A 60,948-nucleotide genomic window follows, 5' to 3' on the forward strand; every position below is an offset into this window, starting at 1 on the left:
TTGCTTTCTATTCATGTGGCCTGTGCTGCTCCAGTTTTATTTTCAATTTTCACTCACTTTTGCTTTCAATTACTGCTGTGCCTCTGTTGAACTTTCTAGCTCAGCTGAGTCATCCAACTAGTCTACTGGGTTCAGGAAACTGGAACCCTCTGACCCCCAACAGTTAGATTTTACTTTTCTTAAATAATTGTAGAAAAGAAAACATAAAGAAGAAAGTCATCTATAATATCTCCATCTAGTGATGGTCATTCTTAATATTTGAATGTATTTTTCTATCTGTACACACAAAAAAATCTTCTCTGTGTAGAATATAATGGCATAAACAGCCATATTCTCTTATTAGCAAGAAACCCAGTTATCTCCCTCTTGAATTTTACTCTGCAAGATACACTTCCTCCCCCCCAAATGCCTTATTGGTTGAGAAGCTCCAGAGGATTACTAGAGCTGGAGTGGTTTGACCCTCCTTTTGAATGCCAGGCAGGAGTAGCACCAGAAACAAACATCACTCCTCCAGTGCCCGTTGCTTTGTGGTCCATAGCAGTGTTGCTCTTGAAGACCAATTCTGTGCTATGAACACACGACTTTAGTACTCTCTGGAGTATTATAAAGGTGCCTCACACTTTAGTTTCAAGTTCACAGTCATGGATTCTCAAAGCAGGAAATGACTGAGGTAGAACACAGCTGGGACATTGATATCCCCCTTCCAAATCCTCAAGGACTTCCTGTTGCATCTGAGCTGGTCTCAACCTCATAGTGATTTTATATCATGATATCCTTGCCCTTTGCCAATACAGTAGAAACTCCATAGTTGACCACCTCCCCACATGGACCATCTCCCTGCAGAGTTGACCTAGTTTTCATAGACCAGACATGCACCACCTATATGTACCAATATATTAGGCTTACTTCCCTATGTTGACCACCTTTAATGATGACCAGTTTGTTATAGTCTCTTGGGTGGTCAACTTACAGAGGTTCTGCTGTATTTGGTCTTGCTTGAGATTGAACCAGGATTCTCTAACAAATCTTCCTAACGTGAATTTCAGCAGGGGTGGGGCATTATAATTGCTTCTGTCCAAAAAAAGCTTGGGTACTTTATGCTAATTGATCTCCTCATCTCCACAGCCTTCCAGTTCTGCTTACCAGGAAGAGAGAGAGCTTTTACTAAACGCCACAAAAGATAAACATCCTCACACTCTTTTCTCCAAGGACCTGGATAATCATCCCCCCCCCACATTTCTGTGATTCAAAGAAATAATGGTGTGTTAGGAAATGTTGAACAATTGGTTCTCCGAAAAAATAAGAAGCCCTGATTTATAGTGTTTGCTAATTTTCTGTGATCTAAATACTCTTACTTTCTCACTCTTACGGCCATTTTCAAGCTACCAATGTGTTGTCACTGAAGTCAGAGTTGGGAAGACATGTGCACAGTTGGCACACTAGGCCGTGTGACTAGAACCAGCTCCAGGACACCACTGCCTCAAATGATGAGGCGTGATGGAGAGCTGTGCAGAGGGGATCTTAGGTCTTAGTGTACTAGGCAACTACCTGAAACATTTTCTAAGTAAATAAAATACAACATACTATACACTTAAAAACTGGGTCATACTTAACATTATATTCTCTGAACATTACTGAAATAAAGCTTCTCATATGCAGTTTTTTGGTACTTAATCTAACACCTTAGAGAATTGAGTTGATTTTTTTGTGTGCATTTGTATATTAGGTTAAAAAACTGTGCCCAGCACTTAAGGCACCCCCTTCTCAACAAACTCCCTCATCTCTGCCTGACTAATCTATCTTTCTTCTTCCTTCTCTCCCTCCCTCCTCTCTGCTCCCTCCCTGGTGCAGGCAGCCCCAGACTCCACTCCCAGACCCCCAAGACTTGGATTTTACTCACTGTTTAGAACTATGCAATATTTCAGTGGGGGAACCTCTTCTTTACTAAGTATTTAGGGCAGCAGTTATAATCAGTATCTATAGTGTCAGTTTCCTTTATCGATTTGGTTATGAATTATGATACACATTTGTTTTAATATCAAAATTGATTAAGCTTTGTCTCAAAAGACTATCTAGAGTCTTTTTTTTTTTTATTGTTGGGGATTCATTGAGGGTACAATAAGCCAGGTTACACTGATTGCAATTGTTAGGTAAAGTCCCTCTTGCAATCATGTCTTACCCCCATAAAGTGTGACACACACCAAGGCCCCACCTCCCTCCCTCCATCCCTAAGTGACACATAGCCAACTGCTCCCCCCTTTTCAGTGGCTATTTTGAAAAGTGATTGTTGGCACTGAGCTGTTTCCCCTAAATGTCAGGAAGGCCCCTGGCACACAGAGGACTGCCTCTGGGTACCACTGTACCATCATCCTATTTCCCTTGTTTTCTGGGGGGTTTTGCCCATAGCCTTGTAAATACGGAGTAATGAGATGTAATTTAGTCAAAATAGGGGAAGATTTGTAGGATCTAGGTATTTATTCAACATATTTTTATTCAGTGTGTATCATATACATTCTATTAAGTACTAAGATTTATCAGTGAACAGAACAGACAAAATTCCTGCCCTCGTGGAGCTTATGCTACCTATCTGAGTAAGGAGGGGCAGAAAATGAATGAATGAGCTCAGTACAAACAAGGGCTCCTGGCTGCTGCTTCAGCATTCCATTTTTGCTTGAGGAAACTAAAGAGCCCTGGAGTCTTTGGGAAACTCTTTATCTTGTTCAGACTTTTGAAGGGTGCTGTTTGGAGTCAGCGAGGTAGTGGAACAGGCTCTGCAGGTTACTCTTCCATCTCCCCTCAAGACTCAGACCGAGCAGTTTCAGCAGTGGCAGGCACCCTGGACTGAGGGCCCTTGGGTGGGCTGGCCTCTCCTGCCCTTCCTCCTACCCTACTTTACCCTGTGAGCTGTGCGCCTCCCTAAAGTAGCATACATTGGCGACAGTAGAGGGAAGGGTGGAAGGAGCTCTGGGGGGAGCCAGGACTCCCAGGTTGAGAACTGACTTTGTAATGTACTAGATGTGAGACTTCAAGCGGCTTGTTTACCTTCTCTGAATTTATTTTCTCACCAGAAAATGGCCTTCTAAATCCGCTTTCAGGATTATTGTGATACTTATAATCAGAGAAGTGCTATTGAAGGCACATATCATATCACAGTAGAAACTCTGTAAGTTGACCACTCAAGGGATCGTAACAAACTGGTCAACACAGAGGTGAGGTGGTCAACACAAGGAACTAGGCCTCCTGTGCTGATATGTACATGTGGTGCATGTCCAGTCTCTGAAAATTAGGTCAACTTAGGGAGGTGGTTAACTATGGAGGTCTACTATGTTTTCATTACGAGCTAAAAATTATAGTGACAGAGTCAGTTTGGAAACTTGTCATGAGCTTTCTTTGGCGTACTTTCTCTCTGCGGCTATGCAAACAGTATTTCCATTATAATGTTAGATCCTGAAGATATTTTCCAGTGGTGATTTGAATCAGTGATTAAAGATGTAAGCAAAGTACCTGATGAAAGGATGAGACTTCTGTTTAAGTCTGGGTATCCTCTGTCGTAGCAAACGGCTGTGGGGATGTGACCTAATACTAAGGTTCCAGGGGGTGCTTCCCTGTTCCTGGGTGCTGAAAGGGAGGGGTGAGAGGCTCCCAGGATGTCATGGGGCTCAGGCTGGCATGAGAAGAGTAGATGGCAGAATGTTCCGGTGCAGGAGCATTGGGGAACAGCTGCCTCTGTCAGTGTAGACAGTGGCCTTTCTACAAGTCTGAACCTTTCTGTCATCTTATATTAAATTCCTCTTTGTGGCATTTAAAAGAAAAGCTGGTTCTTGCAGTTCCGAACTATGCTTACAAAATACACCTTGTAACTGAACAGCAAACAATTTCTGGTGATTATTTGTCTGAATACACAATCCTACTATCATGTCATAGGAAGCCTTTTTGGGTCACATTAAGAATGTTTTATTAATACTCCTTAAATGTCATATTTATGGCAAGTCATTTGCTTGTGTGAAATGATCATTTTATAAATTTGGTAAATAAAAAAATCTTTATAGCTGGGGAGGTGGGCTTGGGAAGGAGAGAGAGCAAGCATTTGGCAAAATGTGGACCTAAAGGAACATTAGGGGAAAACACTCTGTACTCTTTAATACTATGCCTTTAAAGTATGTGGACATACTATGTTTAAAAATACAAGCCAAGGGTGGTACCTGTGGCTCAAGGAGTAGGGCACTGGCCCCACATACCGGAGGTGGCAGGTTCAAATCCGCCTCAGTCAGAAACTGCAAAAAAAAAAAAAAAAAATACAAGACAAATTCTTAACTATTAAACTTCAACTAAAGTTCGAAACATTTTTCCTTTCCTTAATGATTATTTCACTGTTGCCTGACAGAGCCTAAAATTAAAGTATTGCTGTAGTGCTAATAGCTAATAGTTGTTGGAAATAGATTAAGGGTTGTATGAGAAAACCAAAGCACAGAGAGGAAATATTAGTTTCTTCTCATACAAAAATGACAAGGCAGACAAAACAGGAAGTCAGCCTTTCTGACTGAACAGGTATCTATTATAACTTTCTAGAAAACACGCGTAATTACTAGGCTGTCCTGTAATCTTTCTCCTCGGTTTAGCTCTCTGGGTAGCTTGCTCCTTACCAATCTGTTTTGAGACACTCTGGAGGTCCTCTCTCTCTCTAACACACACAAACATTACCCTCACCCCTGCTTTGTTCCCTATTCTTTTCGTAAAAAGGAACTCTTTGATAAGATCACCCAATGATACCTTTCTATCACTGATTACATTTGTTTCTTAGAACCAAGGATGACTCACAGGCAGTTATGAAAAGGAGGAAAAATGGAAGAGACTGGATAGTTCTCAGGGTTATTTATGTAGTAGCAGACTCCATCTAAACAAAACTATCAAAAAGCTCTCTGGGGATTTCCTGGGAGAAAAGCCAGGAATAAAAAAGAAAAAAAATAAAAATAAAAAACAGCCTAGGTGTGGCCTCCATGTAGGTTAGAATGGCTGTTTTTCATGTAATTTCTTTGCTCCTTCCTGGAAAGAGAATCACAGGGTGTCACACTGAGGGCAGAACAGGGAGGTTGGTCACACCTTCTGTCCTTAGGTCTATTCAATTCTGGACTGAGTATTCCACCCTTTCTCTTGGGCTAGCTGCCTCAACTTGAGTATTCTGGGCAGAGTGACCTGGGTCATTGCAAAGAGGCAATATTTTTATGGGGCACCATTCTTTTTCAAAATGGAACAGCTCACTCTACAGAAGGGATTCTTTTTATATTTTTTTAACTAAAATAGTTAACAATTTTGTTTTCACATTTCACAATACAGATGAAAACTGCCCTTTTTTTTGGTTTCACTTCTCCCCTTCAAAACTATTCCCTCTTTGATAGGAAGGGGGAGCAAGTCTTTCTTATTGTGCTATTAAGAATGCATCGGCTTTTAATTTTACATGGAAATAGCTGGGGCAGCTCTGAGCAAGGATTACAGTCAAGTGCACCTAACAACTTTGGGTCTCTTCATTACCCTGGAAATTCGGGCTTTCAAGTGTAATGTTATCTCGAACCGGATTAACGATTCAGAAAGGACTCATAGCACGCACACTCACACACAGCCATCCGACTCTGGCAGGACTTGTGTTCTGAGACCATTCTTTGCACCACCAACTAAAGGCGGGGAGCTATTTTGTTTTTTACAGTGGCAGCTGAGTTCACTTAGCTCATTTGCACACCTCTTTCTCCCCTGTTGTTGCAAATTGCTCAGTGAGGGAATCTGTCTTGCTTTTAAGTAGCAGTCAAGCAGATTGCTCACCTGCCACTTTTGCTTTGCCCATCAGGGCTCCCCTGCCTTTCTGCCCGGTCAAATCTGATTAGTTCTTGAAAAATGCAGCTTCTCCAGCTGCTGCTGACGGGCAATCTGCACGCACCCTACAGCACCCCTCATGCCAGTGATGCTCCCCGTTCCAGGTTCTCAGGGGAGGAAGAGCAAGGATTACCATGAACTTGGGAGTCCTCTAGAGAGGAAGGGGCCAGCTGGATCCCTCCACAAGTTCCAACCTCAGGTAAGACAAGCACTAATTGGAGGTGAAAGGACTTGGTCAAGTAGGAGAGGGTCTGATTCCACGGTGTGAAACAGGCCAAAAACTACTTTCTTTTCAGGGAATTGAGTTGGTTATGCTGGGTAGTAAAAACAGAGATGAAACTTTCACCACCTTTCCTCCCTTCCATGATACACAGTTACACATCTCAAAACTCACTGAATAGAGAAAGAGCCTGTGTCTGCTCTGTTATTGACCTCACTCCCTGTCACCTTCATAATGGACTTATCTGTCCTCAAATTCCGCTGGGAAATAGCAGAGCAGTGGGTTTGTAAGGTGGGAACAAGAAAACAGAACAATAACAACAACAAAAAACTTGATTAGTTAACATTAAGTCACTCCAGGTTACTTTTTTGTAAAGGTTAAAACAAAAGGGATCTGCTGCAATCTCCTGTTTTCAGGGGGAAAAAACTGGTGTGTTTTGGCACCTATCTGCATCCTTAAAGTTTCGGTTTGATTATGTTTCCCTTACTGTGGGTGGCTCCAATTTGATTTGGTGTGGTCTTTGGGGGCCTATTGCAGGAGCTCAGTCCAAAACAATGGCCTCTCATAATTTTGTTTAACAATTTCCCTATTGCTCAGGTTCCCACCTAGGTGACAGGTGCCCAAAACCTAGGGCATTAGCAATATTCTTAGTTAACATCATTTCGAGTTTCCAGTCTCATAGAGTGGTGTCCTCATAATCACACTTTTTTTTTTGCATTTTTGTCATTCTAGTTGAAGACCATTTGACATTTGATAGATGACTGCATGTAAACATTTAAAACTTTTAAAAGAATATAGCACACCAGGGGGGTTATTATGTCTATCAGACAGATGCCAGGAGTTTGGAGAAGGTTCCTTAGCCAGAGACTCCATGAACCAAACCAACTGAATTGAATAGATCAAAGTATGAGTCAGATGAGGACTATACCGGTTTTAACCCATCAGCCTGTTCACTAATCTCTTGCAACTCAGTCTCTATAACACTCAGTATATTTATCCATGTGCAGAAAGAAGTGTCAGCAGCTGCACAGATTCCCCCCTGCTTGGCCAGTAGCTAATCTGGAGCAATCCTATTATCCAGTACAGCAAGAGCCTTTAAAGAAGTCTGTTGTGCAACTACAGCCTGCAAATAGAATCTGTTAGAGAGTCTATTTTGAAGGATAAATTTCTAATCATTGCCTCATTTCCAAGCCATGGACAAAAGAACCTAACAAATGATTTCCATTCAGAATGGTTAATGCCTCCTTGCAGGCTTCTCTGTGACCTATGATGGAGATTAAGGTGAGTGTACCAGCGTTCTGTTTCTGATTCGTTATGGAGCAACAAAGTTACCATTATAATTATTGTCCTGCACTAGCCCTTCATTTTTCACCCACTAAGGTTCCCGAGGCATGAGGCTGGCCGTGAAATCCTCCACAAATAAAAATATACCCCTAGAGTGCATACAGGGCCCCTTTTCTAGTTCTGTTGTTTTTGGATACATTATTTGGAATGGTGGAGTTAGCAGTTTCGAGTCCAGGGTCTGAGGCAGTGTTACTACAGTTTTAAAGAGTGTCACAGTGCCCTGGTAGATGAGTGAGTTTGCAAGAAACTTCGTTTGGGCTTTTGGAGCAAACGGGTCTTGTGATATGCTTGTTGGTGTTGTATTCTGCTACTGGTTAAATTAAACAGGGAGTGAGAACAAGTGGATCTAGAAATCTTAACCACTAGTACAATTTGAACAATAGTTATCCTGCTAAGTTATCCACTGGGGCCTAAAGAGTCCTCCAGGTCATGTAAAGATCTGTGTTTGGTATGACAGGTCTAATACTCTGTTGAGTTACTCACAGAAGCTACTGGTAGTGAAATTTTAATTACAGCATTATCCTGCCAAGTAAAAGAGGTAGGCAAAAGCAAGGAAAAATTAAGAGAAGAGTTTCATGGTGGCAGAGAAGTCTTCAGACATGATCTTGGGACAGCTGTCCATGCCTAGGGTGCCATCTGCTATTGGAGAGAAATTTCAACAGTTCCAAGAATCTGGGGGACCCTTCTGAGTTGTGAAGTTATCAACCCAAAGATTGAGGTACCAAAGTTTTGCTGCATATGGGTGATAAGAAGAATTTGGTATGATCCCTTTCAATGGGTTCAAGGGTAGTCTTTTCCTGGTGTTATTTCCAGAAGACCCAGTCTCCAGGCTCTAGCCAACGGTGTCCAACCTTTTTTATTTCTCTGCTCCACATTGGAAGAATAACAGTTGTCTTGAGCCACACATTAAATACACAAACACTAACAAATGCTGATTAGCAAATAAAAAGTCCATTCATACTTTTTATGATATCTGATATCACAGATAAGCAAAAAATGTCCTCACAAAATTAGCATGTGGCCCATGGGCCACAGATTGGACACTCCTATTAAACCATAAGGGGTTTGATTGTCCTTGGTTGGTGGATCAAAAGCTTCCTTTACTTGGTGAAAATACACTTTTGGCATAAGCCTTGTAGCATTTAGTCATACCAGATTTTAAGAGAGTACAGAAGATACATGAGGTTTTATTATTAAGGGCATAGGTCTTTCAGTGACTATTTCATGAAGAATCAGCTTATATTTTTTGGCAGAAGTAGATCTGATTGCTATCAATCCACAATATCTTTGACTAAGGCAATCAAATAGATTCGGTTAGCTTTGCCTAATGATGTCAGACCTGTAATACCTCATGCAACTGTTTTACAACTTGCTGGGTAAAACAAGTACCTCTATTAATGGAGATTTATTCAGGAATGCCCCATGTGGGAAACATGTTTTCTAATAACCTTTTAGCTACTGTATAACATCAGCCTGCCTGTTTGGGAAAGCTTATACAACCAGAAAACTTACATTAAAGATGGCAATTGAATGAAATCTCTCTATAAACATTCAAATGGCCTATCAGGTAGTAGAAATAGACAAGTTTTGATTGTCTTCCCGAGCTTCTGGGTTTGAGATACCAAACATTGATCACTGAACATCAATTTTGGCAATTTTAGAGTAGTTGCCATACCAATATTTTAGATAATTTGGACAATTTTATCTTTTCCATGATAAATCATGGATTTCAATGCTTTTAAGAATAGGAGTTTTAAGGACTCAGGAAGAGCCAGATGGCCCTCCAGGCTCTGTAGGAGTCCGTGCTTAACATTGGATTTATATCCTTTAAAATATCGATTTTGGGGGTGGCGCCTGTGGCTCAGTCGGTAAGGCGCCGGCCCCATATACCAAGAGTGGTGGGTTCAAAGCCGGCCCCGGCTGAACTGCAACCAAAAAATAGCCGGGCGTTGTGGCGGGCGCCTGTAGTCCCAGCTACTCGGGAGACTGAGGCAAGAGAATCGCTTAAGCCCAGGAGTTGGAGGTTGCTGTGAGCTGTGTGACGCCACGGCACTCTACTGAGGGCCATAAAGTGAGACTCTGTCTCTACAAAAAAAAAAATCGATTTTTGTTTTTCCAATTCAGGTGTATAGCCTTGTTAATTAAATAAATTCTCATCGCAATTTGACTTGGATCAATCTCACAGAGTTGCTTCAAATCACACATTTTAACAATTTCAGTATAGATTGACACAGCATGAAAATCTGCCAAGTGACCATCAAAGATTTCCAAGACAAATACAGAAGGTCACATAGTTGAGAACAAAAAACTTAGCTCTTTGAATGTTAAGAAAACTCAGTTTTCTTATAACCAAAGTTCTAATAGAAGATGACAGGAAGTGCGGGCAATTATTTTCGTAAAACACGCCATCCTTATTTCCCAGGTCAATTATTTAAAAGGTAAAGAAAAACTTTTCCCTGTTTCCTATTAAGAGCAGAGGCTAATATTTCAAGAAAACCTTATTGTTTTAACAAAGTAGACCAAATTCTAGTTTTGCATTAGTATACTTTTAATCTCAATGCTCACTTGAAAAACAAAAAAAATATACAATTCCCTTCTAATTTTAGTCATTTTGACCATACATAAAATTTATTTCATATGACTCACCTTTGATAAACTTTCTATATTTTTATATCCCTTCAGTTACTTGTCCTATGCTTTTTCTTTTTCTCATTTCAGAATGATCACTCTTTCTACTTTTGTACAAAAGTTATTCTCCTTTTTTTCCGTAACAAAAACCATACTTTTCATGTAAGTGTCATTTATCAAAAATTTTTACTTTTTTGTTTCCCTTATTATTTCTAGTTTTAATTAGCATGTGTTAATTATAAGTGTTAACTCTTAGTAACATTATTTATTTATTTATTGGAATTCATTGAGGGTACAGAGAGTTAGGTTTCACTGATTGCATTTGTTAGATCAAGTCCCTCTTATCACTGTGTCCCGCCCCAACTCTTAGTAACTTTCATTTCTAGTGAAAATGTGGGAACTAAGCAATTTTGAACTGCTTTATATCAGCATTTTTTATAGTTTTTAAGAACATATTTTCTTATAACGCAATTGTTTATGCTTATCAACAGACTCAAATATATTTTACTTCTCTATACTGAGTAGAAACAAGATGGCAAAGTATACAAATTTAAACTTATGCTTAATAATTAACGTTTTAGTATTTTAACTTAATTAGAAATGAGTCAAACAATTTATGAGTATCTTTTACTTACTATTACCTAATTTATTATGACTTTAAGGCTTTAAGTTACTGAAAAAGAACCTTGAAACTACAAGTTCATCTACCAGCTTTTTTCTTTTTCTTTTTCTTTCTTTTGAGACCGAGACTCACTATATGGCTCTGGGTAGAGTGTAGTGGCGTCACAGCTCACAGCAACCTCAAACTCTTGGGCTTAAGTGATTTTCTGCTTCAGCCTCCCAAGTAGCTGAGGCTATAAGCACCCGCCACGATGCCTGGCTTTTTTTTTTTTTTTTTTTTTGCTTTTCTTTTCTTTTCTTTTTTCTTTTTCTTTTTTTTTATTGTTAAATCATAGCTGTATACATTAGTGCAATCGCCTGTACCCATTCTAAGATGCACCATAGATGTGGCCCCACTCATTACCCTCCCTCCACCAAAACCTCCCCCCTCCCTTCTCCGTCCTTGGCCCTTTCCCCATAGTCTTGTGCTATAGTTGGGTTATAGCCTTCATGTGAAAGCTATAATTTAGCTTCATAGTAGGGCTGAGTACATTGGATACTTTTTCTTCCATTCCTGAGATACTTTGCTAAGAAGAATATGTTCCAGCTCCATCCATGTAAACATGAAAGAGGTAAAGGCTCCATCTTTCTTTAAGGCTGCATAGTATTCCATGGTATACATGTACCACAATTTGCTAGTCCATTCGTGGGTCGATGGGCACTTGGGCTTCTTCCATGACTTAGCAATTATGAATTGCAATGCCCGGCTATTTTTTGTTGCAGTTGTCATTATTATTTAGCTGGCCTGGGCTGGGTTCAAACCCACCACCCTTGCTGTATGTGGCTAGTGCCGTAACCAGTGTGCTATGGGCACCAAGCCACATCTACCAACTTTTATCCCATTCTAGCGATGGGCTAAGTCAAGGACTCTTACCTTTTCTTTATTGACCTTTATTGTCTGATCATTCCATAAGCAACAGATAGCTAGGTTGCTTCTTGTAATTTCTGCCTCCTGACTTAAAATTTCTCCAAACTGGGGTAAATAGAGCAGACTGGTTTGGGAGATTTGCAAGGGTCCTTCTGGTCTATTCAACCTTTAGTAGATTTAGCCTTTGTTTTAATGCTACCACTGTCTACTTTACTTATCCTAATTTTAATAATTATATATATTTTTTTACCCTAAATTTGCCTTTCCTAGGTAAATCAAGGTAGAAAATTTACATCTCCAAAGCACATAGCTGAGACTTTAGGCCGAAATACTATCATTTAACCACACCCAGAGGGTGTAGGTAAAGGCCCAGTTAAGAAAGGATGGCCAAGAAAAAAATGCCTTGAACAAAGATAAAGACTTGCTGTGTCGTGACAGTACACCCTGCCTGATATCTGCTTTCTGAATTTTTGACATAAAGCCCATCAACAGAAGGTATTTACTCAGGATTATCCAATGGAGTATCTCGTCAATCAACACGAAGGGCCACGGATTCTAATACTACACACACATTTGTAGTCTTCACCGTTGTCTGGGAGAGGCCGCAGAGCAGCAGGGTTAAGTAAGTTGCACTGTTTTAAATTTGGTTTAGAAAATAACAAAATAATAATTTTATGTTAGTCTACTTACTGAAAAATACAGAGTTTGTGTTTTGTAAACTTACCTTAGCATGTGGAACTTGCAAAAAATGGTCATTCCCTACTACTAACTTCTTCTTTTTTATTATCCTCAGAATTAAAAAGTAATTGGGCAAAGAGATTAATGGACTCAGCGTATTGAGGTAACAATGGATATAGAAAAGGAGTGGTTGGGGTAGTTCAGTCAGAGTGCGGACATGTTTCATACATCTTTAGTTGTTATTTAAACTTTTCATTAGCCTTTTGCAAAGAATTTTTTAAAAAAGAAAATTTTCATTCATTTCCTCTTTTGATGCCCTCATGTATCAGTTAAAGAATGCATTCTGTTGTTTTTGTGGGGTTTTCAATGCCTTCTTTTCTGATGTGCCTCACAAATAATTTTATCCAAATGAAAACTTTCCCATTGTGGCCATTTTAATTCTGAGTTATTTCTAGTGAGGTTAATTCTAAAATGCACACAATATGGGCTTATAATTTTAATATATACAATTAGCAGAGTCCCGGAAGGTAGAATCTCAGACTTTTTGAATTGTGACACTCCCATTTGACTATGAACTCAGTTTAGTTTCTGCCTAACTGGGTCAGAAATCTGAGGCCTCCTGAGTCCTTTTCAGTTAATTGTCAAATCCAATCCAACTCAGAAGCCAGTCCAGTTTTTGCCAGTCCAGTTTTGATGTGTCAGCCACCATGAACCCCAGAAACTCATCCCTCTCACAACACAAAACCTTGATTCAAAAGCCAAAAAAAGATTGGAGGCTCAATGCAAAAAGAACAGTGTCTGGCTCAAGAGGAACTCACAACCCTCAGGGCTCGGGAGGAAGACAGGAACCTCAGAATGGGTCAGTGGCACTTCTCCTGCCATCCACAAGGGGTCTCAGAAGTCAGGTCTCATTGCTTCACCAAAACTGTCAAGACCTAAAATGAGAAATTTAGCTCAAAGATCTTACAGATGGGCTTTTAGTCATGATTTCAGGATCAAGTTCTGAGCTAAGTATGAAGTCTGAAAAATTTGCTCAAAACAAAACAAAAAACAAACTGGACAAAAACCCTCAAAACACAAATCAGTGGAGCTTTGGAATCGGAGAGAAAACTTATGCAAGATCCCAGCTGCTGTGAGTAAGCAATGGACACAAAGGGCCTGGTGGGTGCCTCACTTGGTCACTCATTGCTCCTTGGGGTCACTGTAAGCTCTATTTCTGATCTCACTTCTGACACCAATCTGTTAAACACTTCAGACAAATTAAATTTAATAGAGTTTAATTGAGCAAGGAATGATTCACAAATTGGGCAGTGCCCAGAACCAAAATAGGTTCTGAGTGATTCCAGGGATGCTGCGTGGTCAGATAACGTTCCCGGATAGAAAAAGGGAAGTGATATGCAGAGAACAGAAGTGAGGAAACAGCCAGACAGGTTATAGCTCAACCTTTGCCTTATTTGAATGGGATGTCAACAGTTGGCTGCTCCCAATTTGCTGAGACTCAACCACTTGTTACAAGAGTAGGTTACAGTCTATTTATACATCAAGTTACGTTACAGTTCCTGATGTATGAAGAAACTTATAGGCCAAACTTAAAATCACTATGGAGGCATCTTTACGCCAAATGTAATTCAATTTAACACAATCCTGTTTTAGGTTACAGCCATCCTAGTGGGTGTAAGTTGGTATTTTACGGGGTTATGACTTGCAGTTCCCTAATGGCTAATGCTAGGCAGTCCTCAGATAGCTTTAGCCAACCCAGCCTCTCCCTCCTCTTCTTGGTTGTAATTCTTAAAATACCTGTTGAATGCTCTGACAATGTAACATGCTGAAATAGGGAGGACCTGCCTGAAATACCCACACTTTGTTCCTGTCCCTACTAGGGAATGTAGTATCTTGGATTGGGAAGAACTGCTGGGGACAGCCTGAGCCCTGGGCTCTGTTTCTCTCTGCCCTGTGGACAGAATGTCCTTCAATGCTTTAGCCTAGTGATTTATTTATTTATTTATGTTGCAGTTTTTGGCTGGGGCTGGGTTTGAACCCGCCACCTCCGGCATATGGGGTCGGCACCCTACTCTTTGAGCCACAGGCATTGCCCTTAGCACAGTGATTTATATGCTCTTGAAGTATATAACCCAGGGAAGGCAGCCTTTCAGGGTATCTCAGCTGTGACAGGGGATGGGCATGCGTAATTAAGACTTATCCACCCTGCGCAGCTTTCCTGAGCCTTGGCGGACTGATTCTCAGTGAATGCCAGGCTTCCTTTGTCCCATGTTGACTATTTGTAAATGATGAATCTACTTCATATAACTTCTTGCACATGCGTGTGCTCTGTCTTCCTGAACTTGGGGAAGTAATAAAACTGCAGCCCAAGATGCAGCAGGCAGACGTGTGTGGACGACGATGCCCCGGGGTTGCCATGGTGATGATCTCTGCTGTTCTCTGTGCAGCGGGAGTCATCCCCTGGGATTGGTAATTAGGAACCTGCTTCCCAGTTAATGATGTTGACGATCTTTTCATGGGCTTACTGAGCAATTTTGTTGGAGAAATGTCATTTATACGTTTTAAAATCAGGTTGTCTTTTTATTGTTGATTTATGAGTTTTTCATGTATTCTGGAAACAAGTCTCTTCAGATATATGATTTGCAAATATTTTCTGAGTCTGTAGGTTGCCTTTTCTTGATGACATCATTGAAAGCACAAAATTTTTAATTTTGACAAAGTCCAACTTTCCAATCTTGTTGCTTATGCTTTTGATATTGTATCTAAGAAATCATCGCCTATCCCCAATCACTAAGATTTACTGTGTTTCCTTCCTAGAGTTTTATAGTTTCAGCTTTTACATTTAAGTGTATGATCCACTTTGAGTTAAATTTTGTGTATGGTGTGAGGCAGGCGTCTAACATCATTCTTGCATGTGAATATCCAGTTGGCCCAGCACCACTTGTTAAAAACCCTGTTCTTTCCAACATTGAGTTGTCTTGGAGTCTCTGTCAAAAATCAACTGATGGCAAATTTTAGGGCTGATTTCTGGCCCCCAGTGTTATTCTGTTGATCCTCAGGTGACCTATTTCAGAAAAGCCTTTTCATTAACTATAGTGTATGTATAGACAATAGCATAAATTTTAAATGTATTATTTATTTATTTAATTTCAGGTTAGTGTGAGGGTACAAACAACCAAATCACAATATTTAAATTTGTTGGGTAGAGTCCCTCTTGTAGCTATGTCCTGCACCCAAAGGTGGGCCATACATTCCTACATGGTGTGCATTCAGTGTGAACACCCTAAACCCCTTCCCCAAGCCCCTCTCTTTTCCCCCTCCCCCCAACCTGAATTGAAATGAGTTTTTCTCCTAGAGTCCCTCTTACAGCTATGTCCTGAACCCCAAAAGTGTGCCATACACCCCTGCATTGTGTCCATTCAGTGGGAACACCCAAAACCCTCCCCTCCCCCCTTCCTTATCCCCTCTTTCCCCAACTTGAATCAAAATGAGTTTTTCTCCTATGTGGGCATGGAATAGATTGTCTAGTGGCTTCCTATTACATTGGATATTTGTTTTTCCATTTTTGTGATACTTTACTGAGAGGAATGTGTTTCCATTCCAGCTTAATACAAAAGATATGAAGTCACCATCTTTTTTTTATGGCTAAATTGTTTAAATATATAATTTTAATGAATTTTACAAAGTGAACGCAACTGTTTAGCTAGCACTGAGACTCAGAAACATAACATTACCACTCACCACCTTATGCCTCTCCTAGTCATGGTCCTCGCTGGTAAATACCTTGCTAACATTCATTAACACAAATTAGTTTTCTTTTTTTGAATCATATGTAAATGGAACCATATAACACATACTATTTGCTGTCTGGCCTTCCGCCCCTGACGTTATGTTTGTGAGATCCATCCACGCCGTTGCACGTGGCAATAGTTCATTTATCCTCATTGCTGTATAGTATTATATGGAATTCTACTTTTTCTTTATCCAGTACACTGTTGATGGACGTTTGGGTTGTTTCTAGCTTTTGCAGGTTGTTTTTGGGTTGTTTCTAGCTTTTAGAGCTGTACTGCCATACATAAACTTGTCTCTTAGTAAGCATAACCATGTTTCAGCAGGTTATATATACCTAGGAGTGGAATTGCTAGGTCACAGAGACTGTGTCTGTGCACTTTTAGTAGACACCACCAAACAGTTTTTCAAAGTGACTGCATGAATTTACATGTAAATAAGAAGCCATTAACGGAGTGGAAAGGTTGCAGCGTAGAAGATAGATTTATATCAGAATAAGCAAAGAACTCTTACAAATCAACAATGAAAAGACAAGAGAGTCTAACAGAAAAAAGAAGGCCCATGTCCTGAATGGGCACTTTCACAAAGAAGAGAGAAAAATGACCAATAAACATCTGAAAGGGTGTTCACCTTTATCAGTCACCAGAGAAAAGTAAATTAAAGCCACAATGTAATACATATGCCTGCCAGAATGATGAAGATGTTAGCAAGAGGGTGGAATAACCAGACACTCTAATGCACTCTTTAGATAGTTTAAATAGGTGCTAATAATCTTTTAAAGTTTGCTGATTGATTATAAAGATGGGGTCTTGATATGTGGCCTGGGCTGGTCCTGAACTCATGGCCTCAAGTGATCCTCTTGCACCAACCTCCCAAAGAGATGACATTATAGGTGTCAATCACCATGCCTGGCTTGAAGTTTGCTAATTTATAACCATAAGATTTTTTTTTCTCTGATCACTATCACAAGATTGTGCAATCCTCACACTCCCCTCCCCTTACACATATTGTGTTTTAAGACAAATATCAGCATGTGTCCATATCTAAGATTGTACCCATGAGCAAACTTGTGATAGGTTAAGGAACTGGGGTAGTGTGGTTGCTTAGCCACTGCCTGGTGAGCATGACCTTTTTCCCACTCTGCAATCCATTTCTTAGAAAACAACAGAGTCTGGTTATAAGTCCTCAGGTTGTGGTCTTCATTTTCCACAGTAGGGATAAAAAATCATAAGGCAAGTGATTGTGCAAGCCACTTGGGGCAGCACCACCTACCCAGACTCCCATGTATGGCTTTAGACAACCCCGTGGTTTCTATCAAGTTCTCTCTTTGCATTTACTCCTGTTGCTGGTTTGGGATTCAGGTCTCAGCTTCTACAACAAGGCTCTCACTTGTCTGCTGCCTGCTCTGCGCTGTGACTTAACCTCGGCAATGCCTTGCTGACATCATCATCATTTGTGGGTGATCCCAAAACACTGCACACAAGAAATCAGGGTGGGGACCAGGAGTACTCATGTTGAGATGTGAGTCAAATGTCTGGTAGGTTGGGAGGGAGGAGAGAGCTTAATCAGGGCATGAAGTCAAGGCAAGTGAAGTGATGGGTGACCATCTCGCTAGTAGGAAAGGGCACTTGCCTTAGAAAGGAAATGAACTGCACAGCAGAGAGAGAAGAGACCAAGTCCCAACACTGACACTGGAATTCCTCAGTTTATCTGCGCTAAAAGCCACAGCTGCCCTTAGGCTCGTCAATTCTATGAGTCAACAAATTTCCTTTTCATTTAACTCTGTCTTAAAAAAAAAAAAAGAAAGATATGCTATAATACTTAAATCTTAAACTGGAGATAGAAATTAGATTATTGCAGTGATGTAGAAGATACATTTCACATACCCCAGAGATGGGAAAATTTGGTTTGGGTTTCTGCTACCATAATAAATCTGGTCAATTCCACAGGCAAGGCGTGAGTTGTACATATCAGTGTGGTTTTCAAAATGATTTCTCTGGGGCTTTAAGATTCAAGGTAGTAGTCTGAGATAGCGCCCTGAGTGGACAAGGAGACTGGAGTGGCAGAATCGTGGGCCCTGCTCTGTCTTATCCATGTCAGATTTGTGTTTGTTTGGCATGTTGGAATTCCATGTAAAACTTCAGTTGAAAACCAGATTTTTCTCCTAAAAATTGATAAAGCATGGAGTGAGATAACTGAGGAACAACAAGAAGAAACCCTTGAATGTGATTTTTTCTAGAATAGAGTCTATGTATCTGATTTACATGTCCTGTAATGTACTTTAATGACAGCATTTTAATATTTTTGAGATTTTTCTGATGACATTGGTGGTGATAGTAACTAATGTGAGTTTTTTCAATGGTGGTTTATAAAATATGACAGCATTTAATGAGCTTTATCATTCAGTGAACCAGGATGATCAAGGCATGAGAAAGATTCATCAAAGTACAAGATGCAGCAATGAATTTTAATGGAACAGATTTGAAAGTTCCTTGATATTGTTTTAATTTCCACATTGCAATTAACCCTTAAGAGAAGACACTTGTGGAGTTTCAGTGTAGTTTTAAAGAGAGAATAGCCTCAAAGCTATTAAATTCTTCCTCCCCTTTTTCAACTTAATATCTATGCAAAGCAAATTTTTCTTCATGTGTTTCTACCTAAACAAGAGACTGAACAGGCAGATATGCGAATACAGACATCTCATATTAAGCTGGCCCCTGAACAGATTTAGTGAAATGTAAAATAATGCCTCTCTTTACACAAGTTTTTTTTTCTTTTGAAAAAAATCACAGTTTTTCATAAAATGCTATTTTAGGTTAATATGCATATAATAGGTTTTATTATTTTAAATGAGTTTATAGACAAATATTTAAATTTTTTTCAGTTTTAATTTCTAATAGAATATATATTAATAGCTATAGCTCAGATAAATAAAAGCTCTTTGAGGTCCTTGATAATTCTTAACTACGTAACTATAAAAAGTTTGAAAACCACTGGTCTCGTGGGTAGTCAGGTACTTAACACCTAAACATACAAATGAGTATATAATGATAAACCACCATAAATGATAGAAAGGAGAACAGCCAGGCGCTGAGAGAGACGTACCAGGAGAGCTAATTTAGATGGGGGATGGTGTCAGAGGTGGCTCCACTGCACAAACAGATAGGGGTGAACATCATTGTGGGCAGTGGGAAGAGCAGGAAGAAAGCCTTGAGATGGGGACAGGGCTGGCTTGGGTGGAGCACTGTGGTGAGAAGGAAAGTGGCCTCAGTTGAGTTTGGCATGAGAGGATGAAGCCAGGGCTGATCCTACGGGCACTTGTTGAGCATGTGAAGAATTTGGCATTTTGTTCTAAGTGCATAGACGTGACCATAATATGAATTACTCTAATCAGACTTGAAATTTTAAATAATCAGCAATAACTGATTGCTGTGTTAAAGGGATTGGAAGGCGAGGAGAACAGCTGGACAGCTCCTCTAATAGTCCAGGTCAGAGACAGTGGTGGCTGCATCAGGGGGGCACCTGTAGATGGAGCGCCTTAGGAGCTAATATTTATGATGCTGCCCCCCTGGAGGGGAGAGAGGGGATGACTCCTGTGCCAGAGCAGACTTATCCACCATGCACAGTGACGCCAATCCAAAGTGTCCCATAGATTAAATATCCATTGCATCAATTTTATAAATATTCAAGGTGTGTGTGCGTGTTTGTGCATGTGTGTGCAATGAAACTTTGATAATTCTATTTGGTAGTAAGATTGAAAAGTCACTCTCATAGCACCACCTTGTGGACAGTAGTGAAAAGGTTTTTCTTTTTTTCTTTCTTTTGTTTTTAATTTGGTTCAAAAAACTGAAAAGACAAAAAGTTTTCCTGAAAGTTTACAGGTTACCAGCCACCCCGAGTCCTTTATGGAAGGAAATAAGATATGAATATATTCAACAGAGCCAAGATAAACTAGATATCCTGAAAAAAACTCGTTAAATTCGTTCAAACTTGATCCTCTCTGGTTGATTTTAATGTAAAGAATCATTGACTAAAAATATCTTTTATTCAGATAGCCCTCGACCGCTAGAATAATATTCTTTGTTTGTATGCCAGAAAATGGTTTTTCAATGCATTTGCCATTTATTTTCCTGAGATCAGGGTGTTTTTGTATCAATGTCAAGCCTGATAGAAATGGGTTTAATTCTTCACCTAAGTTATAAACTCACCTAGAATTGCACCCTACAAGGTTGGGTGCCTCCATCCTGAGTCTAATTTTTTTCTCCCTGTTGTTCTTTCTTTTCCCTGGAGTGATATGTTTCCCTCATACTATGTCCTTTAGCTAGTCATTCTATTCCATTCTATTGCTTTTGGCTTCTTAGGAGACCTCTTGCCATCCAAGGCTGGCTTCTCCAGGTATTTCCCCAGGAGAAATGGGTTCCCATCTTAGTTCCCCAAAGCACAGAGCATATCAGGCCAGAGTGTTTAACACCTGACTTCAAACACAATGGAGTTAGAATGCAGGAAAACCTGACATTTCACTCCTCCTTGTTCTGTCTGTTCGTAGAAGCCCTTTGGGCTTCTGACAACTTGCAGTTCTTGGCTACTTGGCAGCATCCCCACAGCTGGTCCAGGCCTTGCAGGCCTCTAACTCTGGCAAGGTGTTTAGGTAGGGAGAGCCTGCCTCCTCCCTTCACCAGATGATCAACAGGGGAAATTCTTGCCCTCAGATGTAGGGTATGGTTTCTAGACACAACCCAATCCTGGTTTTCCTCCGGTGTCTCTGGCTGCTCCTTCTGAGCCTCCGTTTCAGGCTCATGATGCTCTGCCTGATTGCCGGCATTGGAATCCTCAGGGCTCAGTTTTAGGCCCAGCACATCTTGCTTTGTGCTCTCTTTAGGCAATTTTATCCCAGCCCATCATGGACTGTCAGTGACTCCCAAATGTATTTATTTCTCTAGTTCAAACTTTTCTGTTTTCCAGATCCTATTTTTAATCCATTGGTCTACTTCTTCACGTGAATGTTTCGTGGCTGAAGACTGGGCGTGTGATTTCTTCCTCTCCAAATCTGGTGTGCGTTCAATGTTCCCAAATTCAGCGAAGGCACTACCTTTCATCCAAACCAGACACCGGAAACCTCGGAGTTGTTCTTGACTGTTTCTTCTCCCTCTCTGGGCAACCTATTCTATTTGCCCATGGAGGGGTCTCTCCCAAGAGGTCCGCATCCGTCTACTCTAATCGCCACCACTCTGTTCTATCATTTGCCTACACCATCGTCATTGCCACCTGCCTGGTCCCTGCACACACTCTGGGCTCTCTCCAGTTCTTTTTCCACACTGAGGCATCGCTTTCAAAACATAAACCTTACCACGCCACTCAAACCCTTTGCCACATTTCCCATGTCTCCTAGTCTAGCGTGCCTCGCAGGGGCCTCCCCTGCCCTGCCCAGTCCTCCTCTTCTCTCAGCCCCGGGGGGCTTCTCTGTCCCTTGAGTGCATTCCCCACAGGGCTTCACACACCGCAGGGACCATCCTGCTTCCCCACGCCTCAGCCTAGCCATCTCTTCCTTAGAGATGCCTCTTCCTGTTCTTCCAATCCTTCATTATAAGATTGACACACCCCAAATCCCTTCCCTCTGAACACTTATCTCAGTTTTCAAGTCAATATTCATTAGAATGTTTTTTTTTTTTTTTTAATTAAAGCCATCTCCTCAGAGAAGCCTGCATTCCATGGGGAGGAGGCCATGTCTGATTTCGCCCACTGTGTTGTCCCAGTACCCAGCGTCGTGCCCAGCACTTAGGGGATGTTAAAAAACATTGAATGAATAAATAAATGAGTATGTGTCCTAGGTCCCTATAGGGCAATTATAATAGTCAACAGCAAATTCAGGTCCAGGTGTGACTAATGTTCAGTTTCAGGCCCAGCCGGTTGCCGCTCATGGTTATTTCTGCAGTATGAAGTGAAGGGACTTGGTCCTACCTGGTCTTGTGATACCAGTGAGAATATACTGGGAAAAATGATTCATTCACCTTAACAAAGAACCAGCAAGAATTTTGAGGAAGGTCCAAGTTCTATATTCAAAAAAGAAAAATATTTGCTATCTCCTCCAGAGCCCATTCCCACTAAAGACATAGTCAGTTTAGGTAATTATTCAGAAAAATTAAGAAGTATATCTTTAAGCAAATAGCTTTCATTGGCTTTACATTTGAGAAACTAAAAGGGCAGTTAAACTCATTTTTCTCCAAATACAAAAAGATCAAAGGTAAACTATTGGTCCCAGAAAATTTCTAGCTACTTTTATTTTTTTTTTAATTTTAATTTCTTTTTAGAGACACGGTCTCATTCTGTTGCCTGGGCTAGAATGAAGTGCTGTAATCATAGCTCATGTAACCTCAAACTCCTAAGTTGAAGTGATCTTCCTGCCTAAACTTCCTGAGTAGCTGAGACTACAGGCATGTGCTACCAAACATGGCCAATTTTTAAAACTTTCTGTAGAGATGGGCTTTTAGTACATAGCCCAGACTGGTCTCAAACTCCTGGTCTGAAGCCATCCTCCTGGCTCAGCCTCCTAAAGTACTGAGATTTAAGGTGTAAGCCACCACATTTGGCTACTAGCTACTTTTTTTTTTTAGACAGAGTCTCAGTTTGTTGCCCTCAGTAGAGTGCTGTGACATCATAGCTCACAACAACCTCAAACTCTTTGACTCAAGTGCTTCTCTTGTCTTAGCCTCCCTGCAATTGGGACTACAGGCACCCGCAAAACGCCCAGCTAGTTTTAGGGACAGGGTCTCGCTCTTGCTCAGACTGGCCTCAAACCTGTGAGCTTAGGCAATCCACCCGCCTCAGCCTCCCAGAGTGCTGGGATTACAGGTGTGAGCCACTGTGCCCAGATAGGCTACTAAGCTATTTTTAAATAACATATCTCTACCTTGAAAAAATATCAAGTATTTCTGGGTGCCCCATTTATTTATGCGGCACTGAATATTTATTTATTTAATAGAGATGGGTCTCACTATGTTGTCCAGGCTGGTCTCAAAGTCCTAGCCTCAAGCAGTCCTCTTGCTTCTGCCTCCCAAAGTGCTAGGATTGCAGGCAGGGGCCACCACACCTGGCCCGGGTGCCCTGTTTATAAGCTAAAGTAAAAACCTATTCCACTGAACACTGATATAGAAAGCGATTAATAACTTTATGTCAAATTATTATAGTTTTTACAGATGAAACATAGTCTTTCCCCCATTATCTTCTTTATAGATTTGTCTCAGGAATAATTTAACACAGATAAATTATAACAACATATAAAATAATGTAAAACTAACATAAATTATAAACAAGTGAAAAATTCAAAGCAAAGATAAGGGTAGGACCAGAAAATGAATACAGGAAGGAGGTCAACTTTTAAAATGTCTTTTGTAAGGACCCGTACACTCCCAGCCATACGCTGCTGGTTGTTTACCCAAAGGCCAACCTGCACGTCTTCCTTCTACAGAACCCTGATTTTGTTCCAATGTCAAGTCTTTTGTTCTCAGTCACAGAGGTTAATCTAAGACTCATAGTTCCCCAAGCATGACAATTCTTGTTACAAGGAGGGTCTTTATTGTTGGCAACTTTTATTTATTTATTTATTTTTAAGAAGAGATAAGGGCAAGGGAGATTTGGTTGCAGTTTTTTTTTTTTTTTCAACTTTATTTATTTATTTTTTTTTTGGAGACTTTTAGTGAGATCTCTTATTTACAGCTGAGCATTTCCTCATTGATGCACTCAGCCAGGCTCCTAATTTGGCTCTAGGTCTTCTAACCATCAATTTCAAAAAAGACACAACTAAGTCAGTTTCCATAAAAACAAACAAACAGACAAAACCAAAAGAAAAAGGCCCACACTTCAGGAAAGGCATTATATAGCTAAGACTAAGACCAAATAAGACCATGGTCCGTAGAAATCTGTTCATTTGTAGAATGTCTTTAAAATCCCAAACAAAAACACCGATGATAAAGATACTATAATTGGCAATTCAAGCCAAATTGCCTTTTTCTTTTGACATAATTTATTCTTTACTGTGTAGTTTTATTCTCTACATCCTCCTTAAGTTAACACCTTATTCTCTGAGCCAAATTCATTTAATAAATTAATTAGGACAATGAACACAGAAAAGTTCTTTGAGAATTAACCTTTGGATTGTGAATATCGAGCCTCAAGTCTGTGAGTCAGCAACACGTGGTAGGGGGGAGGGTAGGAAAAATGTGTGAATGATTCTCACAAGCCCTTTTAGGTAGAAGGTGTCTGCTCTGTGAATCTCTCCAGGAAAAAAGAAGGCATTTAACAGGACAGGGAAAGATTATACACATGTTCTGAATAAAATTGTTCTCCCCTTTGAAGAATGACATAAGAGTTTGTATTTGTGTGTAATTTTATTTTATGTAGGAATTAGGCTTTTTTTCTGTTTATCTGTTCATCTGTGTATTCATACCCAGCATATGAAGAAAGAAACAAACACAGCACGTATAGAAAGAACGTCTCCTCCTGTCTGCCTGTCTGCTCGCCGTGACTTCTTGAACCCATGTCAACTGTTGTGGCTGCCACTGGACCAGGAATAGCCCCGGCTTCAAGCCCAAAGGAGCCCATTTATTTACTATTTTAATGACAGGAACATGCTAACATGGGCAGGTGAAATGTATCCTTGGAAAGGAATGCTGTCCAGACCAGGAAGTCTCTAGAAGGCTTGAGTTCTTGCCATCACTATGGATCTGCTGCTGCACCGCCGATGACTTCATCCCCAAATGAAAGCCAGCTGCCTGCTTCCATAATCCTCATGGAAGGATTATGACTATTTCCATAATCCTCACACCAAGAAAAGACTAATTTGGAAAAACATGCAGAAAAGAGATTTCATTTTCTCTTTTGAACGCAACAAAGAAATTGGTCTATGTGATTGTAGAAAGCCAGCACCTAAGACTGATAGCAAAGTGTTTACCAGAGAAATAAATGGAAACACTGTGAATGGTATTTTTCCATGGAGCTCATGAATGAGGAGTGGAGCAATGACATGGTCTCTGCTCCCAACCATGTTAGGCTTTTGCATCCAGGCAGTTCTGACACCTCAGACTTCACTGCACAGCCCGGTTTTCTCTTTAGAAAAAGGGAACGGTCCCATCCCAGTTGATCGTGGCCTCTTTCCATTTGGTTCTGATCGTCATCTCCACTGGAGAGAACCGTCTTCCTCCTCCGTGTGTATCTTCCTGTTGGTGTCTTTCCCAGGGATGGGAGTGAGTGTCTGAGGAGGGAACAGCCGGGATTTAGACCCAAGCCTGCAGGTGCCTATCTGGAGAAAGTGAGAAGGATGGGGGGGGGGGTAGGTGGGCAGGAGCTGGGCTCCTGGAACAGGTTAAGACAAGGGGGATTCCAGCAGATGGGATGTTCAAATACCCCATACAGAGCAAGTCACTTGTAACCTGAATCGTTGTATATTTTGGGAGGTGAATTTCGGTAAGTTGTATAATACACTTCCCACTAGAACTAGGCGTAGGTCGCTGGATATTGTTGGAAAACACAGCAAAAGGCAAAGCTCAGTGCTTGTCGGTGCTTCAAGGTATACATTTGCATTTTGAGTAGAGAGTGAGGCATTCTGGTAGGCTATTCAAGAACCAGGTTCAGAGTCTGGATTTGCCTCTTACATAGAAGCCAGGTGACATTTGAGAAGGTGCCTAACATCTGTCACCACGCCTCATTTACTCAATTACTAACTATGCATTATGGGCTACTCAGAGTCCACAACAGAATGTGTATGATATTTGTGCGCTGATAAAGAAAGGATGCTTTCCTCAAAAAAACAAAAGAAAGTTAAAGTAGAAATGATATATTTCAAGAGCATATTGTCAGTGTCACACTGAATTAAATAAGCTAATATGTATTTCTCATAATTAAAGAAAATGAAGTGGGGGCTGCACAGATAATATAGTCGCTAAGATACTTCTCCACATGTGGTGATAATAATGGGAGATTATTTCATGCCAGGCCTGGGATGTTAAATGTAAAGAGTTAGACGTGAACAAGTCCCCTTAAATCGAGCCAGGACTACTGTCTGCAAAGTCCCAGTAGTAATGTCCACTTTTAATACCTGTTCAGTGCCCCCAATGTTTAAAGACATCTTAAGGTTAGTCTTTTTTCCATGTAAGTTTAAAAAAGTATGATTAGGACCAGGCACAGCAGCTCCCACCTAGCACTTTGGGAGGCCAAGGCAAAACGATCACTTGAGGCTAGGAGTTGAGATCAGTCTGAGATGTCCCCATTTCTACAAAAAGTTCCCATTTCTACAGAAAGTTCAGAAATGGGTTGCATATGGTAGCATGCCCTTGTAGTTCTAGTTACTCAGGAAGCTGAGGCAGGAGGATCACATAAGCCCAGGAGTTGGAGGTTGCAGTGAGCTGTGATGATGCCACTGCATTGTAGCCAGGTGACAGAGTGAGACCTTGTCTTAAAGATAAAACAGAGTCTGGTGCAGTGAGATGACCTATTTGGTTTTCCGCATCTCCCACTGCACTGGAGCCTCCCAGTTTGCTGGGCCGGCCCCTTACTCATTGTCGTCTTCTTGGTGCCCAGCGCAGAGTGTCTGCACATAGTAGGCCCTCAAACATGTGTTTTGAACCAATTGGAACAGAAATGCACTATCACTTTGGTTACTTATGTTACTGGATGATTGTCTGGTGTTTGGTTGGGGGATGGGAATTAGCCAATTGGAGCCTTTCTTTCCTTTATTTTTCCCATTCTTTCTTGGGTTATTAAATATCTCATGCTCAAAGATAAAAGGCCTTGCAGAAAGCTTTTGGAAATTTGACTCTTCCCTTTTGTTTCATCTCTTACCTGAAAGTCTTCTGTTCCTCTGGGTGATCCCTAGCCCTCCCCTACCATGTAAAGCAGGTTTAGAACTCCCACACTGTGCTCAGGTTTTGGCCCTTGGGCTTCATGCATGCGTTTTGTTCTAGAAGCTGAGCCTGAGCGTTTTCCTGCAAAGCTGGCATGAGTATCCACACAGTTGTTAAAAGAGACCGGCAGCCATGTCTCTTTGAGGACATTAAAGTACACAGTGCTTGGGGTCTGAGACGCTCACCTATTGTAAGATGCACAGGCTTTTTCTGCGAGGGCTGGCCGTTGTAAAAGCACAGATCAAAGAGACGCTCCATTTTCCAGTCTGACAAGAGCTGCCTGTTTGTGCAAAAAAGGACGCTGTAATTTCCATTGATGTTGCACAGCCAAACAGGCCATCTGGGAGTCTTGAGCATGCTGCCCACCTAGAAGGAGAGAGGGGAATGCAGATGAATACCCGGATTTCACCTCGATGTGACAGATGCTGATACCTCCTCATGATCAGAAAGCAGCGCTGAGGCCTCTGGTCGCACTTGTAGCTGTGCAGGACACTGTACTTAGAGTAAGATCCGAAATGAAGGTTTCATCGTGAATGCATTTGCATTTATGAATGATCTGGCATACTGGCGATGCTGCACTTTTTCTGTTAAAAAATGACATTTAAAAACATTTTTAGTGGCCTCTGGGAAGGCTTAGAAAAGAATGCTCGTAAACAGATAAAGTGAAATTAAGTGTAGGGTAGAACAAGAGAATTCCCATTCTGTCTTTGTCGTGGACTAGCGTATCTGCTCCTGTTCTCGAGATAAGACAATATTTCATTCAGCAGGTGGTGGTCAGACTTCTAGAAACACCAGCCACTTTAATACAGAAAAGCTTCTGGAAAATGAGGGGAACCATGCACACACCACACTTACACATCTGTATCTACAGGGGAAGGGTTGTGAAGATGTTCTCAGAGGGTGCTGATTTCCTACTACGCACTCCATCTAATATTACTACTTCAAGCGCCTTATTTGTTTTTCCAGGTGACTGTCAATAGAGGCTTTCTTTCTTATAGACAGTAAATCAGATTCACAAAACCACCACCCTGGGGGTGCCATGAGTAAAGGGACAGTGGCCCTGCCCACTTCAGCAGCCCCTGAAGGGGTCACGATAGTATAGTCCATTTCTGTAATTGATACCCATTGTTTTGTGAGAGGCAGAGGAGCACATACTTTTTAAAAAAGATTTCCATCAAAATTCATTGAAACAAATTTTTTTTTTGCTTAAAGAGGTGCACATGAGCCGCATGAAAAACCCACAATTTCCATGTAATGCCGAGGAGAGTTACTGGGAGCCCGAGCTCTGCCTCCGTCCTCTAACTGAAGGAGCCAATGTTGCCATTGTGTTTCTTTTCTTATCAGTCCTCGAAGATGTTCTTGAACAAACAGTTTTCGTTTGTTCCACCAAATTCTGTTGGTGGAAAATCTCTCTTTGAGAAATTATCATGCGTTTTATAAACCGGAGTATTAAAGCCCAATAACTTCACATTTTGATTGCTCAGTAGTTCCATTCAAATCTCTTTGTTTTCCTCAATTCAGATTCTTTAGTTATGGGAGTGGGTGAATCAGAGATGCTTTAATTTTTAAGCATTTTACTTTTAGCTGCCATACAAAAATTGTGTTACTGTGCTTAAAAGAAATGACCTCAGCTTTGGTTGATAGTTTAAAAAAAGGAGCAAGACGAGTCCCCCTACTCACCCCACTGAGTGAGGGCTCACAGTGAGTGCATGCTTGGCCTGTCCATTCACAGCGCAATCAGTCCCTCTTGGCGAGTGGACCGGGAGCATCTCACATCACAAGTTTGCCCAGTGGCTACATCCGAATTAATCGCAGAGGATGTGCCACGGAAGCAGCCCCAGGGGTTTAAATTCCAGGCATCTACCGCCAATTTCCAAATACCCTTGTAACCAGGCATGAGTTGCAAGCACTCTCCGTCTCTGGACTTGTTGCTGCAGCACCCTTGTGTACTGAGATTATACATATGGAATCAAAATATGATAGGCAGGGTGACATGGAGTTATTAAGGTTGAAAAACTTGGATAAACTAACGAGATTGAAGACCGTTTGTAATATCATGTCATTCTGGCTCAGCGCCTATAGCATAATGGTTATGGTGTAGCCACATACACCAAGGCTGGCGTGTTTGAACCTGGCCCGGGCCAGTTAAACAACAATGACAACTGCAACAAAAATAGCCAGGCATTGTGGTGGGCGCCTATAGTCCCAGCTACTTGGGAGGCTGAGGCAAGAGAATCGCTTCAACCCCAGAGTTTGAGGTTGCTGTGAGCTGTGACGCCAAGGTTCTCTACCCAGGACAACAGCTTGAGACTCCATCTCAAAAACAAAACAAAACAACAAAACAAAACATGTCATTCTGTTTGAATTTCAGGAGATATTCTGGTCAATTTTAAATTAATCAAAGTCCCTGTAAATGATGTCTGGGTGGATGCGATAGAATATATACCCATAGGATGTTGTTTCACTGAATATTTTTAATGTAGGTGAAATTTAGCTAGCACTGACCCTATGGTGGCAGGTGCTGATCCCCACAAGTGTTCCTTTGTGCCATAATGCAACAGTTTCCTTTTTTCTCTTGCTTGCCCTTGAGAGATTTTGGTACAAAGGAAAATGTCATGCATGACTGCCAGGGCACCCTGGGTATTAACTCCACGAGGCCAGCCGTGAGATTACAGCTGAGAACACATCTGGATGAATGTGTGCCCTGCAAAATCATAACAAAGCACCAATCGAATCCAGCCAGATATCGCCTCCCTCTCTTGTCTTGGGATATCATATAAGCAGTGACTGGAATTTTTCATTTAAAGCATTTATACTGCTTTTGGATAGACACAATTTACTACCCTCCTCTCAACGCAAGGTTCTAAATATGTTTTATTGGTGAGCTTCCACCAATGCTGAATTTGTGCATGTTGCCTCATGTTGCCATGGTAAAAAGGAAATTAAATTGCGATACAGTGGTTCTATAAATAAAATACCTTTCTCCTTAAGTTCACTCATTGTGTAATAAGCCCAACAGTTTCAGCATTACATACAGCATGCGACCTTTCATAGCCTATGTCATTTAAGCCAACGTAAAACTACAAGGACAGGATGGAGGATCGGCACCTTCCACATACTAGAGGACGAAAATTGAGTCCGCGTAATTCCTTTTTCATGCTTCTAGAACAATGGGACTTAGGATGTGCCTTTGCATAATGAGTCTGATGTTGCAAGTCCCAAGGCCCCTGGCTGATAATCTGAACAGGAGAAAGGTGTTGGAAACGGTGCACTTTATTTGCTGATTCCTGGTGACAATTCCTGTGCATAACTGTTAATGGCCTGGTGCTCATCTTTGCCACCTGGAATACAGACTTGATGTAACTTCTTCCACCGAGTTGGCATGCATGCTGTAAAGACAAATTGGTTCATGTTTGCAGGGCGCTACCTCCGTGACTTGGTGGGAGTGCAGTGTGTAGAGTTGCATTGGTACTTTTATGGTTTGATTTCTTCCTATCCGACTCTCTAAAGGGAAAAGGTACAGACGGAAGGAGGAGCAACTGGGATGGTGGTGTGCACTGCCAAGGCTGCCGTGGGAGTAATTCTGGCAAGACCTAAATGGCTTCTGTCCCTTCTAAACATCAGAGTTGATTTTTCCTCTCTGTGGCAGGTGTGAAGATAATGTGAACCTCCCAAGGCTTTCCAGATGGTGTTAGACTCAAACTGCTTTATGTTCTCACTTAGGTATTGGAACCTTGCACTGAAACCTGTACCTTCAAATAGAAAAGTAACAGGGAAGCTTCAAAATAGTGTCTCATCTTGTGAGTAGCTGGCTGTGTCCTGCAGGAATCGTGAGTCTGGTGGGCTTGGGGGTGGTGAGGTGGTGGGGAGGTCTTGACATGCCATCTAATGAGAACTTCATCTATTTTTTTTTTTTAAATATCACCCACTGGGCTGTGACATTGGGAGTGAAAGATGTGTGTTTCTGCAATCTCTGCAATTTTATTGCAGAGCAAGGAGAGATTTATTTAGGGAAGACAGAGGCAGCATTGTGGGATGGCTTTGACCTTGAGCTGTCAGGCAGCACGTTCGTTTCCTTCGGAACTCTGAAATCTTTCTTATATTAGATTTTTATTATCCTTATATACATATCGTCTTCTTTGTCATACCCACCCTGGGCAGAAGCCACTAAATACCCATAAAGCACTCATAGACATAGTGGCACTTTCAAGGGTCCCAAGAAGAATCACCAGGCCTTAGAACAAGAAGAAAAGGGCAGAAGCTTCTGAGAGTCTTCAGTCCAGTGATACTCACAGCACTGTTCTAGAACCTCATCCTGTCCTCTCTTAAGCAAACTTCTGTTCTGCAAGGCGTTTCCATTGTATGCTAGGATATTTTGAAATGCTAGACTTCTGGGTACATGGCAGTGCAGCCAGGTGGTCTCTGGGGAGCCTGCTTCTGAGTACACTGCACTTGTCCTCCTAGAGCCGAGGATTTCCTTACACCTGACAGATGCCCTCTGCCAAACCAGGAGGTAAAGGAGGGCAAACTCTAGCTGACAGCGTACACACCCCGAGTACCTGTAATTCACGGTCAACACAAACTCATACCTGCTTTAACTTAGAAGTCAGCAGGTGAACTTGTGGTTTGTTGAGCACAACTGTCGTGCATTCAAAAACCTTGCCAATTTGTCAACATCTAAGTATTACAGTCCAACATCAGTGTACCTATGATAGATATTAATATATACTAATATAAATTGATATCTATATACAATAGATTATAAAAGCACTGACGATAGAGTCCAATTCCAAGAACTGGCATTTGTGTCTTTACCACTTCGTTAGAAAACAAAGAAAGGTGATGATGGCAGGCAGCCTGGCGCAGTGGATGGAAGGCGAGCACTGAATGTCGATGGGACTGGGTTCACAGCCCTGGATCTGACACTTGCCTGGCTGGTGGCTTTGGGTAAGTTTCTATATGTCCTTCAACCTGGCTCTTCTCATCTCGAAAATGAAGGACTGTAAGTCCAACGGATGTTGGACTTATAGTGACACTGATTACAACTTGGAGTGGAAGTGGGGGATGGAATGAACTAAGATATGGTCACACGTGGCTCACAGAGGGGCTGGCACACAGGAGATGCTCTATGCATAGGGTCATCAGCACTATAATCAATAAATAAGCTCCAGATGGGTGTCCATTAATTACCATCTGCCAGGAATGGTGAGAAACACACACACATGTGTATAAAAGTATTTGAATAACATACCTGGATATGAGTTATGAATAGCTTTTATCCCTAAACAATGAACTGATATGGAGAGAATCAAAATGCACCTTCAGGGAAATCGCCTCTGTATGCGTGCATCTAACATATTCATATATCTCAGGAGTTCAAGTAGGAAAACTAACTGCCAACCTGTATTTGATCTTTAATATATTTGTTTTGAAACCACACTCCAAGTGCATGACAGAGATGACATAATAAACATCCTCAGGGTTTTGAGCCATCAGTGTACAATTTCAGGCGATTTTCACCGAGGGCAGGATTCATAGGCACATCCCTGGGGAGAGAACACTGAGTCCAGGAAAAAAGGATGAAGTCACATTAGTCATTTTTTGGAAAGATGGAAGCCTTGTGGAGTTGATTTCTACGTAGATTTCAAAGCTAACCTGGGCGGTCTCCATCCTTGCCCTACTTCTGCTGCCTGAACACACATTTGGAGGGTGGGCCTGTTGTTGGATACATTTTGCCTCTTCCCAGCAGGAAAGCTCTTACCTTTTAGCTTGTGCTCTGGCCTCATGACTGACTCTAATGTCCCAGCAAATATCCACTTTATCATTGGAGGGTATTTTAGGCTTTGCAGGTAATTTTCTTTGGAGCATGGTTTAGCACCTTTATTAGTCTGAGCTGACTTGTATGGAAAGGAATGTGATCCTGAAAAAATAGTAGCACCAAATCCCTGCGAGTTCTTGACTCTCTGGAGGGTACTCTCCCTGTCTCTCTTCCTGGTGACAGATTCTCTGATATAGTCCCCTTTCTCAGAGCAACTTAGTAGCTATTTCATAAACAACTGTTTAATGCTAATTTAAGATAAAGCCTGAAACTTGTTTCCAAAGCTTTGCAAATGTTGAAAAGCTGACAACCTGTCCGATACTGATTGAAAGAAGACAACCCTCTTTCTTGTAAGTTCGGTTGAAATAGCCCGTTTCCCAGCTTGGCACACCATGGCTTTAATCAGCTAAGCCCAAAGAGGTTTCTCTTTTCTTTCCTGCAGAGCAGCAGTTCTCAAGTAAGGGCTATTTTGCCCCCCAGGGAACATCAGGAAATGTCTGGAGACATTTTTGATTGTCACAATGGGGGCAGTGGCTCTGGCATCTAGTGGGTAGAGGGGCAGGGATGCTTTCCAACAGCCTATGGCACACTGGACAGTCCCCACAACAAAGAATTACCGAGCCCAAAATGTCGCAGTGCCAAGGCTAAAACGCTCTGCTTTGAAACGGTGGTTTCTAATCCTTGCTGTACACTCCATTTACCCGTGGGCTTTAACAATTTCAGATGCCCAGTGCTCCCCACACCAAATAAAACAGTCTTTGGTCATAACCCACTACATAATTTGTGGGTCCCAGTGCAAAAGGACAAGGCAGGGGCCCTCGTTCAAAAATTATGAACAATTTCAAGATAGTGACCCAAGACTCCAGAGCGTTAAACCAAGTGTGGAGCCCTTTAAGTCTGGGGCCTTGTTGGACTGCACAGGCCCCATGCTCAGGAAGCCGCACTGTTCTGGGAGGGATCTGAGCTGTAATCATTCATAACACATTCCTGGTGACCTCACTGTGCAGCTCGGGCTGACATCACTGCGCTCGCGGATTTATTGCCTGTACCCTTCCTATGATAATCAGTGTGTCACTGGTTATGGTATCAGTCAGATATGACTCACCTTTGTATCTGGTCACAGAGCCTCACAATTAGATGCCAAATGAACACAGCTGAATAAAGTGCTGTAACGTTATTCCTTGTCATCCCTGTTATAAAGTCTTCCATGGCTATAGGACTTTTTGTCTTTCCAGTGAGCTTGGACATTAGTGACTTCCTTTGGTAGTCACATCAGTCCTGTGGTTGTGGGGCAGGTGTATGTGGGTGCGCCTAGTTTGTAGATGAGGCAACAGGCGTGGAGAGGGTACAACTTGTCCAAGACGCCTGCTGTGAGTGGCTGGGTGAGGCCCTGCCGCGGACCACCCCACCAAGTCAGCTGATTCCCAGGTCAGGGTGGTTTTACATGTGCCATGGAACTTCATCACCATTACACCAGGTTTCCAAATGAGTGTGCATGCTCATTGGTGCCACCCCCATGAGAGTGGGTGGCACAGGGAATGAACTTTAAAAAATAGGCGCTTGTTTATTATTTAAATATCTATCAAGGAGAAAAGCAGCTAGCACATCAAGCCCATAGCTTGTGTATATCTATCTATCTATCTATCTATCTATCTATCTATCTATCTATCTATCTATATACTGCTGCCGAAAAGGTTAGAACCACATTTTAAATCAGTTGATTTAAAGGAAAACGTTAAGGAGGTACCTGCTGAGGTGGCACAAAGATCTGGCAAAGCTTATGAATTGCTGACTCAGATCAGTCTTCCCAGTTTATACTGAGGGTCCAGTGGAATAACACTGAGAAAGAGTTTTTGTGATAACAGACCAAACTCCAAAATTACAAAATTGTTGCCATTTTTATGCCTCTACCCCCCAAAACTTGCTCCATTTTTCCAGAGTATACCCCTCCATTTATTTCCAGAATGAGTCTTGGCCTATTCTCAGGCTGTGGCAGATAAAGATGTTAAACCATAGATACCAAGTGACCATGCATTGTTGAAAGAAAACTATAAAAATTATGTAAAATGAAATATATGCATCTCCTAAGTATTTCTAGCTTAGTTTCTCTCTTCACTACATAAGATAAATTCCCTAATTATCTGTAAAAGAGATTAGAAATTTTATAACAATCATCAGTCCATTCTCTGTTCCTGGTGTGTTCAAAGTTCATACAGTGGGACTCTTTGCATCCATTACATACAATATAGGTCATAAATTCATCAACATATGACGATATTCATGGTAAGTGAGAATAGTAGGTTTCAGAAGATTGGAATAAGTCATAAAGATGTAAGAAAAAGAGAAAGAATGGGCGGTGCCTGTGGCCCCATATGCTGGAGGTGGTGGGTTCAAACCCAGCCTTGGCCAAAAACTGCAAAAAAAAAAAAAAAAAAAAAGGAAAAAGAGAAAGAAGTATTTCTGAAAAGATTAACCCCAGTGAAACAGGGTTGAGTTTATTTCTTTTACTCCTACCTTACCTATCACTTCTCACTTTTCTATGATGGGTCAAAATCAAACTCAAGTAATAAACTTTAAAACGTATTTGTACTCAAAATGTGCCAGTTTTCCTATAGTCAAGACATTGTTTTCCTTTTTTTTTTTTTTTTGAGACAGACTGTCTCTCTGTTGCCAAGACTAGAGTGCTGTGGTTGATATCAGCCTCGCTCACAGACTCCTGGGTTCAAGTGATCCTCCTGCCTCAGCCTCCTCAGTAGCTGGGACTACAGGTGCCCACCACAAGGCTTAGCTAATTTTTTTTTCTATTTTTCATGAAGACAGGATCTCACTCTTGCTTAGGCTGATCTCCAACTCCTGAGCTCGCTCAATCCTCCAGCCTCGGCCTCCCAGAGTGCTAGGATTATAGACCACTGCACCTGGCCCATGACACTATTTTCCTGATGCCACCAGGCACATGGTCTGTATGTGTCGCTGATCTCCTGGATAACACACAGCAGGGGGAAAGTCAGATGAAGATATGTACATGAAGGTACCTTGAGAAGTGTGATGGTACCTTGTGAAATGTGAAGTCCTGTAAACCCAGAAGGCATTTTGAGCTGGAACCAGGAGAGACAGAGAACAGGACAGGTGCCGAGCAGGGAGGCCTTGTCTGCTGCCAGCAGTCAGAAGAGGTTGGGAACTGAACATCTGGGGTTTTTACATCCCCCAACCTATTGAATTGCCTCCTCTTTCCTTTTAAGACCACTCTAGAGAAGTGTTGCTTTTTAGTAGAATCTGCCTCGCCTTCCCTAGGTTTTAGGATGCAACTTTTCATGAAAAATATCACAGAATATCCCGTGGTTCGGGGTGGGAATATTTGCTTCCCCGCGCTCTCTCCTGTTTGTTTTTGCAGAATCGCGTCCATTTAGTTCTCCCATTGTGCTGCTCAACAGGGTAGTCTGCTTCCTAGTTGTCAGAGGTCGTGAACCCCCTGAGTGCGAAAGCTTTTTGACAGCAGTTTCATAAGTAGGGCCTCCCTTTTTTATTCAGTGTTTTCTCAGTAAAGCTTGGGATAATACGTAGACTATGTGCATTCATTTGTATAAATAAAAGATTGAGAGGACGTCCTCCCACTGCCAGCAGTATTTATTTCAGAGAAGGTGGTCTGTCGCTGTGTGGGGGCAAAAACTGGCCTTCTCTTAAAACACATTTCAAATAGTGTTTCTTTTTCCCCTCATGCTTCACTATATGCCATCAAATATTGCTATAGATTTTTAAAAATGTATTATTTGTATTAGCTATACCGCATAGACGTAAAAATATGTAAATTAAAATGCGAAGCAAGTAGACAGGGTATTTCCATTGAGACCCCTTGTGTCTCTGTGTGTGGTGGGAAGGAGGCTTGCGGGAACGCAGTAAAGGGAAAAGTAGGCTCAGGTTTTACTTATCTTAACAGGGAGACTTAAAAAGTGCTAAAACACTGACATTCCGGTAGTGTGGTTGAGGATCAGAACACACTCACCTGGGAGAGTCTGTCATCTTCTGCAGTGTCCTTGCCCCACTGCAAATAGCCAATGTCACTGCGGGTCAGGACTCCGTGCAAAGTTTCCTGGGATTGTCCCTTCTCACAGCCATTGAAGACATTGGGACTTGCCCTCCCAGTTAGAATCATGTTCACAACTGCCTGGATGGCATATTTTACAAATATTTATGTTTTAGTTAGCAATGAAAGAAGCACTTCATTTTTGTTTTCTTTAAAAAATTACTATTTTTTCTGAAATTACTCCACATATAATTCTGGAATTATATACTCATATATTATGTCCCAAACATTTGGTAGAGTTAAAGCCATTGTTCAATGACTTTCTCCTTGAACCTCACCCCAAAGTTCCTTGTGTACCCCACTCTGATCTTACTGACCTTCCTCTCTTCACCCTTCTTTGAAACATTGGTTTCCATGGCTGTGATTTAAGAAGCAGGAAGCTGGGCGGCGCCTGTGGCTCAGTGAGTAGGGCGCCTGCCCCATATACTGAGGGTGGTGGGTTCAAACCCAGCCCCGGCCAAACTGCAACAACAACAACAAAAAAATAGCTGGGTGTTGTGGTGGGCGCCTGTAGTCCCAGCTACTCGGGAGGCTGAGGCAGGAGAATCGCTTAAGCCCAGGAGTTGGAGGTTGCTGTGAGCTGTGTGAGGCCACGGCACTCTACCGAGGGCAATAAAGTGAAACTCTGTCTCTACAAAAAAAAAAAAAAAAAGAAGCAGGAAGCTATCTGTGTAGCTTTTATAAGCCTTTTCCCCCAGTTATTAGGGATTCCCGGTGGGCCCTGTCAAGACATTTTCTAATGTTTCTAGAATCGCAAGGACGTAGGGCTCTCAGAGGTAAACAAGAAAGGACTGTTACAGAAATTGGAAAGTGGATATTCTGACACAATTCAATTCATCTTTTTAGTCTTTCAAAGATAACATGTCCTTAAGGAGAGAATACACTGAATTAGAAAACAAGCCTAATTTGGATTCTATAGTAGGAAGGCCAAGTCTTCCAACCCACCTGCTTGCACAGGAAGCCTCCAGCACTTGGTTGTAACAGATGCGTGGTGGTGACATCTAGGTCCTTTTGAAGCCTGCTGAGTGGGGAAAGCCATCAGAGACAATGGACACACTGGACTCCTGCGGCCTCTCCTCCCTCCATCCTTGACACAAAACAGCAGTACGTGGCCCTCTTAGGCAGTGTCCCTCACAAGTGCCTTGCACATTTCCATCTGTCATGGGGAAACCCCCTGGGACTGGCTGCAGAGGTCACTGGGAATCTGTGGGTACAAGTAGGGGGAGAGCTGCCCAGTGATGGGGGAACAGGGAGAAGTTACACTAGAATCCCGGTGTGTCCTAACAGGTACAATGCAGGGGTAGATGGCACACTTCCTGAGTGAAGGACTCAACTACAACTCTGACCTTACCTAATGAATGCAAACAATATAACCTAATTGTATGTACCATTATATTAACCCCAAATTTAACAAAAAAGAAAAAATAAAAGGAATCCCAGTGTATGTGCTTCGCATGGATGCTGGGCTCAGTAGAGAAGGTGTTGCTCTAGGTGACAAGGAATGCTTGGCTCAGGGTGGTGACACATGACCCCACCTTAGAGTGCTGGCCCAAGGCAGGGCTGAACAGATGAAAACCAGCCGCGTGGCTGCTGAGACCACGTCTTGGCTGCAGGAGAGTAGCCTCTGCTGTTATGTCAGGGGCCAGAGTCTTACCCTTGACAATATAGAGTCAAGGTTGAATGTGACTCCCGTTGTCACCCAGGGGGAAGTGTTGAGTACTGGTATGTGAGCTGTGTATGTTCTTGAATGAATATGTTCACAGGTCTAGAGGTCACGTCCTTCCGTGAATGAGACTTACAGACGTGGGTTAGTCATGCCCCGAGACAGCTCAGGGCAATGTTTCCCAAAGGGTGGTATGATTTTAGGGGGTATAGATAAGAACATTTTACAAGTTTAATGGTGATGCAATTCTTTGAATAGGTAGTACATGATATTATATTTTATATACAATATATGACAAAAGATATTAATGTTTGGGATGAGGTTGATATTTAAATGTGTGTTGATTGAAAGAAAGCTGCTTTAAGCAAATGGTAACACCATAAAAATGTGACGACAGTGCTACATAAATGACAAGGTTTGGGAACACGGCGTCAGGCTTGTGATTCCTCCTGGGAGCTCTCTATCCCCTTCTCTGACTCTCAAAATGTTATCTTTCTTTCAGGGCCCAGACTAAAGTCTATTTCCTTCCTGAAGCTTTCCCTGACTCCTCTGTCTGCAGGGAACCCTTCTTCCTCTGGAATCCACTAAGACTTACTGTACACCTCATGTGGTATTGCAGGTACCACTTAGAACTGGCCTGGCAATTTTATGTTCACCTCTTATCTTTCCCAGACAGGAATGTGCAGGAGGCCACAGCCACATCTTCCCTTCTTTTTCTTTTTTTTTTTGAAACAGAATCTCACTTTGTCACCCTTGGTAGAGTGCCATTGTGTCGTAGCTTGCAGCAACCTCAAACTCTTGCACTCAAACGATTCTCTTGCCTCAGCCTCCCAAGTAGCTGGGACGACAGGCGCCTACCACAATACCCAGCTATTTTTAGAGATGGGGGTCTCGCTCTTGCTCAGGCTGGTCTCGAACCTGTGTGCTTAAGCAATCCACCCTCCTTGGCCTCCCAGAGTGCTAGGATTACAGGCATTAGCCACCGCACCTGGCCACATCTTCCCTTCTTTATACTTTGCACAGAGTTCAAAAGTATAAAGGTCACCCGCCTCGGCCTCCCAGAGTGCTAGGATTATAGGCATGAGCCACCTTGCCTGGCCCAGGACACTATTTTCCTGATGCCATCAGGCACATGGTGGTTTTTGTATCTTATGGAGACAAAGTAAATATTTGAGGATATATTTTATTGTGAATCTAAATAATAAAATATATACTTCTTACAAGCTTTAGTGTCATCTGTCAATATTTACAACTGCAAAAAGGAAGCTGCTTCTGTCCTCTAAGCGCAGGCACAAACTTGACCAATGATGTCTGCTTGCCCATTAATGTGGCCAAACAGGAGAGTGGCATCCCTGACTGGCTTCCTGGGTGCACCGGGTTAAATGTCCCAACTTTAACGATAGGAAAGAACCTATCAGCAGCAGAGTATCCGCTAGGAAAGGGACTGTACTCATGTTTCCAGTATAAAGATGACAATATTTTCAAACCCAGGAGTACATTGTTTATGTGAGTCCAACCCTATAGGAAATACCTGTGCAAACGTTTGTAGAGCTTACCTTTCAAACGTTCTGGAGAAGATCAGGCTGTACAGAAAAAGGATGACACCATGGCTGCCTTCCCCTTTGAACTATTTGGGAAATAAGCCAAAAAAAAAAAATAAATAAATAAAAATCACCTTTGCTTGAAAGCCATGGGTAGGAATTCAAGGATTTACATCCCAAGGGTTTTTATTCCCCCTAGCTGCCAAAAGAATAGAGCTCTATCGTAAGTCTTCCTCCTCTCAAACTCATTTTCCTGCCTTGCTTCATGCCTGCCAACAGCACTGTCATTCTTGGCATTCGATTTCTCATTTTTTCCTGCACTTCTACCACCTGATTCTCTTCAAATTCCAGCTGAGGTGTGGTGTATCTTTCCTCGCCCACCTGAGTGCTGCTCTGGACTAGCCAGCCCTCTTTCCAGCCTCCCCTTCCAGAGCATGCCTCCTCACAGTCCCATCCAACTCAGGGGAGCAGAGAGAATTTGTAGAAAGAGCTTTGGAGTTATAAAGCCTAGGTTCAAAACCAGTTCTATTCCTTACTAACACCCACTTACTAACTTCTCTGAGTTTCAATCTCATCTGCAATCATAGGTAAAAAATAACCTTTTCCCCAAGTTTGTTGCAAAAGTTAAATGAAGTAATTAATGCACACTACTTTCCTGGGTTCTTGGAACATGCTAGATCCACAGCAAAATTAATATCGCCCCTCTCTAAGGCATTTCTCCCTCTCTCTTTTCTTGGCCAGGTTTCTTTTCTGCTTAGAACTTTCTGAAGGTTCCCCATGATCTCTAGGATCAAATCTAAACTATCTAACAGACATGCAGGGCCTCTCAGTAATTGGCTTTATTTCAGCTTCACGTCAAGACTCCACCTGCTGACAAGGAGAGTGGTGTCCCTGCTGGCTTCCCAGGTGCACAGGGTTAAAGCCTCTTTTTAAAAGTCATTGTATCAGGAGGAGTTTGGCTAAGATATATATGCTTTTTCCTTTATGGATTAATTTGTCTATTTTGCTACATGGATCTGTGACCCGGCAGGGGGCAGGACCCTTAGGCAGGAGAACAAATTCCAGTGCCCTGGGAACCAGACAGGAACCGGAATGAATGTGCTGCAAGGGTGTGAGAGACATGGGGAATGCCTGGTTTCCTGCTGCTGCTGTAGCAAGGTACTACAGACTGGTGGCTTCAAGCAACACAAATTGATTATCTCATGGTCTTGGAGGTTAGAAGTCCAATATAGGTCTCACTGTGCTAAAATCCAAGTGCCCACAAGCTGCGTTCCTGCTGGAAGCTTTAGGGATGATTGATTCCATTTCCTTCCTTTCCAGCTTCTAGAAACCATCCCCATTCCCTCTGGCTAGTGGCCCCAATCACATGGCCTTTCTCTCTCTGCTTCTATGGTTCCATATCTTTCTCTGACTCTCCTGCCTTAAGCTTATGATGAGTTGGGCCTGTCTGGACCATCCAGGCTAACCGCCCCATCTCAAGATGTTTTACTTACTCACATCTGCAAATCTGTGTAACGAGGGAGGTAACACACAGTTGTCCCCCCTTATCCACAGCCGAAAGTTCCATGACCCTCCACAGATGCCTGAAACCAGGGACAGCACTGAACCCTGTTTATGCTGTTTTTTCCTATACATACATACCTATGATCAAATTTCACTAACAAATTAGTCTCCGTAAGAGATTAATAGCAATAACTAATACAAAAATAGAACAATTATCACAATATGCCAGCATGACTGCTCTCATGCTTCTCAGGTCATTACCAAGTAAAACACAGGTTACTAGAACAAAAGCATCGTGACAGTCAATTGATAACTAAGAAGGCTATTAAGTGAGTTGTCAGTGGGTAGTGTATATTGTTTATGTCTGGAATTTTCCATTTAATATTTTTGACTTTATTTTATTTATTAATTTATTCATTTATTCTTTAAGACAGAGTCTCAAGCTGTTGCACTGGCTAGAGTGCCATGGTGTTACAGCTCACAGCAACCTCAAACTGTTGGGCTTAAGCAATTCTCTGGCCTCAGCCTCCCAAGTATCTGAGACTACAGGTGCCCGCCACAACCCAGCTATTTTTTTTGGTTGCAGTTGTCATTGTTGTTTTAGCTGGCCTAGGCCAGGTTCAAATCTGCCAGCCTCGGTGTATGTGGCCAGCATCTTACCCACTGAGCTATGGGCGCTGCCCCATTTAATATTTTTAGACTGTGGCTGACCTTAGGTAAGTGAAACAGCAGACAGCAAAACCACAGGGAAGGGGGAACTACTGTATTTCCAGGTTTCTGAGATTAGGATGTGACAAGGGTCTGCCTACCCCAAAACGTTGGTCTAATGGGGGTGGCTGTCTCCTACGTCATCAAATTGAAAATATTCGAGAATACAGGCCCCATATGGCCAGATTTCCAGATTTTGGAGGTCAAAGCCCCAAATCTAGATTTTTATGTGAAATTTCCTGGTTGTTTTTGACATTCCTTGATTCAAGTTTTTAAAAGCAATGCTGCGTGGGTTAACACTGAAGATCATATATGGTAGGTATATTTGTTTTTAGAGCTGCCATAAAAAGTTACTGGAAATTTGAATTGCTTAAAACAATAGGAATTTATTCCGTCATAGTTTTGGAGGCTGGAAGTCTGAGATCAAGGTGTTGGAGTTTTTGATTGTGGCCCACGTGAGTCAGTGTGAACTCATTTTAACTTGATTATACCTGCAAAGACCCTAGTTTCAATTATGATCCTATTCACAGGTACTGCAGTTATCTTTTTGTGGGAACAGAATTCAACCCATAACAAAATGTCTACTGCCCACATGCAGCCCTTAGACCGCTAGCTAGAGATCACCAACTGAATGGAGGGAGATATAGGAATGAGATTTTGATAGTGGGTGGGGGGAGTTGGTAAAGTTCTGAATGGGGTGCCAATCCAAATGTGCAGCCTTTGCTGGGGGGATGCTCTCAAAAGAACTAACAGACAGTGCCAAATTGTAATACTTGGTATATACCAATAACGTTTGTTATCTCATATATAGTATCTTGCATCTCTTGTAATGGCAGAAGTCAATTGTGACATGAGTATTACAATTTTAATACAGTTTTTTATTGCCTTAAAATGTGTATCCATCTTTTCAGCACCCTCTGTATATTCCATCAAGTTCCCATTCATTTGTCCAATGGTGGCAGCCCTCCCCAGTGTGGCTCAGGTGATGTTCAACTCTTGTACCTACGCCACCTGCACCGTGGAGTCCACTTCTGTACACAGCCTTGATTACTTATTCCAGCTCAACCCTTGGTCTTGGACGGGGAATGCCTGTGTTGAAGGGAATGCCTTCAACTCTGATCCTCTAACTCAATCGTGCCTACATTTAAGGATTTCTTGTGGTTGTGGGAGGTCCTTCCTATTAAGTTAGACTCTCCCAGGTTTCAGTTGGAGAAAGGGAGAGGTTTGCCCCTTATTCCTGAAAGGGTAATTTCTTAAATGGATCCTCTATATCAGAATAATCGTACTCAGTATGTCGTGCCCATAGTCAGGAGTCCCAATGCTGCCTTCTAGCTTAGCTTTTCATGTCAAGTACTTAAAATCTATTGTACAGGTTTTATTAGCTTCATATAAAAACTTAGCAAATTACCACAAGTTTAATACTTGAAATCATACAAATTTATTATCTTATATTTCTGGAGGTCAGAAGTCTGAAATGAGTCTTAATGGGCTAAACTCAAGACGTCAACAGGACTGCTAGAAGAGAATTTGCTTCCCTGGCCTTTCCAATTGCTAGAGGCCATGGAGTTGTGGCCCGCTCCTTCCATCATCAAAGCCAGCCAAGGCGGGTGGCACGCTTCTCATATCCCCTCCCTCTGACGTCTTTTTCTGCCTTCCTTTTCCACGCTTAAGAACGCTTATGATTACATTGGGCCTACTTGGGCGATATAGGGTCATCTCATTTTAAAGTCAGCTGACTAGCAACTTTCATTCTCCTTTGCCAGGTAACGTAACATGTTTACAAGTCCTGGGGATAGAGTTTGGACAGCTCTGGAGGGACCATTCCTTTACCTGTCACACAGGCTAACAATGAAGCTATAAGATGGTAGAGAAGGTAGTCCTGGAGGAACTAACTGGTTTAACCCGGATTATACAGCTAGTGTGTGGCTGAGAACTCCGGCCCAAGGTGTTTGCCTTTATAACCATTGAAAAAAAATGTAACAGTGTGTTTCATTGATCACATTTCACGTCTCCATACGGTCTACAATTGATAGCCTCATGGTTATAGCTAATTGCCCTCTGCTTGGATGTCATAGGTTTCTGATTCTTCAGAAAATTAGTTTTTATTTCTTTCTACACAGAGGACTCTTTCAAAAAGCACCTTCCCCTTTCCATCATCCCTGCCCCCCTACTTTGTCCCTGGGTGGGGAGAGGAAGAACTGTTGCTGTGAAGGACATTGTATAAATTGTGCTGGCAGAAGAAGTGAAATAGGACTCCCTTTCTAGGGCCAGAAGCCATCCTCTCGGAGTCAGGGCCAATGGTCATTTTATCAGCTTAGATGAGGACTTCAGTTTGTTTGTTTGCTATTTTTGTTTTTTATCCATTAGGTGAGAGAAGACTACTTTAACTTTCTCTCTTGCCACAAAAGACATACTGTTATCTGCCCTCTCAAGTATTATTCTCTGGGTTTGATTAGCCAAGGAGAAAGAGGCATTTGTGAGGGGCCTGTGTGTGATCTGGCTTCTTTTCTAGGTCGTAAGGAGCGAGAGGCAGCCGTCTCATTCTCTCCTTCTGCCCTTTTTTAGCCCTCAAAATGACCTGGTTTTCTTAACAAGCATCATTAGAAATACACTTTAGAAAATAATGAAGATCCCTGTACGATCATTTCAACATAAAGGAATTATCTCAAGGCTTAAACACTTACACACTGTAAATGATCACAGATGAATTTCTCCATGGCTTCTTTCTCTAAAAATTCAAACAGCTGGAGCTTTAAATCAGGGACAAAAGAGAAAAATGAAAAGAAAGATGAAAGTTACACCTAAGAGATGTCAACTCATGGTTATTACCTCAAGGGAGGTTTTTTTGTTTCATGGCAAAAATCACATTACTAAAAACTGATATATTACCTTACACAAGGCCGTGCAAAACATATGTGGTAAAACCGGCTGGCCACCGGCAGCACTTCTACATTTCTTAGTTTTCAATCAGTATAATGTCTTGAGAATTAAAGCCACAAAGCAGTTTTTTTTTTTATTTAATAGGTAGGATTTAGCTATCTTTAAGACAGTGATTGTGGAAATGCAGTTTACCACATTGACTGCCATGCTAGAAAAAAATGTTTTTGTTGGAGCCATGGTGTTTTGCTCGGTCAAGATAGGTCAAGAGATGCGTGAGTTATATATGCTTCATGAGGCTCTGGACTCTCAACTAGCATACGTTACAAACAATTTACATCACAGTTTATGATGATATCAGGTATGGGACATTCTTGAGCATGGTGAATTCTGGAAGGAGCAATTCACAATAGGACTTTCCCTTTTGGCTCCGTGGATTACTTAAGTTCTTGGCATTTGCCTCATGGAAAGGTGCCTCTGGTCACACTGGGGACATGGATGGGGCTCTACCTCCATTCCCAGGGTAAGTCTAGCAGAAGCTAGGGCTTCCTGGCCTTTTATTGGGCAGGCTGGTGAGGAGTGCACTTACCCGCTCCGTGAAATCATCCACAGAGTAGTCAGGAGCAGGGTCAACATAAGTGTCCTCAGTGACAAGACAGACAGTGGCCTTCTGAGTAGCTCCTGCAGCCCACAGGATGCCAGCTACCGCTGCGGCCAGGGCTGCCTCCTGCTCCTGCGTGCTGATTTCACACAAACTGCAATGCAGGAGGCAGGGTGGGAAAGCGTCAGAATGCACAGCCACCTCGCCGTGTGCTGGGGCATCCACTCCGAGGGTCCCTTCTGGATACGGAGGGCTCTGTCTGATCCCTTCACCACCCTCCCAGCAGGGCCTGGTCCTCTGCAGTGATTGCAACTGGAATCCTTACTGCAAAATGTGACCCCAGCCCTTCTCACCCTGCACTATGATCTCTGATGAGTCCCAACACTGTCCTTCTTCCTGAACTCCAGCAGGGATCAGTCCAATCTCTTCAAGCCAATGAGACAGGCCCTTGTCAAGCTCCACTTCAAATGATTTTTGCAGTTTTGTCTCTGAGGTTTCCATTTTGCACCCTCTTCCCCAGATGGACCAGTCCTCTGTACATATGTTCCACTCTCCACCTCCCTGCCTTTTTCCCTTGTGTTTTTAGTGGCCACTAAAGATGGTCCCCATCGTGTCCTACATGTTGTCAGAGGCCTACTTCAGATCACCCTTAACAATCTGTAGCTCACACTTGCCTAGCACTCACTGAGCCCGGCACTGAGTACTTCACACATGTCATCTCGCTTGTCCCTATGAGGTAGATATAGAGGGTACAAAAAAATGTATACACATTTTGGGGTTTTTTTTTGAGACAGTCTCTCTTTGTCGCCCTTGGTAGAGTGCCATGGCATCACAGCTCACAGTAACCTCAAACTCTTGGGCTTAAGTAATTCTCTCACCTCAGCCTCCCAAGGACTACAGGTGCCCGCCACAATGCCCTGCTATTTTTTGGTTGTAGTTGTCATTGTTGTTTGGCAGGCCCGGGCTGGATTTGAACCCGCCAGCTCCAGTGTATGTGGCTGGCGCCTAAGCCACTGAGCTATAGGTGTGGAGCCAAAATGTATACACATTTTAAGAAAGGAAAAAACTGTATTAAAATGGCAATACTCCAGTCACATTTGACATCTATTACAAAAAATGTGTGTACTTTTTTGTTACCCTCTGTACTAGTTTCATTCTATTTTAGAGGTGAGGTAAGACAGGAGAGGTAAAGTAGTTTTCCCAGTCATTCATCCGTCAGGTGACAGGGCAGTGACTGGAAAGAAGCTGGGCTGTTCAGCTCTGAGTTCCGCTCTCAACCACTCCCTAGCACTGAGCCTGTCCGGGGCTGCCCAGCACTCCAGGAGGTGGGAGCCGAGCTTTATGCAGGATGCCTTTACTCTGCTTATTTTCTAACTTAACATCAACACTGTTGTCTTTATAAATAAACATGGTAAAGGTTATTAATGAACTCAGCAACAATTTATTCAATCCATCTACTTCTGTGTTGATACAGAGTTGAGTAACAAGGAGCCTGGTATTCCAAAACTCTTTTGCAAGGTCTAAGGGGCAGGTCTACAGGAGCAGTGACTCTTTCACATTTGTTTAATATTTGCCACAGGCCAGCTCCAGTGCTCTGCTAAGTGCTTTAGGTTTAGCAGGGGTGTGTGCGTGTTCCATTTGGATTCCCTGGGATCCATTTTACTCAGATGGTGGACTTGTCCCCAAGCTGCTTTGGGAATAGGGGCTAGTGGCTCCAAAGGATTGGCGCCACCTTGCCCAGAAGTGCTGGGGGTGCACATCCTAAGGATGGCCCCAGGGAGTGTCGGCGGGGGTAAGGGGGTGCAGAAGCCCTGCTCCCTTATCCGAAGGTGGGACAGTCTCCACCGTGGGAATCTCCACACCTGAGCTCCCCACGGCACCAGGCTGGCGATCCTGGAAACCACGTTCTTCCTCAGCTTCTCCTTCCCTCTCCTGCTTCCCTCTCTCCCTGATAGATTTCTCCCGAGCGCACTGCTTTAATAAATCACTTGCATAAAGAATCCCCATCATGGGCTCTGCTTCTAGGGAAGCTGGTATTTCATGATCTTGGAATATATTATACATTTAGTTCCTGATTTGGGTGATAACATCTCTTGCCTGAAGGCAGATATATTTTTATTTTCTCAAATATCTAGCATAAGGCTTTGCACGTGATAGAGGTTTGGTAACTTCTAAGAATAAAGAAAATTAGAATAAATCTGAACTGATTTTTAAAAATAGGCAACTACCGAACATTGTACCTTGTCAGCCTGGTTAAATAGGGGGACCGATCCTTCATTTTAGTTTGTAATCACCTCTTTTGTTCCTCTTTAGAATTGTTAGGTAGCAGGGCTCCTCAAACTTTTTAAACAGGGGGCCAGTTCGTTGTCCCTCAGACCGTTGGAGGGCTGGACTATAGTTTAAAAAAAAACAAAACTATGAACAAATTCCTATGCACAAAGCACATATCTTATTTTGAAGTAAAAAAAAAAACAAAACGAGAACAAATATGATCACACCGCCTCATGTGGCCCATGGGCCGTAGTTTGAGGACTCGTCCCATCAAATATGGACAAGTAAGCCCACCTGAGACGTGGGGCTTAATTCTACCTGACAGGGTGGGCTGAGTAGAGCATAAAGCCTGGCAGCATCATCCCTGCAAATGCCATTGACAGTGACTCCAGGAGAGCCCTTCCCAGAGGTGAAGTCCAGCCTGGCCAGGACAGACAGAGCCGCTTCTGCCCTAGGAGGCAGATTTCCTTCCTGAGGCAACTTGAATTTTTCAGTGATGATTATTTAGAATAGAAAGGCTCCAGTGAAATGGGTAACTCTTCCAAGTCCTTCCCACAATCCCCTTACCTGCGAAAGTCACAGTCCTTTCCCTCCCTGGTAAACAGCAAGTATTTGATGATGGATCCTTGCACAGCCATCTGAATGCTTCGGGCACCTCCCTGAAACGGGGAAGGTCAGCAGTGAGGTGTGAAGGCCGGGAGCTGTCCAGTTGTCATGAAACCACTGAGGCCAGTGTCTCAGAAGGGCCCTCTTAGAAATGGATGTTGCACTCTGCTTTCTCTGCAGCCTATTCCCTCCCAGTACTCCCAGGGCTTAGTGAAGGGACACTGTCCTCTAAGGGTGCCACTCTTCCCTGCCTTCGCTTCTTGGTGGAGCCCACAGACTGGTGCCTGGGGACATGTGTCATCCTCTGTCCTGCCTCTCTGTGCCCCAGCTCACCTCGGACTTTTAGATTGGTAGGAGGTAAGAACTAGTTGACTAGCCCTTGAAATGTAGATGTGACTAGTGATCAATGACATGAATTATTGATATTTCAGATAAAGCCAGAAAGAAGTTCCTAGATCTCCCGCCCAAAACATGGAGAGAAGAGGCAGGAAAACTAGAATTCAGGGGTGGTGGGATGAAGCAGGAGTTTAAGACTATTTCAACTTAGTGTGTTTTTAAAGAGTCCATTATCACGTAAATTTAAACTTTAAACTATAATATAAATATGTTTCTAAATATGATTATAACGAAAACATGCGTACCATGGATATGGGTAGGAAAGAAACATGAGTAAGGAACGTGGAATTAATTTTTTAAAATTACAAACGGTAGCTGGGCGTGGTGGCTCACACCTATAATCCTAGCACTCCGGGAGGCCGAGGCAGATGGACTGCTTGAGCTCAGGAGTTCAAGACCAGCCTGAGCAAAAGCAAGATCCCCTCTCTAAAAAGATAGCCAGGTGTTGTGGTGGGTGCCTGTAGTTCCAGCTATTAGGGAAGCTGAGGCTTGAGCCCAAGAGTTTGAGGTTGCTGTGAGCTGTGACGCCACAGCACTCTACCGAGGGTGACAAAGTGAGACTCTGTCTAAAAAAATAAACAAAATTACAAACTGTTACCTTTCCCACTTCCAAAGCAAAAGCCAGTTCAGAAAAAGGATCATGGAACTTGAAATGGGCCTTTCTCCAGTTATAGTTGAAGACATAGACTGTATTTCCAAAGAGGACCCGTCGCAGCTTCTGAAAAGAGGGGAAATACATGATCCAATCAAAGGGAATTCTTCCTGGACACACTCCTCATGGTGACATGAGGGAGGCGGACCTTGTTCCCTTCTGCATTTGGGTTTGCATGTTACACTAGCCCTCAGCTTTACTCGGGTGGAGTCCTGGGCAGAAGGCTCCCACCAGGTCTGCTTAGGACATATTGTCCTGCAGCCTGGGTGGGTCAGTCCCACACCAGTTAACCCCGATTAATCTGTCCCTGGTTCTTTACTTTCCATCTCCAGCCATCCCCTTGTAGTCCGCCATGGGATGCTCCCTGTTCCCATGCCTCTTCTCCATATCCACAACTCTGCAACCCCTCCTTCTCCCACCTCTGGGTTTTTCTCTCTTGCTTCACAGATGAAGAATGGACAGGACCTCATGTTTCCAGCCTGAGTACAGCAGTGATTTAAATGACATGAATGAACACTCTCTGTTCTCTTGTTCCAGGACCTTTGAGGGCTTTTGGATACTCTACAGCACATTGAGATTTGGGAGGATCCTTTGCAGGCATCCTCAAACTTTTTAAACAGGGGGCCAGTTCACTGTCCCTCAGACCGTTGGAGGGCCGGACTATAGTTTAAAAAAAAACTATGAACAAATTCCTATGCACACTGCACATATCTTATTTTGAAGTAAAAAAACAAAATGGAAACAAATACAATCATACCACCTCATGTGGCCCACGGGCCGCAGTTTGAGGACCCCAGATAGGGCTTCCCAGAAAAGAAGAGAACAGATCTTTATAAACCAAACACATGAGAGAGAGAAAAAAAAGAGGGAATCCATTCGTAATTGAAGACTTATTAAGCCTGTATGGGATATAGATATGTCCAAAACTATGTACAAAATAGAAGGTGTGACATTGCTTAAGAAAGTTTACAAAGTGTCATGAGAGAATGGAGAGAGGGAAGAGGACTCCTGATTGAAGTACTCAGGAAGCCTTTGTGGAAGAGGTGGCATTTGAACAGGCTGATAAACCGTGTCCAGTGCTTATGAGCATTTTCTATGTCCCAGGCCTGGGACGGGTGCTCTACATTCATTACGGTAATTTAATTCTGAGAAGAAGGTACTGTTGTTACCCTCCAATCCGAGATGAGAACGGCAGCCCAGAAAGGTGCCACAGAGGAGGTTGCCCAGCTGGTAGAAACCGAGCTGGGAGTTGTGCCCATTGTCTTAACATTTCTCTCACTGTAATCCCGCATGTGCCATTTTATGATCTCTAGCTTGTTTTATATCAATCATGTAATTAATATTTTTTGCTAGCATGGGCCATATTTTATAACTTAGAAAACATTTATTTTATTTTAAAAGGACATTTTATATCACTTCCTTCAATGGAAATCAAAATCTCTTGGGCGGCGCCTGTGGCTCAGTGAGTAGGGTGCCAGCCCTATATACTGAGGGTGGCAGGTTCGAACCCAGCCCTGGCCAGCTAAAAAACAGCTTGGCAACTGCAACAAAAAATAGCCGGGCATAGTGGCGGGTGCCTGTAGTCCCAGCTACTCAGGAGGCTGAGGCAAGAGAATCGCCTAAGCCCAAGAGCTGGAGGTTGCTGTGAGCTGTGACACCACAGCACTCTACTGAGGACAAAGCGAGACTCTAGTCTGTTAAAAAAAAAAAAATCTCTTGCCATCTGTGACTTAAAAAATAATGAAAATAAAACAATGTTATGAGTTACAGCTAGAAACTATTGCCTGGGAAAGCTCTGGCTGAGCCCTGCACTCCTAATAATTTAAAAGAAATTAAGAAGTATGAAAGCGGTCTGGACATGTACTGGGTCTTCCTCTCGGACCCGTTAGAGAAGCAGATAACTTTCTGACCGGCTGACTCAGTGATATGTACTGTTACTTAATGCCACATCCCTAAAAGCACCCCATGTTCCAGCTGAGGCACACATCCCATACTCTGGGACAGACAACACAATAGCCTCTTGCTGGTAATAGTGGGCAGCCCAGATGAAAAGAAAGATCTTGGGTCCTGGAATAAGGACTAAGTAGTTTAGAGTGACTGGAACAGTGGGTGTGTTTGGAGCCAAGGGGCAGGAAGGAAAGTGGAAGGACTGGACAGTCCCTTGGGCCTCATCCTGCAGGGCTTTGAAAATCATATTCAGGTTCTGTCCTCCATTTGTTCCCACTCTTTAATGGAGCTCAGTTGATCCAGAGCCGGGGTCCTTCTTCCCAGTTGTGCATGGAGCAGGCCCCGAGGGCAGGTCCTCATGGCGTCCACAAAGGAAAGGCCCAGAAGAAGCATGCATCTGGAATGTTCTTCCCCATGTTGGCCCAGGATCTGGTTTTATGGTTAGGGTATAATTCTTGACCATGTCTACTCCCACCTTCAAAAGAGAAGGTTGTCCTCATAGAGAAATAGGGGCAGGTGCATTTCAGTGTAAGCCAGGGACTCAGGGTGCATTTGAAGGAGAACTTTCCAGACTGTATGTCTCAGGGTAGCAGCACTTTGAGGAGAGGCAACAAACAGGCACACAACTACTGTTGGAAGACAAAGACTTGATGTATAGTAAGGCCAAAAGGGCCATCAGCCCGGGATGTCCCCTGGAGAAGCATTGAACGCTGACCCAGTGTTTCCCTGACACCGAGATTGCACAGTATGGAAGAGAGACTGACCACTCCCAATGTCAGGGCTGAGAAGCCCCAGCTCTGCTCCTTATCCATCACATGAACTTGAACAAATGTCCAGTCATTGCTAAGACTTTATTTGCTTATCCAGAAATGGGGATTACCCTTGCCTGGTACCCATCCTGGGCTATTATTGAAAGGGGAGTATAGAAAAGGGCTTTGGGAATGCTAAGTACTGAGTAAATGTAGCTTTATTACCTTTGGAAAATACAGCCTGTCTATGCAAGAACATCTTGTGCAGTGTGGAAGAAAGTCCAAACACAGATGGAAAAAGACCAGAGCCTGGCAGAAATAAGGGAGGAAAAGCTGTGTACAAACGTGGAAGGTTAAGACGGTGGAGACTAAGAAGGCTTAGGATTTAAATTCAATTTAGAAAAACTCTGCAAGCCAAACCACACTCCTGTTTCTGCTGCCAGTTGCCACGTCCAGCTGCACCCCTGGTGGGACCTACAATCAGAGGGACTGCAGGTGTCTCCAGCCAGGCCCCACTGGCCATCGTGACCACAGCAATCCCTTCTTACCTGTGTCACCCTTACTTTCCTATCAAATATAATCTGTAGTAAGATTAACCTGAAACATATTTAATGCTGTGCATATGTTACTGTGCTGCTGGGGAACTGGATGCAAATGGTAAATGGTCCTAATAAATGGCTGCAATGATTATCAGCATTTAACACAATCAAGCACAGTAAGCAGCATTTGTTTTTCACTTTACTGGTTTTTCCAGTATTTGTAACGAGTTTCTCTCTTTCCTGGCCCCACGTTCCATGTGACTGCTGTCGTGATGATAACGGTGATGATCCTCCTGCCCACACAGATGGGCACACTCAAACATTTCACACACACGGAGACAGAGGTCCTGAGTCACTCTGCCCAACAGATTGAATGTTCTTCCCCTACTGCCTAGGACCTTGTCCCTGGGCTTAGAGCTTCCCTGTGACCACCTGTCCCAGCCCAGTCTTCTCCCGCCCCTCCCCCTAACTTGACGTAGAATTATTCCCTTTGAAGCTCCCTCCCTAAATCTCCTCTTGGCTTGTGAATTACTGGACCACTGGACCATCCTGGAATCAGAGACCTTAGAGTTAGTGAGTCCTAAATAGACATTTATATACCAGACCGCCTAATGGCGTGGTGGCCTCTTGGCTCTGTTAACGTCCACCATTGATTTCTCAGCATCTGGGTACTGCCCGGTATGTGGGAGGCTCACACTAAGTACTACATATTTGTTAAATTAAAAAAAAAAAAATCTAACTCAGTCCTTTCATTTTACACTCAAAGGACTTGAAGTCCAGAGTAGTTAAGTGGCATGTCCAAGGTCACAGATATAATAAATGACAGTGCTGGGACCCAAATGCCAGCCTTTCAACTTGTACCAGCCAGAGTCCCAGCAGGAAACAGATGGCATTTTTGAGTCAGGACAATTAATCTGAGGAATGTTCAAGACAGGGACTATTTGTAAAGATGTGGGCTGGGTGTGAGGACACCACAGTGGCTAATGTGGTGTCCCAGGGCTAGCAACAGCAGGGAGTCATTATGACCCTGAGGCCTGGAGGAGCAGGGGACCTGAACCAGGTAGTGACCTGAGCCAGGAAGGAGAGGGTGCTGGGGAGAGGAGAAGGGCTCAGCCAGCCACGAGCAGCCTGACTTCCTTTTCTGCCCTCCCTCCAGTCTCCTTGCAGGGCTTCCCCTTTTCTGCCCTCCCTCCAGTCTCCTTGCAGGGCTCCCCATCGCTCAAACTCAGCAGGAAGCCAGAGGAGGAGGGTGCTCTATTTATGGAGCTGTGACAGGTCAGCCTCCTGGGCTGAAAGCGGGGAGAATGGCGGATGGTGCATCTGGAGGGGCACCTGGAAGATACCTCTACCCCAGCTGGAGATGCCTCAAGGGACTGTCTGGAGGCAGTGGATTAATTAATTAACATCTACTAAGTTTCAGGGCTAAGCTCATGGGAGGGGGCATAGGCTGTGTCTTCTGCTCCCGCAAAGTACCCTGTACCTATTATTCTTCTATTAGAGTTTCATTCATTTCTGTCTGCTCACACTATTTGGTCTCCCAGTATTACATTTTTATCATAATAATGCTTGGTGGCATTTCAGCTACACCAGGGGTTTATTTGTTGGCTGCTGATGAAAGAGGTCACAAGTGTGCATCCCAGAGAAAGGCCTGGGAGTGGAGGAGCATGGGGAACCCCCATTGGGGGGAAGGGAGCCCCTTGGTGGCCCGGTAGAAGAGCCCAGAGGGGATGCTCACCTTCTCTACAATTTTCCCTCGGCCACCAGCCTCAGCCAGTGTTTATTCCACCACACGTGCCATCAGATGTCAGGCTTGGGAAAGGAAGAGCACTGCAGTATTGGAAAGAGGGCAACGCAAGGTCAGAAATGGGAGAGGTGAGGGAAGTGAAGGTACAGGGGAGAGGGGTACTTTACCCAACCCCCACTTTCTGAGCAGATCCCCAGTGAAGAGGCAGTGTGTGCCCCTGTCAGGAAATATCAGCTTCCCTACTGCAAAAGAGAGCAAAAAGCAGGGACAACAAAGCCTTTCTCAAGTGAATATTAGGATTCAGTAGCTCTGACAATTTGCCAGGTGGCTGCACGGCTGAAACGTGGCTTGGACTTGGTCAAGCTTCCAAACCACCTGCCTGGAACAAACGAATTCACAATCCCAAGCTCCTCATCCTGCAATCCCAGGATGGGTTTAATTGATGCTACCACTATTTAAAGGACACAATATCATCTGGCCCATATAATGGGAATAAGTCCAAATCCTATTTTTTAAAAATCAATTATCTCTCCTCCTTGGACTTTTTTTTTTCACACCTTAACTTCAATTCAGCTACAGTGGTCTGAATCTTTTGTCTCCCAGCCTTTACCAAAGGAAGAGAATTACCTGGGAAAAGCCATTGGGGAGGGCTCTGATCACATCATATTTGTGTTTTCAGATAAGAGGGAGCATTCAGACCCAGGCTCTCCAGCCTCCCCAATGTAGAGAAAGACTTCGCAAACGTCTCTGAGTGCTTTTTACTATTTGTTAAATTTGTGTGTGTGTTCACAGATAGCCTGTACATTCACATAGTTCAAAAACCAGAGAGTACATGAAGGTTTGCTGGGAAGAGGCCCATCCCGCCTGGCCTCGTCTCCCGTGTCTGCACACCTCACTGTCTTCTCATGAAGACTTCTGGAAATCATTTCTTTGTTTTCAGACAAATACCAGTATAGAATCATAGTTTTCTCTCTTTTTCACATAAAAGATAGCCTGTTTTTTCAGATATGTGTAAATTTTAAAATGACATTATCCATAGAAATTTATTATAGAGGCCACAATACATTTTTACTATAGATTTTTCATCGAAAATATTGTCTTGTTAATGTAGAGTAAACTGCCCTAACTTCGGGTCTAGGACTACAGTACAGGTAACATAATCACTGAGGCCTGACGGCGCTAAGAGGGTTACACACCCCCTGTCTATTGCTTGAAAGGAGAGCGATTATCTGGGTACAGAAGACACAGCTAAGGCTCCATCTAGGGCCTTCAGGACCAGTGAGCTGAGCTTAGGGCCTTGGTAGAGGTCTGTCCCTGCTGTCTAATTCCTGAGACATCAGACATTTGAGCAAAAGAGGGCAGGAAGGTGGATCAAGGTGGATAGATTTTCAACAATAAGAAAGAACAAATGAGGCCTCCCAGGATGTCTGAACTGCAAAAGCAACAGTGGGGAAAGTTGCTCTGTGCAGCCCGAGAGGGTAGGTGTGATAAAAAGGAATCTGGGGGCTGGAGTCTCTCCATCTGATGACGTCTTCCCCCGGGAACTTGAGGAAAGGTTATACTGAGTGTTGGAAACGCTGCAGTCAGCAGCTTTCCTGCTCAAAATGCAGATGAAGGGTCTGTGTGGCTTCCTAGGAAGAGGTATTTATCCCCACTCATCCTGTCAGCTGGGACCTTGTGTGCAGTGCAACACACACCGTGCAACTGGGCAAACAAGCGAGCCTGAGTGCAGGGCAAATGTGGCTGATGTTTGCCCAGATGACTAGGCTGCCCCGGGCTGTTTCTGAAAACATGCCCAGGTGCACACCAGCACATCCTCAGGAAGGAAGTGTCTCTTGCAACTCTTGTTCATAGGACCCCAAGGAGAGGTCTCAGCCTGAGCTTCTAGAATGTAGTGTGGAGGTTGGAGGGGGTATGGGGTGAATGGGGAGAATCGCCTTGCAGAGCCCCAGATTTCATTCTGATTTAAAGGTTACTTTTGGAGGCGGTCTCAGTGTCAGGACCGTTCACCCTGGCTTCATCCCTGCTTCGTCTTCCCCAGTTTCAATTCTGGCCTCTTTGACCGTGACAGCTGGTCCTGTGGACATTTGTCAAGGCGTCGCCTCCAGCTGTGGCTCGTCTGATATATGAGCTGCCTCTAGATTTGCCTCCTGGCTGGATCTCTGCCTCGGTCCCTTGCCCCCACCCTGGTCAAGTCCTGCATTGAGCAAACAGTCCCTGGGACTGGTAGCCAATAGATCCACTTGCATCCTCAAGTGCCAGGTTCTTTTCAAATATGCAGATTAGTTGGCAGCCCAGAAAACATTTCCTTCCTGAGGTCAGGTCCTTGCTCAGGACTCAACTGGCAGGTCCCCCGCTTCTCTCCCTCCTTCCCGCACACGGGCAGGGCCCTTTCTTGCACAGTGACATCCCTGTACACATGGGCAGCTGTCCAGGGTCTGCTGCTCAGAGGGTCTATCCGACCTTACAGAGTGATTGTTTAACCGTAACCCACTCTCAAATGTACCTGTCAAATTGAGGAAGTATATAAAGAGATTCTCAGAGTTTGGGTTGAAAAGACTGTACCATCACCAGTGTCCTTGAAAAATACTATAAATAAGTCATTTAACTGATATTCTCCTTTTACCAATAACAGCTGTCTGTGGTTTTACCTTCAGTAATACTTTCACATGACAGCAGATAAGATTCCCATTACGTTTCATTTCATGTTTAATTGACAAGCTATACTTACCATGGCCATTGCTAGGGAGACAGGAGTGCCGCCCAATTTTGAAGAGATGATGGAGGGTTTGGAAATAGAACAAAGGCTACTTGATGGCAAATGTCCTTGTCCTGTAGGCTGAGGGATTCCTGTTCCAGCTTCAGTTTTATCAGCATGTATGTGGCTGCCTTCATGATTCTGTGTAAAATGCTACCCCCCAAAAAACAAAGCAAACAGCTGGTGATTACCTTGTAAATTTTTTCCTTCTCTCTCTCTCTGAAATATCGGCATAGATAAAATGTTGTCTCACTTTTAAAGATGTCTGAAAATTGTGATAAATAGCAATAGAAGAGGCAGAAAAATCCATGTCTGTGTCAAAGGGGTTTCTCATAAGTTTTATGTGACTCGGAGAGGTTAAGTGTAACTATGGAAACATAATTAATGCTATCAAGACCTTGGCTTGAAATCGTGTTTAGAGAGAAATGTAAATGTCACTGTCTCTTGTTTTGAGGAGACATTTCATAAACATTGAATGACTCTTTCCTGTCTCTCCAGATCTGTCTCATTATGTTGTTAAATAAATGAAGTTGGATTATCTCTTTTTAATTCTTTCCGATTCCTTTTCCCCAACAAGTAAGTATAATAATTTTTTTTTGTTAAAATATTCACCCTCCACCTTTTAAAAAGATCTAGTTTTACTTTTCCTGACCGATTCTCATGACATTTCAAGATAAGTTAGTATCAACTATTCTTCCAATTTCCTTGGCCAAACGGATCTGCCCTATTGGTAGCTGAAATGTGAAGGAAAATGCCTTCTTAGTTTTCCTGTATCCTAGAAGCAAAGATGCATTCTTATCTCAGAAACTCAGCATCCAAATTGCAGACTACTGATAGCATAAGATGCATTTTGTAAATCAAATAGAAAATCTTTGCATTTGTGCTAGTGGGTTTCCCCTATCTTATAGAAACCGTAACTTGACATTTTTTTTTTCCTTTCAAAGATTGTTTTGTCTTTTGAATTTTCTATCCCCGTAAATGGTAACTATCTTTGTTTAATACTTCCAGGACTCAAATAGAAGGATTTATCTCTTTGATTTAAATTTGGACTACAGTTAAGAGAGTTTTAGTACAAATAAAGCTTTTTATCACAGGCTACTGGCCGCAAGATGCTTCAGCATTATAGTTAAAATATTAATAATTCAAGTGCTTTATCACAGATGCTAGTGCCAAGAAAAACACCTTAATATCAAGGTTTGTTTGCTCAGTGATTGAAATAATACGTGAAATACAAAGTCCATTACCTTCTAACCTTTCAGTTTACACAGAGTACAAACATCTTTCTCTTATGTTGTATATCAGATTTTAAAATACCTTTTTAACACCTGAATTTAGTCATCTTTAGCTTATTTGAAAATGGTGAAGGAAGACAATTTTTCAAAAGCTGAATAAAGATGATAACTATTTTCAAAACGACTTCTCCTTGAGGGCACTCCAGCACTTGGCTGTCAGAATCTAATGTTATTTCACAAGTATGGGAACTCTAGATTGGAATATTACATTTTTTCTAAAATGATAACATGCTATTAATGATAAAAAGTGGCTCTTAAAAGTAGGAAGAGAAATTTATATATACGTGTGTGTGTGTGTGTATATATACACCATACACACATAATATACATACATATGTATAATAAAGCACAAGAAAAAAATCTTTAACAGGCTTGCTAGTTTTATGTTTTCAGGCATTAAACGCCAGTGTGAGTGACGTTATGTACATAGAATAGATGATGCAGATTATGCTGCTAATGTGATTGTGTGAAGAAGCAACTAGAAGAAAACAGTTTGGCTTTGAGAATAGTAATTACCTGAGGATTTGTATTATTGGTTCCCAGCCTATAAACAAAAGAGAAAACATCAAGTAAATGACTCTATTCAAACCTCACATCCAAAACCTCCCCAAACCTCAGCCTTGCTAGGGAAGTCTCTGTCTACAAACAGTGGTACCTGAAGCACTTTATAGGTACACCTATAGTGGAAGCTTCCTGTGTTGCAAGCGTTGAAGTTGATTCCTTAAACACTGAAAATCCCCATTTCTAGGGAAATGAGAGCATCTTACCTGTGAAAACTAAAAATTTCCCTCCACTTGTCAAGAAATGAAATTTTCCTAGTTATCTCCTCTAAATCCAGCTCTTTCAAGCTTTGTTCCTGGCTGGTGGCCTCCGTATCCATTTGGATAATGTGAGGAATTAGAAAGAGGAATTGATAGAGAGAGAGAGGAGAGGGATCTGGAGAAGCAAGCGAGATGGCCAGCACGGATGGCTGGATGAAGCAGGCTGTTCCTCCTCTTAACCAGCAAAGAGATCACTCCCCACAATTGGCTCTTCTGGGTTCACTGTAAGCCCATGCTGACAGATCAGGATTAAATTTTCATTAGAGGTGGAATACTTTGTCTATTTCACTGTATAGGCATCATGAATGTTTTATCCAAGACAAAGATTTATAAACAAAGGAATTGCAATTACTTATCTGTATCAAAGCAACTGAGATAATTTAATTAGTGAGGGAGACCAGGATAGTTCCTTGGGCTGTGATGCCTCCTCAGATGTGTTTTTGAAACAGAAATACATCTCCAGGGTGGTCAAATGCCATCTTGCTGACAGTGAAAAGCTTTATCAACTATTGTGGGGTAATATATAGGCTAAGGAAGACACTGGCCGGCAGGTGTTTGATGTAGAGTTTAGTACACAGAAATCTTGAATAGTGGAAAAAGAACTGGTCTAATTCGTTTCACAGAGAAATCCAAATGTTATGACTCTTCCTACTGGTTAAAGAAATTATAGCTGCAGTAACTGGCATAATAAAAGCTATTGATGGGTGTGATGGCTAATTTTACGTGTCAACGTGGCGAGGCTATGCCTCCAATCTAGATACTGCTGTGAAGGTATTTTTTTAAAGTGTGATTAACATTTATTTCAGTAGACTTTTGAGTAAAGAAAATCACTCTTTGTAATGTGGATAGACCTCATCCAATCAGTTGAAGGTTTTAAGAGAAAAGACGGAGGTTTCCCCAAGGAGAAGGAATTCTGCCTCCAGACAGCCTTTGGCATTGAGACTGCAGCATCAACTCTTCTCTGGGTCTCCAGCCTGCTGACCTGCCCTGCAGACTTCAGACTCACCAGCCTCATTATTAGGTGAGCCCATAAATCCTGAATATATAGTCAACCCTCTGTAGTTGACTTACTTTTCTACATTGACCACAACCCAACCTAATTTTTATAGACTGGATGTGCACCACATGTACATATCAGTATCGTGGGCCCTGTTCCTTATGTTGACCACCTCCATATGTTAGAGACCAGTTTGTTAGACTTCCTTGGGTGGGATTGCTCAACTTAAGTAAAACCTTAACTTACACGTTCTACTGTATATTGTATTGCTTCTGTTTCTCTGGGAAACCCTGATTAATATAATGATGTTTATTAAAAACAAATACTGGTTACCAATAAAAGTTTTCTTGCCACTTCTGACTTGGATGAATAGCAAAATTGAACCTCTTCAGCAGGAGGTCATTTTCTCTATAAATTCTTAATCATGAGTTTAAATT

At 42.6% G+C, this 60,948-nt stretch overlaps 1 protein-coding gene across 1 annotated transcript; it reads right to left on the reverse strand.

Annotated features, from left to right (window-relative positions):
* Positions 1-24,924: 24,924 nt before the first annotated feature.
* MINDY4B (MINDY family member 4B) lies at positions 24,925-59,573 on the reverse strand. The gene is made up of 12 exons (XM_053600200.1): positions 59,461-59,573; positions 59,210-59,237; positions 57,375-57,542; positions 49,611-49,730; positions 48,578-48,669; positions 45,728-45,893; positions 44,946-45,011; positions 40,066-40,136; positions 37,792-37,864; positions 36,766-36,927; positions 27,133-27,313; positions 24,925-25,299 (listed from the first exon to the last, which is right to left on the reverse strand). The coding sequence occupies exons 1-12, from the start codon at positions 59,571-59,573 to the stop codon at positions 25,157-25,159; spliced, it is 1,383 nt and encodes a 460-aa protein (XP_053456175.1). The 3' UTR covers positions 24,925-25,156.
* Positions 59,574-60,948: the final 1,375 nt, after the last annotated feature.

This window comes from Nycticebus coucang, chromosome 8 (genome assembly GCF_027406575.1).
Source record: "Nycticebus coucang isolate mNycCou1 chromosome 8, mNycCou1.pri, whole genome shotgun sequence".
Classification (NCBI taxonomy): Eukaryota; Metazoa; Chordata; class Mammalia; order Primates; family Lorisidae; genus Nycticebus; species Nycticebus coucang.

What these genes read in the sequence shown, in the direction of transcription:
- MINDY4B (XM_053600200.1), bottom strand. Translation starts at nt 59,573, where the DNA reads ATGGATACGGAGGCCACCAGCCAGGAACAAAGCTTGAAAGAGCTGGAT. An exon ending in GAAATTTTTAGTTTTCACAG is followed by an intron (nt 59,238 to 59,460) that starts GTAAGATGCTCT and finishes TTTTGTTTATAG; the next exon opens with GCTGGGAACCAATAATACAA. An exon ending in TCTGTGATCATTTACAGTGT is followed by an intron (nt 40,137 to 44,945) that starts GTAAGTGTTTAA and finishes TTTCCCAAATAG; the next exon opens with TTCAAAGGGGAAGGCAGCCA.